Source organism: Uranotaenia lowii, chromosome 3 (genome assembly GCF_029784155.1).
Source record: "Uranotaenia lowii strain MFRU-FL chromosome 3, ASM2978415v1, whole genome shotgun sequence".
Lineage (NCBI taxonomy): Eukaryota > Metazoa > Arthropoda > Insecta > Diptera > Culicidae > Uranotaenia > Uranotaenia lowii.
In genome coordinates, this window is record NC_073693.1 from 362,597,093 (window position 1) to 362,669,181 (window position 72,089).

At 38.0% G+C, this 72,089-nt stretch overlaps 3 protein-coding genes across 3 annotated transcripts; 2 read left to right on the forward strand and 1 right to left on the reverse strand.

Moving 5' to 3' along the window:
- Positions 1 to 27,843: 27,843 nt before the first annotated feature.
- LOC129756941 (nucleoside hydrolase-like) lies at positions 27,844 to 29,250 on the forward strand. Its single transcript, XM_055754009.1, has 2 exons — positions 27,844 to 28,341; positions 28,406 to 29,250. The coding sequence occupies exons 1-2, from the start codon at positions 27,886 to 27,888 to the stop codon at positions 28,994 to 28,996; spliced, it is 1,047 nt and encodes a 348-aa protein (XP_055609984.1). The 5' UTR covers positions 27,844 to 27,885; the 3' UTR covers positions 28,997 to 29,250.
- Positions 29,251 to 35,301: 6,051 nt separating this feature from the next.
- On the reverse strand, positions 35,302 to 36,932 carry LOC129754029 (uncharacterized). Its single transcript, XM_055749885.1, has 5 exons — positions 36,780 to 36,932; positions 36,192 to 36,277; positions 36,035 to 36,132; positions 35,884 to 35,972; positions 35,302 to 35,827 (listed from the first exon to the last, which is right to left on the reverse strand). Exons 1-5 carry the CDS (start codon positions 36,930 to 36,932, stop codon positions 35,378 to 35,380), a joined length of 876 nt encoding a protein of 291 aa, XP_055605860.1. The 3' UTR covers positions 35,302 to 35,377.
- A 1,354-nt stretch (positions 36,933 to 38,286) lies between these two features.
- On the forward strand, positions 38,287 to 44,592 carry LOC129754030 (uncharacterized). The gene is made up of 2 exons (XM_055749886.1): positions 38,287 to 44,482; positions 44,543 to 44,592. Exon 1 carries the CDS (start codon positions 38,287 to 38,289, stop codon positions 44,305 to 44,307), a length of 6,021 nt encoding a protein of 2,006 aa, XP_055605861.1. The 3' UTR covers positions 44,308 to 44,482; positions 44,543 to 44,592.
- The last annotated feature ends 27,497 nt before the right edge of the window (positions 44,593 to 72,089 follow it).

Sequence of the window (72,089 nt, forward strand, 5' to 3'; positions counted from 1 at the left end):
TGGGTCTGTATGATGATGGATGCCCTGGGGGTTTCCCAGGTTTCGGTAGTAGCACCAACTTCGCCGTTTTCCACGAATTGGGAAAAGATCTCTCGTCGAGACACTTTTGTAGCACCACTCTGAAGGTATCCGGAATGGTCTGTACCGCCACCTTCAGCACTGCATTTGGGATTCCGTCCGGACCAGAGGCCTTTTTCACCGCAAGTTTCTTAGCGATAGCCACAAGTTCTTCGTTCGTTACTGGCTCGATGTCGTGGGCACCCGCGTCGTACGGGGTAAGTTTTCTTTGCTTGTTTTATTAGCTCGCTTAAGTGCCACCCTGGCTGATCGGTAAACGGCACCTCTCGTTTCTCTATCGGCTTCGTTTCTCGCCCGTTGAGCTCGTCGCCTGGCTTTTAGACAGCTAGTACGAAGCTCAGCTATTTCTGAGGTCCACCAGTAAGCTGGTCGTCGCCACCACTTCGGTGTATTCCTTCTGGGCATGGTCATGTCGCACACCGCTACCATAATTTTCGTCAGCTGCTCAGCATTACGGACCTGCGATGCTTCCTGCATGTTAATAACTTCGGTGCACAGTTCCTTATCGAAAACTTTGGTCTTCCATCTCCGCTCATGGACTGGCAGTTGCCTTACTGACACCGGATTTCGGTCTCCTACGCTATAACATATCGCCTGGTGGTCGCTGTGCGTATAATCGTCACGCACTCTCGAATTCATGTCAGTTTTTAGTGATGGGCTCGCAAAGGTGATATCTATCACTGACGTTCTGTCTGGCATTCCATGATCTCTGGTCTGAAGTCTCAAGTACCAGGCTTCAGGTCCCAATTTTAGGTCGACAGTTCCTAGGTTTCAGGTCTTAGGTCTCAGGTCTCAGTTCGCAGGTTGCAGACCTCGTGTCTAAGATTTCAGGTTTTAGGTCTTAGGCCTCAGGTCTAAGGTCTTAAATCGTAGATCTTAGGTCTCAGATCGTAGGTCTCGGGTCTCCAGTCTTATCTCTCAAATGACGAGTCTTAAATCACAGTCTCAGGTCGATAATTCCTAGGTTTCAGGTCTCAGATCTCAGGTCTGAGGTCTCAGGTACCGGGCTTCAAGTCTCAGGTCTCAGGTCTCAGGTCTCAGGTCTCAGGTCTCAGGTCTCAGGTCTCAGCTCTCGGGTCTCAGGTCTCAGGTGTCAAGTCTCAGGATTCAGGTCTCAGGTCTCATGTGTAAGGTCTCAGGTCTCAGGCCTCAGGTCTCAGGTCTCAGGTCTCAGGTCTTAGGTCTCAGATTTCAGGTTTTAGATCTTAGGCCTCATGTCAAAGGTCTCAAATCTCAGATCTTAAGTCAGGTCTCTGGTCTCATCTCTTAAGTCACAAGTCTTAAATCTCAATTTCACGTCTACAGTTCCTAGATTTCAGGTCTGAGGTCTCAAGTCTCAGGTCCTAGGTCCTAGGTCTTAGGTCTCAGGTCTCAGGTCTCAGGTTTCAGCTCTCAGGTCTCAGGTCTCAGGTGCCAGTTTTCTGGCCTCAGGTCCAAGGTATCAGATCTCAGGTTTTAGGTCTATGGTCTTAAATCTCAGATCTTGGGTCTCAGATCTCTGGTCTCGTGTCTCAGTTCGCAAGTCTTAAATCTCAATTTCAGGTCGATGGTTCTTAGGTTTCAGGGGTTCAGGTCTGGGGTTTCAGGTCTCAGGTCTCAGGTCTCAGGCCTTATATTACAGGTCTCAGGTTTCAGATGTAACAATAAAAATTATAAAGGCATGTACAGCAGTTTTTCGATTTTATCACCTTTGACCGACGCTGGGAGCTGGGGTAAAAAATCTCCACTGCTGGCGACCCGGAACCAGCGTCTTCACTGGCTGCTAGCCAAGGTCCTTGTTAACTGTGCGGATTTCAGCGGCCAGACTACGCCGCCACTAGCTTCTGGGTCTGCCTCTTCTTCGATGCCCATATGGATTCCAGTCAAGCGCCTCTCTGCAAACCTCGTTTTCATCTCTTCGTAGCGTGTGCCCAATCCATCTCCACTTACGTTCCTGAATCTCGATTTCTAGCGCCTTTTGATGACACCGGCGATGTAGTTTCACGTTTGAGATCCAGTTACCAGGCCACCAAGCGCGGATTATGTTCCGCAGGCAGCGATTCACAAAAACTTTCAATTTTCGCGTCGTCACCGCATATGTTCACCAAGTTTTGCACCCGTACAGCAATACGGATTTGATATTTGAGTTGAAGATTCGGTTTTAATTCGAAGAGAGATCTGGCATGAGCGCCAGATGTTAAGGAGACTCGCTAACGCCAATCGGGCTTTTCTGATCCGCGTTTCGATGTCTTTTCTGGTACCACCATCAGTCGTAATCTGGCTACCAAGATATTGAAAGCACACCACTTTCTCAATTTGTTGTCCAGCTACCACAAAATTGGAACGATTTTGTGTGTTGATTTCCATCGACTTGGTCTTTCCGACATTGATTTTGAGACCTGCAACTTGTACAATAGACTGCCCCAAATTTGAATGGGAAATTTGAAACCTGTATTCAATAGAAATCGGAACAAAGGGAATGATGAAAAACTGGTTTTTCACATTTCTCCCGAACAAAATGTCTCAAAACCCCATACAAACTTCAAGCTCATTGAGCGACCACTTTCCGTGATCCGATCTGACCCAAATTTGGCATGAGATCGGGCTCTAGGCCTGGGATTCATTTTAGACTGCAGTGCATAACTTTTTCAAAAGTCGGGTCATTTGGGACTATCTAATCTGCAAACATAAAATTTTACTTTTTAATAGAAGGAATAAGATGGAAAATTTGTGAGCAAGTAAATTGTACCAAAAATTTATCAAAATTCAGAAATTCTTCGTTTTGTACGACGAAACGTACTTTGAAGTGGGCGCCTTGCGGATCTCCGACCAAAAATATTTGTTGATGAATCCCGCCTTAATATTGCTTAAAAGCTTCAAAGAAAAAGTTAAAAAAAATCTTAATAGAACATTTTTCGTAAAGTTTGGATCAGCTCTAAATATTGGTTTGTTCATCCAACTTTAGCTCAACTTGAGTCAGTTGCCTCTAGTACTATTTTTGTTGTCTTGTGTGTTAAGTATCCAGCAAACATGAAATCGTATCAGAAATGATAATTTAAGTCGTTCAAAATGGTGTTACGAATCGCAATTTCAACTGCACAAATAAGGTGTCGGATAACGCCCAATTCGTGTTGTTTTCGTCGCTTTAGAAAGGAATGAAATTTATGAATGTTTATTGCCTCTATTTTGGCAGGTAAATGCTGTATTTCAACTTTCATACGATCATTCTATTGTGTATATGGAACGAAAATCAAAACAGCATAAGAAAATAACTACAAAAATGTTTGCTGGGAACTTGTTACGATCTCAGAAGTGTTTGAGTCATTTGAACCAATCTCGATTCCTAATATGTAACATATTAAAGAATTTGAAATAAAGCTTGAGTAGAAGATTTCAAAAATTAATGCCTTCTTTCGTGCCTTTCCAGGAGTCTCAAACCCTTTGAAACACTTCCAAACTAGCCATCCAATCTTGGTATGGCAGCTGTCTATTCCAATCTTTTCGGTTCTTTTTCTTCTGCGATGCGACTCAGTAGAAAAATGTTACTCGCGGGTCATGATTAAATGATACTTTTTAATAAAACACCAAAACTGGACAATCTTTTCCGGCCCAAATGAATGAGTCTTTGTTAGGTAGGCAGTTGAGACATTTGTTTGGCGATTTTTTTTTGTCATGACTTGAGTCAATGGTGTTGCATCTCTCATAAACACTCTAGCAGCAGCATTCCTGGCACAAACACACATCTTCAAACATAAACCACAATTAGTTGCTTCGGCGAGCGAGATGAAATGAGATAATTGTGAATTATAGGATAATGCATTGTTGGGATACCACCTTGTGAATTTTGCGCGCGAAAAAAGGTGTGCTTCTTCATTCCTGATCCATATTTTAGCTCCCGGCGAGCAGCGATGAGCGATAAGAAGTAGTTTACGAACGACGATGGCCAGGACCAGGATCAGGAAAGCCTTTTCCGGGGTATTTTTTCGGCACTTCCGGTGCCCTGGTATTTGTGTGCCAACGGTATATTTTTTTCGGGGTTTTGCTCTCCTGATTTGAAGAAGTGTCCGCAGATAGAGTTCCACTTTTTCCAGGCGAATGTCGGGAGTTTCAAAAATTAAAATAATATTAATTCAGCCGACACTTGTTTGCCACTTTGGACGTTCCAAGTTGGTCCAATCCACAATCCTAGTCCGAAAGCCTGGCCGATGTTTTGGTGCAAGGTGAGAAAAAGGGTTTTTGCGGGATCACGGAACAGGTGAGATTTGAGGAAAGGGTGGGAAAGCCAGAGCAGAGGGTCGGAAATGAAGAGAAACGGTTGAGCGGAAAATTAATTTATGCGATTTTTTCCCCTACTAACTGCCAACAGCTAAGGCAAACCGAGAGCCATTTGGGATCGAGAGTTTGGATTCTCATTGCGAAATGGGTTTTCGAAATTGGGACCGCTGGCTACGCGAAAGGGCTCCTGAACGAGGGGAAAAGCGGGAGGAAGATGAGGACCGGCAAACACCGCAGGAAAAAGCACTTTCTTTCTAATTAACTGGTAATTGTATAAATATGTATTCTCTATTGAGTTGGAACCTTTACTTCCAGCTCCCTGGGATCATATGACTGGAAAGTGCACTTTCAAGAAGTAATTAAGTACTTTTCTCTTCTGGAAGTGATTTATAGTCAAAAGGATAAACTTCGAAAAGAGGAAAATAATTTCGAATAAATAATTCGTGCTTTATAATACAAAAATTAACAAATATTTGAACGCGAAATCCATGACAAGAAATAGTTTTTACGCTATGTTTATCAATCAAAACCCTCATCCTTTCAAGTTGTTTTATGAATTCTTAAAATCAATCAACGGAAGTGCAAAATTGAACTATCAAAATCCATATCGAACAATCAAATGTACCCTCTAAAGCCACGTGTCCCATTGCGTAGCGGCCACTAGTATCGTGAAACTTCACCGTGCTACAATGTTCCTCGCACGTTGGATACTTTTGAGCACCTTGGTGGTCCCATTGCTTCTTCGTGTTCAAGAGGTGGAATCCCTTAAATGTACCATCTGCTTGGGAAAGTCGGAAGTCGAAACCTGTGAGTCTCAAGAAAACCACCAAGTAATGGCCTGTACCGAACAGCGGGCCGATTTGATGTTCCAGATGCTTCAGCTGCGGAAAAAGGATCTGGTTCGGCCGAAGCGTTACGCCAGTTACAGCTGCTTTGCGCTTCAGATGGGAAATGCCTCGGCGCCGTGGATGCTCAAGGCTTGCATTTATTCCGGATTGAACGTGTGCGAGGAGTTTCCGGAATCGGGCATTTGTCACATGTGCCAGCAGGATGACTGCAACTTTGAGTTCCGTGGCATTGGAGTCAGTCTCAATTCATCGGGAATTTTGATTTTGACTTTGTTTGGGTTATTGATAACCATGAAGGATTATATTTTCTAATCAAAGTGTAAAAATATCTTAGTTTGAAGTTTTCGCACTAATTGAAGCACCTGTAAAGCAGATAATGCAGATAACGTCAAAATGGCAAAATTAAGTTTGTAGTTTGTCTGGACTTTTCAAAATTTTACCACAAACTCATATTTTTTCGCCTTTATTAGAAATCATTGATTATGAAATAAACATTTCAACTTTTGGAAAATCTTTTACTTCTATGTTTTACTTGAACTTTTCGGTTTGAACATAGTTTTCGATGCTGCCATCGAAACGAAACGCAATCGGCATTCAGGCTCAGGTAAGATCCTTCTCGGGTTCTAGAATCCGGAATGGAATAAGGGTCTAGTATGAGGATTAGAACCTAGGAGTAGAATAAGAATCCGGAATCAGAACCTATGATCCGAGAGTACCGAGGATAGCAGAACGAAGGATCATAATTTTACAACCATGATCAGAATAAGGTTTAGCGTAAAGGTCGGTACCCGGATTTGGGATCAGAATCAAAATCAACACTTCGATCCGGGATAAGAATCCGTAATTCTGAGTTTCTTTTTCAATTAAAAGTTTATTTCAATCTAAAGGTACTTTAACAGATTTACTTTTTTTGACTGGCAAATGGTAGACAATGTGCAACTCGAGACCGAACACAACCAACCTTTGGGCTACAACTTCAATTTTCTTCTCACCGTAAATAACAAATTTCGGGTTGAAATCGGAAAAAACCCTCGCGACAAAATGGGACCAGCTATTGAAAATTTGGAACATACCCACGTTCTCTCCAACGAGTTAAAGTGCCGCAAATTCGTCATCGTAGCGCTGCAGAAGGTATGCCGGAAGAGCTCCACTGTAACACACACGAGCTTGGAATGGAGCTGGGAAGATGCAGAAGCGCGGCCGATCGACCCACGAATGTGCTGGTTGAGGGTCAAGGGCCGGTTTTTCAACATCAGCATCATCAACGTGCTCAGCCCTGACGACAAAGATGAATTCTACGCGCAGCTGGAGCGTGAGTACGACTGCTACCCAAAACATGTTATCAAGATTATCATCGGGGATTTCAACACTCAGGTCGGCCAGGGGAAGGAATTCAAACCCTCAATTGGAATGTTCAGCGCGCACTAGCTGACCAACGAAAACGGCCTCTGACTTATCAATTTCGCCATCTCCAAACGAAAGGCCGTTCGTAGCACCTTTTTCCGACACCGGCTCCCACACAAGTTCACCGTACCAAACGTAATCACAGATCGACCAAGTTTGGATAGAACATCATCGATGCGCCCAAAGCTTTTTATAGTGAACACGACGCCTGGCTCGGTTGAATATCGCACGACTGAAGCAACCTAAGGTCGCAACAGACTACGCGCAATTGCTTGAAGCAGCGCTGCCAGCAGAGGGCGTGCTTGACAAAGCCCTCTCAAGGACTGTTGAGATCAAGGCAGCCATGCAGCGTTACGAAGAACGTCATCGGGCATGTGGAACGAACTCGACGGAACGACTTGATCGATGAAAAGTGTATGAGGGTGGTGGACAAAGAGAACGCCTTGTTGCATTTGTTTTTTTCTGTAACAACAAATCTGTTAATTTGATACGATACTAGCGATCTGGCAACATTTTTTCAATAAGAACCCATCCTTCCTCAACATTTTGTTAGCGTGCATCGGATAAGCAGGAAAAATCCCTGACTGGAAAAACAAGCATCGAAAGTATCTGCTCGACGCGTCGAAATCTTACGAAATCTTACGAAATCGGACCATATTCAGGAGGAATTTCCGACTGGGCATTGTTTTGCCATTTTGATCTGAAAAAGTTGGCAGCAGTCTCAACGGAAAATTTGACAAGACGTCATTCAAAGTTCCGGTGAAAAAGGTGGTAGACGCGGCGCGAATCGACTGAGCAGAAAAAGTGGCCAGTTAAAAGTGTGGGCAGTCTTCAAAGTCCCAAAAAGGGGAACTCGGTGCTCCACGGAGCCAAGAGGTTAGCGAGTGAAAAAGAATCACAGCAAAAAGCTTATTAAGGAGGATCTTGCTCCAACAGGCATCCCGGCTGAAAATCCGACCAAAAGCGGCTAGGCTAGTAGCTCAGGACAACGAGACGGGTCAATGGAAAGGCCAAACGACCACACAGTGTCCGGTAAGTCTCGCCAAAAGCAGAAAGGGGGAGGAAACTAAAAGTTCCTTTTTTCCCCCAGAATACTAAAGCCAAGCGCTCGTCCGGGTCGCAGCCACGTTCTGCAAAATCGAGATAACGGAGAAGGGGTCGGAAATCCGTAAGTACCCAAGCAAGATCGAAAGAATCCCAGCAGGAAAAACTAATGAGATGGTTTGTCCCCAGGACCCCTTCTTTTTTGGCAAATTCTTTTCTTTTAGCCAACTCTATAGGGCCTAGTAGGTGGCAAAGCCTTCGCCACGTGGCCTCCACACCTTCTACACATCAACTACCATTCATCTGGCGAGCCCAGCTGCACAACATCCTCACCGGAACAGGCTGCACAGCTACGAGGGCCGTGTCGTAACCGACCGGCTCATTACATCCGGAATCGTTTTATGTTCACCTCTTAAATAGCGGACAACTCTCCGCCAGCTTCTAATCTCCATTTTATCTTTGTTCAAACTGATGGGCGATGGGCGCGCTCGCAGTCCCGGTATACGATTTCTCGTGTGTTAAACAGAGAGAGAAATAGCCTTCACTCCAATTTCACTCCGATTAGCTGTCATTCTTATGGAAATCTGGGTAAGAGTAAAGAGCAGGCTTTATTCTTTTTAGCAGGCCCAATCCCAATTTCTCAAACAAATTTCCGTTCGTTTCTCCCTGTCTCATTTCAGTTCAGCATGTATATTTTCCTCCCTCTCTTTCTTCTAGATTCTCTCAGTATATGTTTACTTGCATGCAACTATCATTTTCTCATAATGTGGAGTTACTTTAACACTGATACAAATCATCAGATATTTTGTTCTATTTTTTTTTATAAACCGTAATTCATTACTAATATTCACTACAGGCCGCAGTCAAGATTCCGGTCACTTCCGTCTCGCTACTTCAGTGGCGACGAATTCCGGGATAACAGCAGCCGAATTCGAGCGGATTCGATCGCCGCATAAGTGGCGAAATCGCGGTAATTCAGCCTGCCGAATCCAAGCGCAGCAGATCGCCGAACGAGTGGTAAGAATCCCGACGAGTCTGCCGCATCCGATCGCCGCATCTGTGGTGGAAATCCGGCAATTCAGCGACCGAATCTGAAGGAATCCCGAACGCCGCACCAGTGGCGTGACACCCGGTGGAACCTCCGCCGAAACCAAGAACTTCAGTTCGCCGCACCAGTGGCGAGTAAGCCCGGGGACGATTGCCGAATTCACCTGCCATCGATCGCCGATCCTGTGGAAAATCGCGGCGAATCGGTGCGATTAGGATCGCTTTTCATCGCCGCATCCGAGGCGAAGATCATCTGGTGCCGCAGCCGCCAATCGGGTTCGCTTTCGTCGCCGCACTAGTGGCGAAAAAATACCGGCGGTACCGTTGACGAGCCGAAGCAAATTTCATCGCCACAGCAGGACCAACATCCGAAGGAAACGCCAGCGAGTTCAGGGCGAATTTTGTCGCCGCACCAGTAGCGCACAATCCCGGGTACGATTGTCGAAGCCGCTGGCATTCCATCGCCGCACTGGAGGCGAAGAAATCCCGGCGAACCAGGGCCGAATCCATTCGCTTTCGATCGCCGCATCCGTGGCGAACAACATCTGGTGGTATAGCTGCCGAAAAGGTTCGCTTTTCGCCGCCGCACCGGTGGCGAAGAATCCTGGGGCACTGCTGCCGAGCAGGACCAAGTTTTATCGCCGCAGCAGGGGCAAGCATCTGGTGGCACAGCCGCCGACAAGTTCGCTCTTCGTCGCCGCACCAGTGACGAAAGAATCCTGGGGTACCACGGCCAATCCGGACCGAAGTTCCTTGGCGTTCAATCGCCGCATTAGTGGCGAATATCCGGTGGGCCGCGTCAGTGGCAAATAGCCGGTAGCACAGCCGCCGCATCTGTGGCGAGAATCCCGGTGGACAGGTGCCGAATCAGAGGGCAGCAGATTGCCGCACCCGTGGCGAAATTTCGGAGGTGCAGCCGCCGAATTCGTTTGTAGCGCGTCGCCGCATCGGTAGCGAATATCCGGAGGAACAGCTGACAATCCGGGCCGAATTCCATCGCCGCGTCAGGAGCGAACATCCGAAGATCATCTGGTGGCACAGCCACCAATCGGGTTCGCTTTCATCGCCGCACTAGTGGCGAAAAAATACCGGCGGTACCGTTGACGAGCCGAAGCAAATTTCATCGCCACAGCAGGACCAACATCCGAAGGAAACGCCAGCGAGTTCAGTGCGAATTTTGTCGCCACACCAGTAGCGCACAATCCCGAGTACGATTGTCGAAGCCGCTGGCATTCCATCGCCGCACTGGAGGCGAAGAAATCCCGGCGAACCAGGGCCGAATCCATTTGCTTTCGATCGCCGCATCCGTGGCGAACAACATCTGGTGGTATAGCCGCCAAAAAGGTTCGCTTTTCGCCGCCGCACCGGTGGCGAAGAATCCTGGGGCACTGCTGCCGAGCAGGACCAAGTTTTATCGCCGCAGCAGGGGCAAGCATCTGGCGACACAGCCGCCGACAAGGTTCGCTCTTCGTCGCCGCACCAGTGGCGAAAGAATCCTGGGGTACCACGGCCGATCCGGACCGAAGTTCCTTGGCGTTCAATCGCCGCATTAGTGGCGAATATCCGGTGGGCCGCGTCAGTGGCAAATAGCCGGTAGCACAGCCGCCGCATCTGTTACGAGAATCCCGGTGAACAGGTGCCGAATCAGAGGGCAGCAGATTGCCGCACCCGTGGCGAAATTTCGGTGGTGCAGCCGCCGAATTCGTTTGTAGCGCGTCGCCGCATCGGTAGCGAATATCCGGAGGAACAGCTGACAATCCGGGCCGAATTCCATCGCCGCGTCAGGGGCGAACATCCGGCGCACAGGTTCCGAGTCCGTGCACAGCAGATAGCCGCACCGTGGCGGGAGATCTTGGTGGTTCAGGCGCCAAATCCGTTCGCCAGTGACCGCCGCGCCACTGGCAGAAATCCTGTGGCACAACCGTCAATTCGGACCAAACTCTGACCGCCGCAGCAGGCGAAGAACAATCGGTGAATCAGCCGCCGAAACCGACTGTCTTCGATCGCCGCATCCGTGCACAGCAGTTCGCCGCACCCGAGGCGAGAAAAGCTCAGGCCGAGGTGGAAGCACATTGCAAGCTTGTGAAAGAGAGTGAGTACACGCCATTTTGGGGATAATGGGAGGGATGAATCTCGAAAAACGTTGCCCAATACACGCAAAATTATCTATTTCTTGATTCTTTCATTTGTGGCACCGACCACGATCAGCCTCCGTAATAGCCTTAGTAGTGCAGAGAAGCACCCGCCCCATTTCCAAGAAGGGCAAAACATCGGACTGTGAGAACTACAGAGCAATCACTGTCCTGAATACCACCTACAAAGTGTTCAGAATCCTACTACGCCGCTTAACGCCACGAGCTACTTACAGGGACGGTCTATGACGGATCAGATCTTCACATTTCGGAAAATCCTCCAAAAATGCCATGAACTACAACGTACAGACTGATCAAGGCAGTTCATTCGAATCGCGCAGGTGGCTTCGACAAGGCGATAGTCTATCGTGCATGATGTTCAACGTGGCACTAGAAAGTGTTATTCGACGAGCGATGAGCGAAATGTGGGGCACGATTTTCAACAGATCCAGTCAACTTACCTGCTCTGCCGATGACATTGATATAGTCGGCAGATCATCTGCGGTGGTGGAGGAGATCTACCGCAAACTGAAACGCAAAGCAGGAAGCATTGGGTTGATGACTAATACGTCCAAGACGAAGAAAATGTTGACCTGCGGATCCGAGACCGACCGAATCCGCTTGTCCAGTAATAACAAAGTCACGTTCGACGGCGACGAGCTGGAGATAGTCGAAGACTTTGTCTATCTCGGCTCACTGGTGACCGCAGACAATGACACCAGCCGTAAGATCCGGAGGCGAATTATCAGCGGAAGTCGTGCCTACTATGGACTCCACAAGCAACTGCGGTCGAGAAGATTTAGCCCCCGCACGAAGTGTAACTTGTATATGACGTTCATTAGACCGAGTACGAGACATGGATATTGCTCGAGGAGGATCTGCGTACACTCGGAGTATTCGAGCGACGAATGTTAAGAACAATCTTTGGCGGCGTACAGGAGAACGGAGTGTGGAGGCGAAGGATGAACCACGAGCTCGTGCGACTCTACGGCGAACCCAGTATCCAGAAGGTGGTGAAGGCTGGCCGGATACGCTGAGTGGGACATGTTGCGAGAATGCCGGACGAATGTCCTGCAAAACAGGTGTTCGCTACGAATCCGGTAGAAACAAGACGAGCGGGGGCGCAACGAGCGAGGTGGTCAGACCAAGTGGAGCTTGATCTGGCGAACGTGGGGTGCCCGAGAAATTGGAGAACGGTAGCCGTGGACTGAGTTCGTCAAGTTATAACGTTAGACGGAAAACTATGAAATTAAAATTAACATCAGTTCTGCTCGAGTTGCTTCCCTGATTGTACGCAGTAAGATTGACGATCTCCAAAATAGCTTTTACGGGCACTCGACAGCTAATCAATTTTGGACACTATGGCTTAAGATGATCCTTTGCTATGGCAAATAAAACACCGTTTTTTCAAATCTTCAAAGAACAAGTTGGCTTTGAAATGGGCCATGAAAATATTAGCTGGCGAGGATCAAGATCCGGGATCACAATCGTGATGTGGAATTCAGAATAAAGATCGTACGGCATGCGTAACGGATATGTACGGCATGAGACTCAGAATTCCGAATCCACAACACGGTGCACGAGGCACAAACCGGATCACGTTCAAACAGCTATTTTTCTGTATGTGTTGTTGGTTACAGTTCGTCTTAAGACTCTGTGTATCGTGAGCTCCGCTTTTCGTAATTTTTATGAAAATGAGAAGTATTTCCCCGGAAAAGCGCAAAAATATCGTGCACAAATGGTATATTAACCTCAACAATTCGCTTAGTAATTGTTGGCGAAAATTGAAGAAGTAAGCATTGGAGCGGTCCAAAATGCGATTCGGAAGTATGGAGATTTAATTTATCGGCTTTAGCGGTGAAAAGTTATGTCCTTTTTAGCAGGGACATCTAAAGATTATGAAATTTTTTGCCCGTGCCCGATTAATCTTTTCATAGAAGTATGGAGAGGAAAGCACCTTCGTGGACAAAAAAATCTGGGTGGAAACCGGGTCCGGTGGACAAAACTTTGGACCGGAAAATCATGCGTGCTTACGCCAGTAGAAAGACTGCCTCTGTTCGGGATGTGCTGAAAAAATGAGATCTCCTCTCCGAACCATCGTACCGTGAATCCGAAAAATTGTCCTCAAACGAGACTGATTGAAACTTTTTGGGCCCATACCAAGTTGTTTTTGAGAAATTTACTGAAATTTAATTTTTTTTTATTGATTCACTTTAAAAGAAGACTATAGAGAACTTTAAAATGATTAAAAATAGATTTTCTTCTAAATTGGGTTTATACTAAGCTTGCCAGATTGCCCGGTTTTATCCGGGTTTGCCCGGATATTTGATGCAAAATTTTGAGAAAGTCCGGTCCGGCCCGGTTGCCCGGATATCGTAGAAAAAATCCGGATATTGCCCGGATTTTTTCACATTTTCACAAAGAAACCAAAAAAAAAAAAATCAATGTTTTTGAACAAGTTTCAGCAAAATCGATTAACGGTATGGAAATTTTCAACGGTTGTTTCAAATAATTTCGCTGATTTACTTCTATAAACCTTTAAATATTTAAGTGTTCAAAAAAGTTGTTGGAAGCCTGCAATTACATTAATAAAATATTAATTTCATTTTTTTTGCTTTTTTTCTTTGCTTTTATAAATAATAACACCTCAATTTTGTCCGGTTTTTGACCGGTTTTTGGATTTGAAAAATTGAAATCCATGCCCGGATTTTGCCAGGTTTTTTTGAAAAAATGCCCTCAATTGCTAGGCCCGGATGGGAGTGGAAAAAATTCTGGCAACCTTAGTTTATACTGTTCATTTTAAATCGTGTTTAGACATAAAGGGACACCCTATAATAATAACTTATTTGAACTATGAATCAAAAAACGAAGTAATCGGATTCTCCATCCTTAGTAAGGCTGACAACAGAGTAGGCTAGAAAATGAAGGAAACATGCGAAAATACAGCATACTCAATCATATTTCCAAAATCGATCTTTCCAGCCACGAAACATTTAAAAGGAGACCGAAATTGTGTAAGTTAGCATCTTTCTGATAGTCTGAAGAAAATTGAAAAAAAAAGAGACAAATGATCAGCCATTACTGGCTCGCACTTAATCCGCGCAATATTGATGGCAAACCATAAAATTAATGTTGAATTTATGCGAAAAACGATGCGTGAAGAAGAGATGCTCCCAAGTCTTAACGTTTTTTTCTTATTCCGTTCGTTTTCACTGCCATCTCGTAAGTCGGGGGAAAAATACAGTCTCTCTATCGCTTCGTCAATAACGTTTTAATCATTTTCTTTCTATTAAGCAATAATTTCGCGATTTACCCCCTCGACTGCCGCCAGACGACGAGTACGACGACATCGCCAAAAAGCGTTCCAGTTCCAGCTGCTTAAACATCTTGCGGCGGATGGCAAATTCGTGACGCCCTTTCGCCGCCAGACAAGTTCGCTTCATCATCAGGCCGCGATAAAAATGTCCCTTGTTGTTCCGGTGTCGATTTCTTTTTTTTTTTCTTACCTACCTCCCACTTTTCATTTTCATCTTCGCCGGTTTGATCTCTGCCGTTGTCGAGAAACGGCGTGTATTTCGGATAAATCGACTCCACCTTCGCCCAAACGAATTCACTTCCTTTTATTCGGCGGAAGAATCACTTAAGCGAAATCGCTTCACTTCCCGTTCCCGTTCCAAATTTTTTTTCCTCCAAGCGAAACGATTTTTATTATTTCCGCTGATGTTCTCCAGAGGAAAAAGCAAAAATCACACGCCATCGCACATCGAACAGAAAAGATGAAAGCGCCATCGTCGTTTTCGATTTCGGTTTCTTCACGAGGCTCCGCGACTAAATTATGCATGCCAAATTACCATATATAATAGATAAATAATGCATTCAATATTTATTCCGCAATATCAATTACTCCGTTTTTTTCTCGAGTGGAAGCACGATCGATTTCCATGTTCCTCTGTTCTTTGAAAAATTGTCAAAAAAAAAAAGTCTAGCAATCATTCAGAGCGAGAAAAATGTTTGAAGCCAGGCACTTGAGATTAAAAGATATGTTGGATAAAAAGTTGATAACGAAAAGTTCTCGATTCGGATTATTGCCAAGCCAGTCGATGAAACTGAATTTTAATCTGATTGGAAATAAATAAAACGATTTTTTTCATATCTAGTTAGTTTCATTTTTCAAACAAATAATGCAATTTTTTTTCAAACGAATAATGCAACTTTCAATGTTTTTATGGTTCTGGTTTTTAATTTTTATAATTTTTTTAATTTTTGTAATTTTTGTAATTCTTGTAATTCTTGTAATTTTTGCATTTTTTGTAAATTTTGTAATTTTTGTAATTTTTGTAATTTTTGTCATTTTTGTCATTTTTGTAATTTTTGTACTTTTTGTAATTTTTGTAATTTTTGTAATTTTTGTAATTTTTGTCATTTTTGTAATTTTTGTCATTTTTGTCATTTTGTAGTTTTTGTAATTTTTGTGATTTTTGTAATTTTTGTAATTCTTGTAATTCTTGTAATTTTTGTCATTTTTGTCATTTTCGTCATTTTTGTCATTTTTGTCATTTTTGTCATTTTTGTCATTTTTGTCATTTTTGTCATTTTTGTCATTATGGTCATTTTTGTCATTTTTGTCACTTTTGTCATTTTTGTCATTTTTGTCATTTTTGTCATTTTTGTCATTTTTGTCATTTTTGTCATTTTTGTCATTTTTGTCATTTTTGTCATTTTTGTCATTTTTGTCATTTTTGTCATTTTTGTCATTTTTGTCATTTTTGTCATTTTTGTCATTTTTGTCATTTTTGTCATTTTTGTCATTTTTGTCATTTTTGTCATTTTTGTCATTTTTGTCATTTTTGTCATTTTTGTCATTTTTGTCATTTTTGTCATTTTTGTCATTTTTGTCATTTTTGTCATTTTTGTCATTTTTGTCATTTTTGTCATTTTTGTCATTTTTGTCATTTTTGTCATTTTTGTCATTTTTGTCATTTTTGTCATTTTTGTCATTTTTGTCATTTTTGTCATTTTTGTCATTTTTGTCATTTTTGTCATTTTTGTCATTTTTGTCATTTTTGTCATTTTTGTCATTTTTGTCATTTTTGTCATTTTTGTCATTTTTGTCATTTTTGTCATTTTTGTCATTTTTGTCATTTTTGTCATTTTTGTCATTTTTGTCATTTTTGTCATTTTTGTCATTTTTGTCTTTTTTGTCTTTTTTGTCATTTTTGTCATTTTTGTCATTTTTGTCATTTTTGTCATTTTGGTAATTTTTGTCATTTTTGTCATTTTTGTCATTTTTGTCATTTTTGTCATTTTTGTCATTTTTGTCATTTTTGTCATTTTTGTCATTTTTGTCATTTTTGTCATTTTTGTCATTTTTGTCATTTTTGTCATTTTTGTCATTTTTGTCATTTTTGTCATTTTTGTCATTTTTGTCATTTTTGTCATTATGGTCATTTTTGTCATTTTTGTCACTTTTGTCATTTTTGTCATTTTTGTCATTTTTGTCATTTTTGTCATTTTTGTCATTTTTGTCATTTTTGTCATTTTTGTCATTTTTGTCATTTTTGTCATTTTTGTCATTTTTGTCATTTTTGTCATTTTTGTCATTTTTGTCATTTTTGTCATTTTTGTCATTTTTGTCATTTTTGTCATTTTTGTCATTTTTGTCATTTTTGTCATTTTTGTCATTTTTGTCATTTTTGTCATTTTTGTCATTTTTGTCATTTTTGTCATTTTTGTCATTTTTGTCATTTTTGTCATTTTTGTCATTTTTGTCATTTTTGTCATTTTTGTCATTTTTGTCATTTTTGTCATTTTTGTCATTTTATTTCAATCAGTTTTTGTGATTCGTTCCTGAGTTTCCAGGCTTGGCAATTGTTGATATTTGGGCTCAAATTGGAGACCCTCCGGCGCAAATTTTTTGATAATAAAAAAAATCGCTTAAATCAATGGTGATCACAATCGGATAACAAAACTATTTTCAGTGCATTTCGACCTCCTCCCCTGCTCTTTTATGAGTTTGCATTTTTTTTAAATTTTGTATCAATCCCAATGATATAGGGAAGTTGATAAAATCTCGCAAGAACTCGTAAGAATTTTTGGGACAAATTTTCAAAATGAGCTTCTTTTCTAAGATTGCAACCCAATGTGTGTTATAGCTCTAATGCGCTATAGATAGTCGTAAAGACTTTTCCAGTTCCAACCTGAAAATTCTAAATATTCAAAATATATGTGTCCCAACAGGATCTTTTAGCTAGGAACTTGGTATTGGAATTTGTACTTAACTATTTGATATTTTGAACTTTTTTTTTTTGAACACACAATTATACTGACACTGCTTGATCTAATAATCTTAGTAAACTTATCAATGACAGTGCGCATATCGCTTCCCGCCAATCTAATATTGGACAGCCTAATAAAAAATAAAGATAGGTATCTAATCAAAAATAAGCTGTAAACCAGCATTTAGTGCTGCCAATTAGAGTTTGCTTTTTCTTATCGAACAGATACAAATTTTCGGCAGAGGATGCCAAACCGTTACTAGTTAGGGTTTTCGTTTTTGCAATCTCGCTTCAATATATGTGGCTATTTGTCAAATTTTATTGAACCTGTGTAGTTATCGGCTAAGCGACCAGCGCAAGATTTACTGTTTTACCATGGTCGCACGAGTGATTATCGGAGATGTGAGTCGTTTTATTAGCTCAGATCCATTCCCTCAATTTTGAAACGTGTTCTGTTCAGTTAGGTCAGTTGAGTTTGTCTAGTCAGTTTAGTCCAATTGTTGTAGGAGCTTTGTACCTGATTTCAAGACGCGCGCAGCTGATAAAGTGTCGAACGATTTTCCAAAGACGAGATAAGATGCGTTTTCTCTGACATCAATCGAATCTGTTTAATTATTTGAATCCTATCTTTTGTTCCTAAGCGGGAAAGTTTTTTAACTGCTCGTGCAGAACATTTAATTAAGCTAGCCGGGGTAATGTGGTTGGAATGATTCTTTTCGAAAGACATGGTGATAAAATATTTGTCCAACACTGTGACTACCAGAATTTTCTAGACTAAGATACTTCTCGAGTGCAGTTTTCATTTACTCACTATACATTTGCTGTTACATAGTTAATCGGACAAATCTTGTTCAATAAAACTTATTTCTGAACCTAAATTGAAGTAAACTTGAATAAGTGAAAACAGGCAATTCCTTGGACTCTCGTTTGTTCAGGTTTGACTGTAAATGAATCTTTTAATATAAGAAACTTTTTTTTTCGAACCAAGGTGTTATGAAAATTCTACATAACGAGTTTTCTTGATCCAATGTCCGTGAGCTCGAGCCCAAGAGTAAATATCGAACTGTGTGTCGGATAAGTTCTTCCATAACTGTCTGCCAACTGAAACGTTGATAAAGTTGCGAATGCCACGAAAACGGTAAAAAGACTATAATCGAAAAAAAAAACAAATCGTTTTTCATATGTGGCTCAAACGATCATTTAAAAACTCATTCTAGAAACATTTTGTTCCATATCTTTGATCGCTGTATTGCATGTTGAAACTGAGGTACATAATAAGTGACTATGAAGAAATCACTGATCAAGCAATTGACATCTGGTGGATGGAAGTATCGCTGCAATATTGATCCAGCAGCCGTCATAGCACCTGCTTGACGTCAAGTAGTTCAATTTATGAAACTTTGTCTTGAAATTGTCCCTTCAATTTTGGATCTATGTATATAAAAAAAACCTCCCGCCCTAATCTTCGATTGTTATCAAAGATATTTGACAATTTGAATCTCCTAAAATCAGCTATTTTTGTTGAAATATTGTGGAAAATTATAAGCTCTAATCGATTTTTACTATGTTTGTTTTTATTATTTTAAAGGTTCTCTGAAAATCATTTTTTTTCTTTTTTTTCATCTACTTTTTTCGACTAGAACTGAAACAAAATTACTTGCCAACTGGTCCAAACGTTTAGAGCAATTCTTGGCGTTTCGCTCCTGCTCAGTGGACTTCAAATGAAATTTGTTGTTTGTGAAAGTTTTCATTTTACATGAACAATTCACTTTACTATATCTCGCGATCGCCCTAAATACTGTTATATTCGCTGACTATTTTTTGCTATTGGTTCAAGCGAGGGGGGAGGGGAAGGGGGTTCGATATTCAAATTTCGGGAAAAATGTATACCGCCAGAAAATCTCAACTTCCCACACTATCTTCCATGTACATACTGTAATGGAACGTTTTTTTTTTCAAAATTGAGTTCAAAATTTGAACAAATGAAATGTATATGAGGTGCAAAAACCATAAAGGGCAAAACGAAACTTCAGTTCAGAATCCTAACCTATAAACATTTTGTGTGGTGCATCTTATTAAATTGTTATCAGTTTATAATCCCTTGAGACATGTTTTCAAAATACTCATGACGTTTAATAAGTTCATTCGATTTACTGAAGAAGCTCTTAGTAATATGCCAGGAATTATCGATTTGAATACAACAAGTAGGAATTACAGCCCGTCAAACCATTTCTTCGTTTATTCACATGACGCCTCCAAACATTTTCGTACATTTTTTAACATCGTCAAGCTTAAAACGAATAAACGTGTCACTGACCATCATTCGACCAGTTCGAAATATGTCGGAGTCTTGACACGCCAGAGCCTTTTTGAAGCTTCCCTTTTCTCATCGTGCCTGTACCTTTTTTTTACTTCCTCGATACTGCCAAACCGAATGTCTGTTTCACAGTTTTCATCGCGCTAGGCTCTCACGGGATTTCTCGATTCTGTCAAGCTAAATTTCCGTTCAACTGACGAAAGTCAGCATCTCGTCGTTTATACGAAACATCTTCAAAAATAGTGGGCGCCAGGCACTTGAAACTTACTCGATACTGTCAAGCTTATTCCGTACTGACGGAAGTCCGCATCGTGTCAGACGTATTCAAGCCATATCAAATTATCTTTGGTGCTTTCTGGACTCTGTCAAGTCAAATTTTCGTTTTATTGACGGAAGTCAAACTGAACTGCGAGTTTACTGACGGAGGTCCACAGCGCGTAAGACATTTTTTCAAACATACCATTTCATCCGGCAGAAGTCCACATTTCACCAAATCGCTTCAACTGTTTCAACTGACGGAAGTCCTAATCGAGTCATATATCAACTCACTAGGCGGAAGTCTACATCTCGCCAAATTGCTTCAACATTTCTTAACTGACGGAAGGCCTCATCTAGTCAGATATTGTCAAACTTTTCAAGTTGCCTTACGGAAGTCCACATCTCAAATCCGGATCCCAAATTTTTAACTCTCTAGGCGGAAGTCCACATCTCATTCAATCGCTTTAACATATTCCAACTGACGGAAGTCCTCATCACATCAGATATATTCAAATTTCTATCCTCACCTGGTGGAAGTCAACATCTCGTCAAATCGCTTTAACGTCTCTCAGCTGACGGAAGCCCTCATCGCGTCAGATCTCTAACTTTCCACTTATCTCGCCTTACAGCTTGAGCTCGTTCACGCTGACGGAAGTCCTCGTCGCGTCAGACGTTTGTATTATTGCGTAGAGTTAATTACTTATTTCACTGAGCAGAACGACCTGATTCCACAAGTATTCCACAAATTAGTCAAATTGCTACATTTGACACACAACTTTGTAATTGTTCTTCATTCCAAATTTTCTATAATTTTTACCCAATGCTGGGCACAAACCCTTGTCGAAATTGTGCCAGGCCCCACAAAATTTACACTCTCTAGTTTATTTTTCATTTCGAGCATGTTGACATCACTCATCGAAAAGTCAATAGTCACGAAATGCTGCTCTGTGATATTTTTTCGCCAGACACAAATTGACTGCTTTCATTTCCGTTAACTCTGATATTGTGAAAAAAATTCGAACGAAATTTTCACCACTTATTTTATTCTCTGAATCACCAAACCGGCACAAACGAGCAAGCAATTTCTATCGCGAAACAAACTCGTCGATGCACTCTTTTTTTGCTGTTGCATTGATAAAAAATCCAACAAATCAACAAGCTGTTTCCGCTAACGCAGCTTCTTCTGGATTAGGTGATTGTTCCGGTATAAGATAAAAATTGAAATAATTCTTTAATGCTGACTTCCCAATCCCTGTCAACAGAACAGTCGTTTTTACGGAGAAAAAAGTATGGTAATTTCAAAGATAAGCTTCTTCTATTCAATCATATTTCTGATTGATTCTCGACCAACTATAAATATAACACTTTCAACTTTATACGTATATAAAAGATTATCTGATTGGATCTGTGCGTTCAACCATACCTATCATAGATTCAACTCTACTTCTATGATTGATTTTATACATCCATGGGGTCCGGGTATGGTGGAGAGCTGCATTAGATTTCTGTCGAACTTAGTAATCTAAAGAATGCATGTGAGCACATACTTCGGCAGAAACTGCGGTGAATCCGTGCACCCATGGTGGATTACCAACATACATCCATACAAAGTTTTGTCCACCGGGCCCGGACCAGATTTTTCTTTGAGTCAACGTACCTGCTTTCCTTTCAATACTTCCGAATCGAATTTCAGAACGCTCCTGTCAATTTGACACTCGTCGCATAAAATTGCTTTATTTCCCTTGTTCTTAAACCGATTTGTATGAAACTAATACTTATATGATTTTCAAACAATATTCAGCTTCAACTCCTTCGTTATCTATTTTTCAAAGTCCAAGAAAAAAACAGAAAAAAATGCTTCGGAAAGAGACTTGAGATCAGCTACGAAATGCTAAAAAAAATCACTTGGTTATATGATTTTAATCGCCGTAATTTGTATGATTACAATTTTAATGGCATGTGCGGCGGAATGAAAACTAGAGAGATTTTTTTTATAGAAATTTGAAAATAAATTCTCTCTAGTTTTCATTTCGCCGCACATGCCATTAAAATTATAGTCATACAAATTACGGCGATTAAAATCATATAACAAACAATTTATGGCAAAAAGAAAAAATACAACAAGAAAATACGGTTCAAAAATTGACACTTGGTCAAAAAAGTAAGAACGCGAAATAGATAAAATGTGAAATGCGAAAAAATCGACAAGTAGCAACTATTCGCAGCGAATCTGAAAAGATGGCAACGTCGCTAGAACTGTTCTCGCATAAGGAAAGCTCAGTAGGCCCATGGGTTGCTCAGATGGCGGCAACTTTACACGATTTGTCTATGTATCGTGTGACCAACATCTTTTAAATAAGTGGTCGTGAATCTCGTTTTTAAGCTTTTTTTCCTCAGATTTAAGCTTTTTTTGCCTTGAGAGCATACACAGCAAAAAAATTTGGTGATATTACATCAAAATCATGCACATAGTTTGAGTTTCAAAAAGCATCTAATATTACATTATGTTGATGTACCCAGCTACATACATTTGATGTAAAAATGTTACACTTTGTATTTGTATCACAGTAGACGAATTCAAGCACGCAAATTGTAGAGCTTCTGCTTCTAATGATATGGCAAGCCGTCATTAATTTCAATAATTCAATAGTAACTTCCGATTTTAATCGTAACAGGGGGCATGGGTCCACCTTACGACTCAGATTTCAAATATTGAATTAGATGTGAAATTCCAATCACAATAAAAAAGCGAAATGGTTTGAAGCGTGTTTTTTTTTTATTCATTAGTCGAGAAGACTGTTTACGCCCTTCAGTGGAAAAATGATTTCACTCACAAATCCTGCCCGTTTCGCTGGAAATATTGGAATCAAGTTGGTGTGAAGTATTATTTGCATTCCGAAAACAGCTTTCCGATCACAGATTTCACGAATTATCGATCTCCGATTTCACAACGGAATGTTTAATGCATCAGATCCAATCCAGTTCCACTTATTGTTGAGGTTCCATACTCTCCAGATTTGTCCTTTGAATGACCACTGCATGTTCACAAGACTTTCTAAAAAATATTTAAAAAAACAATTGAGGGCTTACAAATTTTTGAACAACATACTAACCTTCCGGTTGTTTTGAAATCCGTTAATACTTTTTCATTCAGACGTCTCGAAATAAATGGACCTTAAAACGAAAAAGAATTGAAAAAAAAACTTAGAGCGATGATTTGCTTAGACTTTTTATTAACATTGATAGCACTTACCGGCAAAACACACATGCCCAAAGTTTACAACCGGTCCACAACTTTTTAATGCGAGAAATTTCCAAACGTCAATCTAGATAAACACTGGCTACTTGATGTAATACTACAGAACAGGTTGTGATATTACACTGAACGACATGTTCGCAGAGTGTACATCGGTTTGATGTAATATAACAACGAATATAACAAATAATACATAGAACGTCTAACATCTCCTTAAATTACATCGGCCATCATTACATTATTTTTTGCTGTGTAGGAGACGAAAGCTTAAATCTGAGGAAAAAAGCTTAAATCTGTCAAAACGAGGGGAAAAAAAGGGGAAATCTGAGAGATGTGCTCCATACGGTTTGAACAGCGTTGCCGCCGCCTGGGGTTGCTACGTTTTTGCTCGTTTGAAGTCACTTCAATGAAGTGTGCGTAAAAACACGCTCTCAAACCACTGGGCTCGCTATTAGGATATATTGACAGTTTTGCACGAACACCACCTTAGCAGGAGGCCTCAGCCCTAACCTCAAACCATGGGAGAACAGAATCAATTTTCGAGAAGGGCGCACGATAAACGCGATTTTGCGGTACTAATATCGACAAATTCGCCCTGTGGAAAAGCGACACACAGATGCTCGTGTTTTGATTTTTTTGGGTGGTCAGGGCTGCCAAGTGCATTGATATTTGGAAAATGATTATATTTTAAATTGAATTTTTATTGAAAAACGTTTTCATGAGTACTGAGAATTTGCAACTTTCCCCTAGATTTCTATTAGAATATGAAATTAAACGCAACATTTATCTGAACTGAATAACAACTGTCTGTATCGCACACTTAAACGATGTAGCGAATAATGTGAAAATGTTATAAATAATCAGAGCATGCAGGCTATTATTTTCATAGTCAACATCAACGTGGCTTTTATTAATTTACTTTTTTTGTAACAGTGAATGATTTTGCATTCGTTTAGAAGTTGGAAACAACTCTTTTTACTTTACCGAGCAGTACATGAAAATATATTTCAGATGTTTTAAATTCACCTTGAAAATTCATTAGCGGAAGATGGGTTATCTTCATCAATTTTATTAGAGACGCCCCGTAATGAATTCAAACGATTAGCTGTTGATTGTTAAAAAAATTAATCAATTCAGAAATATTATAATTAGTTTAAAAAAAACAAATACTGATTTTAGTAACGCGCCTAGCATCACTGGTGAGGCCGTCAGCTCATCAAAGTTTGAGGTTATGGCTGAGGCCAATTTTTCGCCAATACTGGCGCCCGTATATACCCTTATAGGCAGGCGGCGGCAACGCTATTCAAACCGTATGGAGCACATCTCTCAGATTTCCCCTTTTTTTCCCCTCGTTTTGACAGATTTAAGCTTTTTTCCTCAGATTTAAGCTTTCGTCTCCTATGCTCTCAAAGCAAAAAAAGCTTAAATCTGAGGAAAAAAAAAGCTTAAAAACGAGATTCACGACCACTTATTTAAAAGATGTTGGTAACACGATACATACACAGTTAGAAAAATCCACGTAGATTTACATGCAACTGCATGGGTAGAAGGGAATCGCGTTATTACATGTATCAATATTGTTCGTTACATGTAAATTCTCAGTCCCATTGATATTGATTGTTAACTGTAGATTTACATGCTCAACCTCTCTTTTATTGATGTTTTGTTTAAAGGAGTGTTTGAAAATAATAAACAAATCAGCGATATTGATTAATAGAGAACCTTTATTCAGTTTGCTGGCATACACTTTACTGATCTTTTCGACTCGACACAAACGCCTGTCGGTGTTTTTCAATTCCCCCAGCGCTGAAAACGACGACAGGTATCGTAAAAATTGAATCCATCGTAGTGATTTTCTGCAAAATAATAAATATACAATTAATACAAGTTGTTGTAACGCCCACATATCCACACACATACCTTCATAAATAGAATTGCATTTAGCAACGTTACTGGCTGGATATCTTGAACGCACCACTTCCAACTCGAACAGAAGCAAACAGCACACGAACAGGTACAAAAATCAACGGACGAACGTTACCAACGCTGAGATTTACATGAAATTGCACGAGAATTTCTTCGCAGTCGTCTAGATGCTATAGTCTTTTCCATAATTTTTCAGCGACGATGCAAAAATGTGTAACGTAAATTTACATTTTTCTTTCTGTGTAGACAAATCGTGTAAAGTTGCCGCCATCTGCTATAGGCATGGGAATTCTCTTTCTGAGTTTCTCATGTAGGGGAAAGGTTTCCTAAATGGGCCTATCGGGTTAAATGACCCTACAGCTGTTTGATGAAATGGCTGACTAGACAGCTTATCTGACCAATGCATTTTGAAGGTGATACGCTTAGAACATAAGGCAAGAAAGAATTTTATGAATAAACCAACTCAAAAAAAAATTAAAAATCATACAAGGTTTTGATACACTTTGATGTAATATTTTGACTTTTAAAAATTATACGTAAAGAAGTTTTAAACAAAAACTAGGATGGTTTTTGTTTCTTACTCAAATGAACTTTAGAAATTAAACATATTTCAGCTTTTGTGGAGGTTTAATAATGATTATATAGTGGAATAATAGAGTGTTTTTGTATGCCCCCATCATGTTTGTAAAATGCCTCCATCTTAAAATAACAGGTTAAATAGAATAAATAAATGATTTTTATCACTGAACCTTCAAATCTAAGCTCTGAATAACATCTTAAGAGAGAATTGAAGATCTAAAAACAGATTTGATAAAGTTTTTCTCATGGATGAACTGCCTCCATAGTATGGCAACCCTAACTTTTGTTTTATTCCATAAAATTATAATATACAAAGATTTTTATAAAACTTCAGCATTGTCGTACGGAAATTATTACTTTCTAGCAGTTTCAATGAAATTATACGGACATATTGCCTAAAAAACAGAAATTTTGTTCAAAACATAAATAGGCGCATTTAGCCCGCACGGTTTGAGGTTCGGCATTTTAGACAACACTTATAATAAAATCATTTTTTTGGAAACAGAAGAAAATTTTAACATAAAAATTACTCCAATGTATAGCAAACAGATGCCTGCACACGTGTATATAGTTTTTGTACACATATTCGACGTGATATTTGATTAAATCAGTGTTCTGCTTAATAGGCGCATATAGCCCGCTCCTCCCCTATAATTAGCTAGTGTAGAGCAAAGGCGGGAGCAATTCATGGGAGCTTTTCATCAACATGTCCTCTAGCCTAAAATTTCAAAACCTTTCAAGCTTTCTTCTATTGGCGCATTAATGCCTGTCTATCCACCTTTCTTTCAAATTTCTATAAAATAAATTCTCTGTAGTTTTCATTCCACCGCACATGCCATTAAAATTATAATCAAAAATTCACTTTAGTGTTTAAGAAAGTTCAAGTTAGAATCTACATGTTGCGCAGAAGGATATATAAATATTTTTTTTAATTATTCAAGATCATGAGCACATAAAAAAGCAGTGTAAAAACGGTATTTTTCAATCAATGAACGTTGAACATTGCTTTAGTCCTGGTAGAAAATTTTTGAAATGTGGAATGCAAAGTGGACGTTGTTTGACACATTTTGACATTCTGAGATTTTCAAAATACAAAGCACAGAATTTTGAATTCAACTTTGCAATTAATTTGTTTTCATCAGAAAGGCAATTTCATATTGGTTCAAGTGATGTAATTTCATAACTGTGCAGACCGTTGCCTCACAAAAATATTATAAGTAGTTGTGGAAATCTCGCTTATTATAGTCAAAATCCTGTACAAAGATGAATTTAGGTGCTAGAAAATCAGAAGAAAGAGTGGGTGAAAAATTACACATTGACGAAAAGTTTGAAAAAAAATTTTGAAATTCGTCAAATAATCTGTTTTTCTTATTTTGAGAATATGAAGATGCCGAAATGTGTCAAATTCCCTCAACTTTCTTTTCCATTTTTGAAAAAAAAATCTTCTGTGACTGAAACAATTTTTAGGGTTCATTGATCGAACAGTACTGGTTTTAACATCACTTATTGTTTGTGGTCATGAAAAAAAAAATCAAAAAATATATTTTCTTGTGCGAAACGTATAACTTCTTACTTCAGCTTTCTTAGACACTAAGTAATTTTTTTGAACATTTCGTTTAGTTTTTCCGGTTTTTATTGTCTGAAAATCATATTTAAGTCACATTATGAGTTTTCTTAAGCTAAATATAAATTTCATTCAAATCGTTTAAGTTAAACAAGATGGATTTATCGGTTTTAGTCAAGAGAATCAAATTGACCTGCCAGGAACTCTAACGGGTAGCATTTTTCGGAACGGATGAGGGTTAAAAAATGTAATCACATTTTGGGAACCCGTCCAAAAAACGAAAAAGTTGATTTTGCTTTTCATGTAGGTAGGTTAAATTTAGAAAGAAAGTGTACCTACTAAACAAAGCTAACAGCTCAGTCATTAATTTATATTATCAACAACAGACTTCCGGATGACAGCTTTGAACTGAATGCTCCACGACTACCTCAATGTCGTGTCGTGTCGTACGAATGCTACCTCAAAAACACCGAAGGCAGACTGTCTGTGAATGTTTTAATCGTTGTTTGAACAGCAGGTTCAAATTTTGGCAATTGGTAAATAAACATAAAGTTATAAAAGAATCGCTGGGTTCGATTAGTGGTAAATTGGAAAGAAAATTACTTTAACAATAAAGATTTAAAAAAAAATCGCACCATACATACATTTCGTTTTTTTTTTTTAATTAAATTTTAATCAGTAATCAGTGATACATTTTCTGATATTGCTTCTGGAGCTCCAGAAAATCTCATCAAAATTTAAAAATTGATCAGTTAGCATGTGGAAAACTTCGCAAGAAGCTTTTCGCCCCAGTTGCCCCTCCGTGCGGATTGATAAAACTGACTATAAATCGAATGCGAATGTCGCGAGCGTTTTATTTCTTTGGCACGTTTCTCCGGAAACATTAAGCTAAGTGATACCATCATGGGTGGAATAATTGTGCTACTTCTGATGACAGTCGGTCTTTTTGTTGGGGAGCTTGAAGGCAGATCGATTGTATCGGCCGGTGAAGCAGGTCTTCGGAGGGTGATCATCGATCTGGATGCTGGAGGTGATGATGCATGGGCCCTCACTATGCTGCTGATGAATGAGCAGAAGTTTAATGTGAAGGTGGAGGCGATAACTTGTTCCCACGGAAATGGTGGGCTGGAAAACGTGGCCAGGAATGTGGCCCGCATCTTGGAGGGTCTCGGTCGATGTGATGTGCCCGTCTTCAAGGGAGCTTCGGAACGGTTGATTACACCTGCGCCTCCGAGGGATGTAAATGGGTATTTTTGGGGTGTCGATGGGTTCGGTGATGTGGAATTTGAAAAGGAACCAGATATGAGTGTTGTAAAACCTGGCCATGCCGTACTTAAAATGCAAGAACTGTTAGATCAGGTTGGTGTTCTTTTCTAGTTGCGTTGGTTACAAGTGATCAATGAGTGATTCTATTTTTCCTCAGTTTCCAAACGAGATCACCATCATCAGTGTTGGGCCACTAACGAATTTGGCTCTGTTGTTGAAAATGTTTCCGGAATCCGGTAAAAAAATTTCCAACGTCTTCATTCTGGGTGGAAATCGAAATGCAGTGGGTAACACGGACTTCAGCGCCGAGTTCAATTTTTTCACGGATCCCGAAGCGGCAAATATTGTGATTAATAATTCACCGGTTACGTTGCAAATCTTCCCCTGGGAATCGGTGCTGGCAATGAATAGATACTTTAGCATTGAGTGGCGGTTTGAGTTTTTCAACAATACTAAGAATCAAGCGATTCAGGTGCTGAATGCGGTCGAGAACTCTGTTTACGAAGGTGGATCAAGTTGGTGGGATCCTTGTGATATGTATACGGTAGCGATTTTTCTGAACCAAAGTTTGATCGTGGTGTCGGAAGATTACAAGGCCGATGTTGAGTTGAGAGGCCATCTGACACGTGGAATGTTGACGCTACAGCATCACATCAAGAACGCTGAGCACTTTAACGTGAACATAATCGACAGAATTGACGCTGACGAGGTGAAGGAAATGATAATGGACCTGAATCGTGATAATTAGTTTAGTATGACGTTTAAGTATTTTAAGTATCGTGAAGTATTTTCCTGTGAGTTTTCGGTCTCCATTTGTGATAATACATGGAATCTGAAAAATGACTTAGTGAGTGGTTTAAGGAAATTACATAAAATATACCTAAATAAACAAAATTATTCAAATCTATGAAAGGCTTGTTATATCTACATATATGTCACACACATATGTGAAAAGATTGTTGTGAAAATCAGCGTAGAAAAGGGCACCGCTAAAAAAATTAGGATAGAATTCAGTAAAACTCAGGTTATTCGTAATAAAGTTTCAATAAATTTAGTATGTGCATTAGGCTGAGTCGATTTGTGGTCATTTTACAATTTCCCGAGGTCCTAAAGCTTCGGTTTAGTTCAAAACTTATCCATGGTTGTGTGGGTCACCTCTAAATGAGAACCGCAGTGCCTATTATACGACACCTCTACGCGCAAGGGTACTCATCATGAGCACGTCGCACACAGGGGTAAATGCACCTAATAAGCGATCAAAATTGTTTGCGGACAAACGGTAAACGATAGACATTTGATGTCTTCGCAACATTTTTATATTTTTTGATGATCTATCAAATTCTTGAAAGAAAAAAGTGATACTTCCATCTGGAAGGGAAATAAAAAAAAATATTTCTGGAAATAATTAGTTTAGAGACTTGATGTCTTGACAAAAGTTGTAGATCTTATTATTTCAAGCAACTTTGTTGAAGACATCATAAAGATCGCATGAAAATCATAAAAGTTACGAGCATTTTAAAAATAACAAGAATTTTTACAAGTAATTTTGAGTTTTTATTTAATATCTTTTTTAGTATACGATTTACAAACTTAGTATATTTGAGAAAGTTGTTCAAATTGTTAAAACACACAATTTTGTAGAACATTTCAAATACATATTTCAACTAAGAAAGGAGATATACTTAAAAATATCCAAAATAATGCCATTTTTCAGTAAGTTATAACCTTAAAAGTTCGGACGAGTTCGGATAATTTTTTGAGTGGATTTTGTTGGTCAAGGCTTTCCATTGATATATAAATTAAACATTAGTTTTGAATAGATTTTTTACAAACAAGCAATCAAAAATGAGCTTTTTCCTCTAAAAACAGGAAAAATTGAGGGTTTTTTTCTTCGAATTTTAAGTGTTTCTAAAGGAAAAAGCTCATTTTTGATTGCTTGTTTGTAAAAAATCTATTCAAAACTAATGTTTAATTTATATATCAATGGAAAGCCAATAACTTGACCAACAAAATCCAATCAAAAAATTATCCGAACTCGTCCGAACTTTTAAGGTTATAACTTACTGAAAAATGGCATTATTTTAGATATTTTGTAGTATATCTCCTTTCTTAGTTGAAATATGTATTTGAAATGTTCTACAAAATTATGTGTTTTAACAATTTGAACAACTTTCTCAAATATACTAAGTTTGTAAATCGTATACTAAAAAAGATATTAAATAAAAACTCAAAATTACTTGTGAAAATTCTCGTTATTTTTAAAATGCTCGTAACTTTTATGATTTTCATGCGATCTTTATGATGTCTTCAACAAAGTTGCTTGAAATAATAAGATCTACAACTTTTGTCAAGACATCAAGTCTCTAAACAAATTATTTCAAGAAATATTTTTTTTATCTCCCTTCCAGGTGGAAATATCACTTTTTTCTTTCAAGAATTTGATAGATCATCAAAAAATATAAAAATTTTGTGAAGACATCAAATGTCTATCGTTTACCGTTTGTCCGCAAATAATTTTGATCGCTTATTAGGTGCATTTACCCCTGTGTGCGTCGTTACGTATCGCTAACGCAATGGACCTCTGTTATACCTATACACCGCGGACATGTATACATCAGGACTTTGGCATTAAGTGGTTTCCACAATGGTTATCTACAGTAAGCAATAAGCTTATCCACCCCCAGCAAAAAACTAGATTTATTCCAAAAAACCCTACGGAAAATTGAAACGCAGTTAATTGTGGTTCAGTTAATTATTGTTTATGTTAAAACAAAGTCAATTCATTCAAGTTCCAAAAAAAAACATATTTTGTTGCATTTGAGATATGATGTTCAAAAAAAGATAAAAAATAACACAAAAAAAGTTTATCCACCTCTCTGGCTCACATAGCTTCCCAAGTAACTCAGATTAAGCCAACTAGCATTAGGAAGTTTTATTATGGTTTAATTATGGCATTTTTTGTGCAGCTCGTTTTATGACGGTTTAATTATGGTCATGAAAAATGCTTATATTTTTGGTTAGACCATATTTTTTCAGATAGTTTTGAAAACGCTAATAAAACTTTTATTAAACATACTATTATAGTCATTTTGAAAGAGTTATGAATGCTCTGTTTAAACTATAAAAAACACAAACTTAGAAGTTTGCTCCAAGCTTTCTTTTGCATGTTTTATAATGTCACTCAGTGCATGATTATTAAACCGCCATGAAACTTAGTGACACTTCTCGATCAAAACAGGAAACTGTCAGGTTAGATAGCACATACACTGGATTCTTTTTATAAACGATCATATTTTACACGGTTTTATTTTAAACGATTTTTTTAAACGATTTTCTCAAAATAAGAGGATTTTCAAAAACAGGTTCTAGACTTTCCCACTTTTTTTCCAAACCACTCTTGAGTGGTAAATTGGTTCTGACGTTGCTTCCCGATAGAAACATAGGCCGGAATGGCCACTTAGAGACCCTGCGGCAGTTCCGGAACAGCCGTGGCTTAAATCCTAAAACAGATCAATCCAAAACAAATCTTTGAGCTTCCCGATTTCACTCAAATCACCTCTGAATGGTCTACCTGGTTGGAAATGATCGATTTACAGTCAAAGTTGGCCACTTTACTCGAAATGAGCGCTGAATTTTGTCGGTTGTTTTGAACTTTTTTTAAACGATTTCTTTTTTTGCACGAACACAACAATCGTTTAAAAAAAAATAATCCAGTGTATTTGAATTGGAACTCTCATTTTTACACATTTTTGATAAGTTATGTGTGTGGGTTTTGAGTGGAAATCTCTGAAAACTTGAAATTACCGGAAGTGGTATGAATATCTTTACAATATGAGTATTGAGTGGAAGGGCCCAAATATTAGGAAGTAAATTTGTTGCTTGACGCCATCATTAATCCAAGATTGCGGCCTCCGCTCTTTTTCAAAGCTGTAAATTACTGAAAATATCATGATACCTTCACAATATGGTAATTAGGTGAAAATGATAAATAGTAGAAGTTTCGTTATCCTTCGCCATCTTAAATTCCAAGATGGCGGCTACCACTCAACTTGAAAATACTGTATATGACTGAAAATCGCATAAAACCCTTACTATATGGGTAAAAGTTGATAGAGAAAAACCGGTATAAATCGAATTTCGTTATCTGACGCCATCTTAAAATCCAAGATGGCGGCTTCCGCTGCACTTTGAAATGTAGTAAATGACTTAAAATGACATGAAACCCAAACAATATTGGTATTGGGTAAAAGGGCTAAACGAGTAGAAGTCGAATTTCGCTATCTGACACCTTCTTGAAATCCAAGATAGCGGATTTCGATAAACTTTTAAAATGCTATAATTAATTGAATATCGCATGAAACCTTCAAAATATGGATATTTGTTAATTGGGATAAGCTATAAGAAGTTGATTTTTGCATTCTGGCGCTATCTTGAAATCCAAGATGGTGGCTTCAGCAGAACTCAAAAATACTGTAAATGAATGAAAATAGCATGAAACCCCCAAAATATATTGTATTGAGTAAAAAGACTAAACGATTGAAGTCGAATATATCTTTTCGCGTTTCTCTGAAATGCTGTAAGGGACTGAAATTCCTATAAAACCAACACAATACAGACCCCGTTCGCGACATTCGATTTTGGCAACATCCAATTTGGCACATGTGGCATAATAGAATGACATAAATAGCAAATATGGCAAAAAATAATCAAAAAATATAAACAAAACGAGAAACGTGCATCAGAAACATAATAAAAAAAAATGAACTAATACCCATATTGTTGGTGTTTCATGTGATTTTAAGTCATTTACAACATTTGAAAGTTCAGCAGAAGCCGCCATCTTGAAATCCAAGAAAACGACAACGAAATTCGACTTCAACTCATGATTTATTCCACAGGCCATTCACAACCCATCTCTTTTTATTCAAAAAGTCTGACCTCATTTACTGTACTAATGATTAACAACTCAGAAATGAGGAACTCATCCTAAGCGTGTAATTGGTTAGTTTGCGAGAGAAACGTCAAATAGTAGCTTTTTTTTGGGGTCATCATTAAACCATAATAAAACTAATTAGCCATTTTTTGACCATAAACAGGCTATTAAGCATTGAATTGACTAACGCCATATTGGTTGCAAAATCGAAGGGCACAAAATGACGCCATGTTGATGGATTCACAATGCAAGCATTGGAAAATATTTTTTCAGGCCTTTTTTCCATCAATTCCATCATGATTGACCATCAGATTTGACGAGGCGCATTTATTTTAAGATACTATTTCATACACATTTTACCTAAAATCTTGACTGGCAGTACAAAAGGGGCTCATAATATGGTTAAAACATTGGTTTTTTGGCTATTTATTTTACCAGATCCCATCTCAATAATGCAATCATCATTCATCAACCATTATGGTTGCTGGAAAAAATAAAAAAAACTCCGAGAACTCACAGAATCACTTGGGTTTAGTACTTCGTGTGACCTCCTCTGGCTTCAATAACTGCTTGACAACGTCTTGGCATCGATTCAACAAGCTTAGCAGTTGGTTTTGGGGTGAATTTGTCACATTCAGTTGAGATTACCTGCCGCAATTGCTGGATGCTTGTTGGTTTTTGCTCCTGAATCTTAATTTCAAAATTGACCAGAGATGCAGATCGGATTAAGGTTGGGAGACTGTGCTGGCCACTCCATAACCTTGATACGCTTTTTGTCCATTTCTTCTCGAGCGGCTTGATAAATGCAACTCAGTGAACTTTTCGTTCTGAAACACTTGCCCTGCTCTGTTAAGACGCCGGGCGTACATCCAATCAAAGAGCAGAGAACGCTTCGCCAGTGTGAGAGCAAGAGAAAAAAAATTATCACATTAAGTGTAGGGGAGCAGCGCTAAAGCAACTCAGTAGGCTTGGTTCTTTCCCAACAAGAAAAGGAAGAAGAAGAAGCAATGTCGTTTCGTGCTGTTTGTTTGCGTACTGTGATAGGAAGAGAAGGAAAAAAATACACTTCAGTTGTGTGTTTCGGGATTTCTCCTGCTCACACAGTAATGTTGCTATTGGGGCACCGGTTTTGCTCGGCACTTGGCTTCGGCTGTACTCGGAAACGAGTGTAGAGCATTTCGGAATGAAGTGTGGTGCTCTACAAATCGTAGAAGATAACGGTGCGATTTACACAGCGCACTGTCGGATTTGAGAAGTGCGGACCAACCATGCTTTGAACCATTGCGAAACCAGTTTTGAGTTGTGTTTCGGATCTCCGTCTTGTTGGAACGTATATCTGCGCCCCAACTTTAGCTTTTGTGCAGCCGCTGATAGTTTCCGCTTCAAAATATCCATATAAACCTCCTTAGTCATCACTGGTTCGCCGCCATTTTCTTGTGATACCATCAGACCTAAATAGCATTACTTTCGACTCATCTGACCAAATCACCTTATTCCAGTCATCACTGGACTTCACTTCAATCTTTTTTTTGATATTTTTTGCGGACAACCATGGCTTCTTAAGCGCTACTCTGTCCTTAAGATCTTTGTTATGAAGACGATTTCGCACGGATTGTGATGTCAGTTGAATGGAAAATTGGCTTTCAATCTGTTTCGCAATTTTCGGAGCTGATAGTCCCCGGTCCAGCTCTGCCTTCTCCACGATAGCTCTGTCAATTCGGCCTGTAGTCTTTGAAGGACGCCCCGATCGCTTAGCTGGTGAGATTGAACCACGCTGTTTGTACCTCTGAATAATCCTAGCAATCGTATCTTTATTAAGCCTGACAATATCGGCAATATTACCGTAGCTTTTGTCGGTTTTGTGATGTTCAACAATCAAATTTCGGATGCTGATATGAATTTGTGCCTTTTTGGGCATTTTGCAACCAATTTCTTCCAATTTTGAACACGAAACACGAAACGAAAACTCCAAGAGCGCTAAATGACAGCTTGTTATGTGGGCATATCCGTGGACGAGGCCACAAAAATAAAGTCAAAATTTTAGTTAAACTTTCATGTTAGGCAACATACATCTCCCATTTTCCCGGCTACAACGATATAATAATAATTTTGCGTGTACATGGTTTGCTTCACTTGCGGCTTGCATTTGAATGCATCCTCCTGCTGTCTGCAGCTCGCTGAATTCCACCGTTGCTGCTAGCCCTTTGGCGTGGCGGATTGATTTGACGCGCAGACCAGCGCATCCAAACATCTGAGAATCCAGCCACTGGAACCACCGGAAGCATGTGGCAGTTGATTCTTCCTGCCCATGCAATTACTACCTTTGGTGCTGTTGTCGTTTGACCCAACGGTGCTCGTTTCTAGAGCTGTCGAAAATGTTACACGGCCCGCCGTGTACGCCGGAAGTTTCTTACGCCTCCGCTGGATAGAGAAACCGGAAGCCTTTTGATCTTCACCGGATGGAGAAACCGGAAGCTCTTTTGCCCTCTGTCGGATCGAGAAACAGGAAGCTTGTTGCCCTCCGCCGGACCTTCGAAGTGCCAAACCAACGCGCCGTGGAAACTTGCGCAGTATGAACAAAGCTGCGCAGGAAAAGAAAAATTTGCCGTACCAAGAAAATGTACAGCAGGAAAGAAGGCAAGGGCCCTGGGGAGAAAGACTTTTTAGTTTTTATGTCACTGCTTTTTGTCGTCCGCACTAACGCTTTCTGCGACCCTTTTCCTTCGCAATTGGCTTCCCTTTTTTCCGGCGTCACTTTTATTTTCCTGCACGGGATCTTGCCCCTGGTTGCCTGGAGGATAGGAAAAGTTTTCTGGTTAAGGTTGGCCACACTTGGTCGTCAATCGAACTTACGTTCACTTCTTCGAATTTCCTCCGTGAGGGATTTTTGGCCGAGGACGCCCTTTTCCCGGAACACGTGTTCACGGTAAGGTGTTCTTTGTTTTTCCGTCCTGTGGCAAAATAAAGTGGTCAGATAGTTTTACTTCTGGACCGCAGTTGCACCACCTACCTTGAGCAATGTGAAGTGACTTCCCTCTTATTTTCTTTCCGGAAACTGCAGTGACGTTTGCGGCTTACTGCACGCTTAGAGTCTTTCTCCCCACAATGGGGTTCTTGGTTACTATACGGTTATCCACTGCCTTCCATTTTTGGATAAATTCTTGCACGCTTATGTTGTTTTACGCATGGGATGGGTATTTTGATAAATAAGTCGCCTGAATTGCTCAAATCATATCATCGTTTGTGATGCAAAATAGCTAAATGTACAAACAAAACTTTCGAGGCTCCACTTAGCAAAACTATTGTGTTACTTTCAATTAGCAAAACGGGTTGTTTCTAACACGATAGCAAAAAGCTTACTTTGCTTGATTTTAGCAAAAACTAATTTTGTTAGCCGCTGTTTTTTTTTTCGGAAAGCCGTCTTTGCCGCCGCATAGAAAACCAAAAGTTCAGTTACAATAATTCCGAGACAAAGGTGCTTTTGGTGAACAACCGGACGACGAAATGGTGGCCTCATTTACGCAGGAAGCATACAGGTAGGAATCTCAACCTAGACACTGATGGATTTTCCGGGTTTTCAAGTGTTTTTTTTTTTCACCTGGATGCCGTTACCAGCGGATTTAACACCAATACCCGGGAGTAACCAGAGAAGTTGCAGTCCTGATAGGATGGAACTTTGCTGATTCCGGTGAGCCGACGATAAAAACTTCCAGGAAACCACCGGTAAAAATCCTACCCACATCCAGAGCATCTCAGTCCAGGCGCCGGGAAAAAATCAAAATAAGAAAAAGTATTGTGTTGTGAAATAAATCGGAATCCAAAATAAAGTATAAAAGGGAAAGAATGTGTGTATTTTGTGTAAAATCTGATACCTTCCCTGCGTTTCGAAAGAAAAAAAAATATAAATTTTGTAAATGAAAATCTGCCCGGTATTTTGCACCGGTTTTTGCACAAATTTCAGTAAAATTTTCCGGCGGCTTATTTTTCCCTTGTTTGTCAAAATTATAGCAGAAAATAATTGCTAAATTGATTGCTAAATTTCTAGCTGGTCAAATTTGAATAAAATTTTGCTAAAATCCGGCCTCGAAAATTTTGTGCGTAACAAGCTAGACACAATGTTTACATTCAAGAAAGCTGCAGGGTAGGGGAACTGGAGGTATAATGCCCAGTGTGGGCAAAAAGCCCCACTGCAATATCTAGCTAGATATACACTTTTTTAAAGAATTCTGTACGTTATTCCCTTCTAATCAACAGTAGAAACCTTGTGTGCAAAAAATTAGCATCAAATATGCGATAAATCCCTACAAAAATCCAAAAATATTTTTCAAGCCATATTCCTTGCAATTTGTGCCTTGACTTTCGTAAGGAATTACGACATCTATCGTCAAAAAAAATTACCTGACATCTGTTACAATGATGAACATTGGTTGTCACAACCGTCCGGAGTGAAGCACCTTTCACTAATAGCCACCTTGCCACTTGCCGTCAATCAGAATTTTGAATCACGAAATGTGATCAAAGTAACCGCAGGTCTTTACTAACGAAAAATCATAAGCAGAGCAAGTGTGCGAGTGAATTGTGTGCCGAGGTAAAATTGTGAAACGTTTAAGCAAATATTGTTTGTAAATCCTAATTTTTCCTAATTTAGTAAGATAGTAGCTACAAGCAGTTGTGAGTGGTAGAAACATTCGTTAGACCACAATAATTATATGTACTACCAATCAGGTAAATTTATACAGTAGCATAGATAAATTGTAACCTAACCTAAACTAATCTTCCCAGCTCACGTGCTGCACGAAAGCATACGAAACACGTGCTACCAAAGTTGCGAGCACAGATTAGGCAGAAGGGAACTAAACGTAAGTCATTTATTTCACTTAACTATAAAAACGATTCGAACCAAACGAAATCATGAACTATGTGGCAATTAACGTAGGAATTTTCTTTGTAATTTTCTCTGAAGGAATTTATTAACGCCACCGAATAAAACAAGATATTGTCAAATAAAGGTCGTTTTAACAAATCGGAAAATTCAATTCCTCTGTCTGTCGCTCACGCAACAATTTTAATAAATTCGTTTACGATCGGGGGCTCATTCTGTCGGTATGTCTAACAAGCGGGGAACTGTGGAAGTGAGCTGCACTGTGTGCCGTCAGCCGGACGATAGTCGCATGGTAGCATGCGATTCATGTGAACTGTGGTTTCACTTCGCGTGTGTAAAGGAGGATTCAAGTGTTCAGGATCGGGAGTGGAACTGTGAAAAATGTCTTGTCGCAGCTAATCAAGTCCCAGCCGGCACATCAACACCAACTAACAACACCGGAGCGATACCAAAGTCGGGGCTCATGCCAACGGATTCGAGGCTGGAGGAATATGTGCAGCAGCAACTGTCAAAGCAGTTATCGGTCATGCAGGAGATGTTCGACCGAATGATGCGCGAAAAGGAAGAGCAACAGGCGAAGGAGCTCAACGATCAGCGAAAGATGTATGAGCAAAGGTTGAAGGATGCGGAGCGTAGAGTGATGGACCAAGTTTCTTCGAGGCCATGTGGTGGACCAGCAGCGGGTTCCAGGGTAGAACAAGCATCGCAAATGGCCAACGCTGGACCGATGAGAGGAGCTGTTCGTAGTCCGTCATCTGTATGGCCCCTAGGGTGCGCATCTGCGGCGAGCGCATCAGCCTATCATCAAGTCACCAGAGATGAAGCATTTTATGATGTTAGCCGAAATCAACCGTTGCCATGGCAAATAGGAGTTGGTCCTACAGCAAGCTCGACGACAAATCCACTGCCACAGGTGAATGTAGCTGAGTCAAGCCACGGCTACGATGTGCTCGCGCATGAGCTAAAGTTGCTGGAGGACAAACAAGCTTTGGAGAGAAAGCATTTGGAGGAGCGTCGTCAACTTTTGAATCGGCAATCAGTAATCGACGGAAGTGCGACTGGCGGTGGTGCCGGTTTGAATTCACAACCAACAACATTCCAGCCGAATGTCAGCAGCTTCAGTGGTACGATTGGTGGTGGTTCAAGACCACATGCCCAAGCAACGGCGTTCGAGTCAAACTATGGCGGTTCCTTCGGTGCGAATAGTTTCGGAATTGGATTTCATCCTCAAGCCAGGAGTGCCGGTGGTTTTGGTGGATACCCCATGTTGAGCCAGAATCAGATTTCAGCGCGTCAAGTTTTGAATAAGGAGCTTCCCGTGTTCACCGGAAATCCAGAAGAGTGGCCTCTTTTCATTGCGAGCTTCGAGAGCTCAAGTCGAATATGCGGATTCAGCGACGAGGAAAATATGCTGCGGCTTCAGCGAAGTTTGAAAGGCAAGGCTTTGGAAGCGGTACGATGCCGTTTGTTGCATCCTCAAAATTTGGCAGGTGTGATAGAGACTTTGAGAACTCTTTTTGGAAGGCCCGAAGCTATCGTCTACACGTTCATACGCAAAATCCGAGAAATGCCAGCACCGAAGGAGGATAAGTTACAGACAGTCATCGACTTCGGCGTGGCTGTCCAAAACGTCTGTGCAGCCATTTCAGCTTCAGGTCTCGATGAGTATATGTTCGACGTAGCTCTCCTACAGGAACTAATAAGTAAACTGCCGACATCCATACGAATGAACTGGGCGTTCTATCGACAAGGACTGGCGAGAGTTACTCTTTGGGAATTCAGCGATTGGTTAGGAAAGGTGGCTACAGCGGCGAGCACCATAACGTTGCCATCGATTAATCCACCTAAAATTGAAAAGCGTGAAAGAAAGAATGAGAATTTTATTAACGTGCATTCGGAAGCCAGTGGAGGTTTTGAGAATCCTGTAAAAGAACGTTCGGTTACTGTTTCGAAGGCGAAAGGTTGCGTGTCGTGTTCAGGTGAATGCAGTGGTCTTGAACAGTGCCGGAAATTCCTTAAATTGGACATCGGGTCTCGTTGGACGATCATCAAAGAGCAGAATTTGTGCAGGAAGTGTCTGCGGAAGCATTTTGGTGCTTGTAAGGTGAAAGAACCATGCGGAAGAAACGGTTGCACGTACAAGCACAACAAGCTTCTCCATGACGATAAGCGCTACAGCAAGCCAGCGGCATCTGAGTCAACGAAGTCTAGCAACGATAACTCGTCTTCAAATTCTACAACGCAGAGTTGCAACACGCATTCAAAGGCTACTCGGAGAGTTCTGTTTCGGTATGTGCCTGTGACAATCTACGGAAAAGGAAAGCAAGTGAACACCTTTGCGTTCCTCGACGATGGATCATCTGCAACTCTAATGGAGCACGGTCTACTGAAAGAACTTGGTCTGAATGGCACCCCTTATCCATTGTGTCTTGACTGGACTGGAGGCCAAAGTCGGGAAGAAAAGGAGTCGATTGTGCTAGCTTTGAAGATTTCCGGAACAACCGAAGCAAGTGAAGTGTTCGAATTGTCGGAGGTTCATACGGTCAAGGACCTTTCTCTACCGAAGCAGTCAGTTTCAGTTCCGCAAATGGTGACGAAGTACGGTTATCTTGATGGGTTACCCCTACGATCCTACGAAGGAGCTTCTCCACGAATCCTTATAGGGATGAACAACTGTCGCCTGGGAAGTTCTTTAAGAAGCCTTGAGGGAGATGAGAACGAGCCGATGGCATCCAAGACAAGACTTGGTTGGATATTGTATGGTCCCTGTACAGCGGAGTTTGGTGTTAACGAGTCAGACTATAGTGGTTACCATAGCTTCCACATTTGCCCGTGTAACAAAGATAGCGAGAAAGATGTTCATGAAGCCCTGAAGGAGTACTTCTCAATCGAGTCGATGGGAATCTATGGATCTTCGAGGTCACTTCTCTCTAAGGACGAAGAAAGGGCGTTGAAGATTTTGTCTACTGAAACGCGTCTTATTGGAAACCGTTACGAGACTGGATTGTTGTGGCGATACGATCAACTAAAGTTACCGAACAGCAAAGGAATGGCTCTGAAGCGTCTTGCCTGTTTAGAAAAACGACTGAAGCGAGAGCCTGAATTAGCAGCGGCTATGTCAGCAAAGATGTCCGAGTACGAGGAGAAAGGTTATATTCGGCGACTATCGATCCAGGAAAAAGCGGAGAAACATCCAAACGACTGGTATTTGCCGATATTTCCTGTTACGAATCCGAACAAGCCCGGTAAGATGCGTATCGTGTTTGACGCAGCAGCCAAAGTCAACGAAGTATCGCTAAACTCGTTCCTTCTTACGGGACCTGATCAGCTAGTATCCCTGTTAACTGTCCTCTTCAAGTTTCGTGAATTTCGCATCGCAGTCGTGGGAGACATCCGAGAGATGTTCTTTCAAGTAAAGATGAAAAAGCAGGACCAGCGAAGCCAGATGATATTGTGGCCCAATACAGCTGCAGTCGAAGATCCAGAGGTGTACGTGGTAACAGTAATGACTTTCGGAGCGGCATGTTCTCCAAGCAGTGCGCATTACGTCAAGAACCGGAACGCTGACAGATTCGAGGAACAACACCCTAGGGCAGTTCAGTGTATTAAGTACGAGCACTACGTGGATGACATGTTGGCAAGCGTAGAAACCGAAGAAGATGCGACGAAATTAGCTGAAGAAGTTCGTTGGATTCACGCACAAGGAGGGTTCGAGATAAGAAACTGGCATTCTAACTCAAGTTACGTTATCGAAAACCTACAAGAAAAACCTACCGTGGAGAAAAACATGAGCTTCTGTCCGGAGATGTCAACGGAGAAAGTCCTCGGAATGTGGTGGGACACAACTACTGATACGTTTACGTTCAAGTTATCACCGAAACACGATGCAGAACTACTTTCCGGAGCAAGGATGCCAACGAAACGTGAAGTCTTGAGAACTTTGATGACTGTATACGACCCTATGGGACTCATCGGCAACTTTCTCATTTATTTGAAAATCCTGCTCCAGGAGATTTGGCGTTCCGGAACCGGTTGGGACGATGAGATCGACTCGAGGTTGACCGAGAAGTGGTTAACATGGATTGAAGCGCTGCCGAATGTTCGTCAAGTTACTATCCCACGCTGTTACCGAACTGTGACGTCCATCGAGTCAACCAACAGTGTGGAGCTGCATGTTTTCTGCGATGCCAGTGAAAATGGAATAGCTGCCGTTGCCTACTTTAAATTCCAAGAAGGAGATAAGGCGGAATGTGCGCTGATTGGATCAAAGACCCGTGTAGCCCCGTTGAAGTTCCTCTCTATTCCTCGTCTTGAGTTGCAGGCCGCAGTAGTTGGAGCACGCTTTGCCGATAGTATTGTCAAGTCACACAGAATGAAGATTACACGACGAGTTTTCTGGACTGATTCCCGTGATGTAGTGTGCTGGTTACGGTCTGATCATCGACGATACAGCCAATTTGTTGCGTTTAGGGTCAGCGAACTTCTTGATACCACACAAGTAGGAGAATGGAGATGGCTTCCAACTAAGCAGAACGTAGCGGATGAAGGAACAAAGTGGCAAAGATTGCCGAACTTTCAGCCGAGCAGTCGTTGGTTCCGAGGACCAGACTTCCTACTAGAACCCGAAGATTCGTGGCCTGGCGACGCTGGAGATCAAGGAACGACGATGGAAGAGATCCGTGCTAGCGTTCTCCACCACCAAGGAGCCAAACCACTGATCATCTCTTTCGAACGTTTTTCGAAATGGCAACGACTTTTGCGATCTGTCGGATACTTACACCGTTATTTCATCAACTTCCAGAACACCGTTAGAAAAACCACACTAGTGAGAGGCGCTCTGACACAGGAGGAGTTGAAATCAGCTGAGAACACAATCTACCGATGTGTTCAGCAGCAGGCTTACTCGGACGAAGTTCGATTGATACGCAGTCGAGTACAAGGAGCTTCACCCTGGGAACGTACGTTGCCGAAATCCAGTGCTCTCTACAAACTAAATCCAGTCATCGATGAGCACGGTGTTCTACGAATGCAAGGACGTATCGGCGCCTGCGAATGGGCAGATGAGGCCACGAAAAACCCAGTTATACTCCCGAGGCAACATCACGTAACAAACCTGTTGATCGCTGACTACCACGCTAAGTACCATCATCAGAATCATCAAACCGCATTGAATGAGATTCGACTTAAGTACAATATTCCTCGCCTCCGCTCCGAACTTGATCGTGTTAGAAGGAACTGTCTAAGGTGTAAAATCCGCCAGGCTAGTCCAAGGCCTCCAGCTATGGGTAATCTTCCACCAGCCCGACTGGCAGCCTACCAGCGACCCTTCTCGTACACCGGAATAGACTATTTTGGACCAATGACCGTGCTAGTTGGCAGGCGTACCGAGAAACGATGGGGAGTTCTTTTCACCTGCATGACCACCAGAGGCATACATATCGAGATCGCACATTCCCTGTCTACGGATTCTTGCATCTTAGCTCTACGTAATTTCATCGCAAGAAGAGGTCCACCTTTGGAGATCATCAGTGACCGGGGAACCAACTTCATCGGAGCATCGAGGGAGCTACGTGAAGCACTGGCGAAGATCGACGAAGAACGTCTGAAAGTAGAATTCGTCAGCCCAGATACTAAGTGGACGTTCAATCCTCCGGCTGCCCCACATTTCGGTGGCTGTTGGGAGCGTTTAATTCAGTCAGTCAAGAAGACCATGAACGACTTCGACCCCCCGCGTTTACCTTCAGACGAAATTTTACGATCCATGCTGATGGAAATTGAAATGATATTGAACTCAAGACCATTGACAGACATACCGATAGACAACGACAATGAGCCCCCCTTAACACCTAACCATTTTTTGTTGGGTTCTTCGAATGGTAGTAAGCCCCCGATCGTTTTCGACAATACACCGATTACTCTGAAACGATCGTGGACGATGGCACAACAATACGCTGATCTTTTCTGGAAGAAGTGGGTAAATGAATATCTGCCCACGCTGACGCGAAGGACCAAGTGGTTTCAACCCGTGAAGCCCATTCAGGAAGGAGACTTGGTGATGGTCGTCGACAATAACCTGCCAAGGAATTGCTGGCCAAGAGGACGTGTGATCAAAGCTGTTCCGGCGCATGATGGTCAGGTTCGTCGTGTTACTGTTCAGACATTAAAGGGGCTTCTAGAGAGACCTGCTACCAAGGTTGCCGTGTTAGATGTCGGTGCAACAGGAGGTAAGCCACAGGGACAGTGACGTACCGAGGGGGAGTGTCACAACCGTCCGGAGTGAAGCACCTTTCACTAATAGCCACCTTGCCACTTGCCGTCAATCAGAATTTTGAATCACGAAATGTGATCAAAGTAACCGCAGGTCTTTACTAACGAAAAATCATAAGCAGAGCAAGTGTGCGAGTGAATTGTGTGCCGAGGTAAAATTGTGAAACGTTTAAGCAAATATTGTTTGTAAATCCTAATTTTTCCTAATTTAGTAAGATAGTAGCTACAAGCAGTTGTGAGTGGTAGAAACATTCGTTAGACCACAATAATTATATGTACTACCAATCAGGTAAATTTATACAGTAGCATAGATAAATTGTAACCTAACCTAAACTAATCTTCCCAGCTCACGTGCTGCACGAAAGCATACGAAACACGTGCTACCAAAGTTGCGAGCACAGATTAGGCAGAAGGGAACTAAACGTAAGTCATTTATTTCACTTAACTATAAAAACGATTCGAACCAAACGAAATCATGAACTATGTGGCAATTAACGTAGGAATTTTCTTTGTAATTTTCTCTGAAGGAATTTATTAACGCCACCGAATAAAACAAGATATTGTCAAATAAAGGTCGTTTTAACAAATCGGAAAATTCAATTCCTCTGTCTGTCGCTCACGCAACATTGGTCTTGAAAAGCATCACAAAACGTAAAATTTCCTTATTTAATTACTTTTTCTGTTATTTTGAACGATTTTTAAAAAACATGTCTAGGTAGGGCAAAACGCGCCATGTTCGTTTATCTGTAAGCATGTTTCATATTTGTTTAAAGGTATATGCAGTTTCATCATAACAATTTTAAAGATATTTATATGTTGTATTGGAAAACATAACTTGAATATAAACGAATATATTTAAAATTTCTAAATTTAATATAGATTTAATTAACTATTCACAAGAATTTCAGTATATCTGGCAGCACTGCGCGTAGCAATACATTTTTCCATCTGTGAAGTAGAATAGAAGTTTTTTTACCTGGCAAACACTTCCGGAGGCACTTGAATCAATAAACACTCATTTAACGTTAAACGGCGCTATTGGGTACACACATATGCGCATTATGCCCCTACTGAATCTGAAATCCAATTTTCAACCTACTCTTCAAACTTCATTAAATTTGTGGCCTTTTTTGACCTTCCAGTTATTCTAACCATCAGATTTAGACAAAAAATAAACCAAACTTCCAAACACAATCGAAAATTAAAGTTAATCTTTTCAAATGTACTCAAAAACAAGGCTTTTTTCTTAACGTGGGCATTATGCCCCCTCTTCCCCTACACACTAAAACTTAGTAAAACACACTTAAATCGTAGTATCCATTTGAGGGTGGATAAATTTTGTTTGCGTATTTTTTACCCTTTTTCATAATTCATCACATAAAACTCCGAAAACGCCGTATTTTCAATGTTAATATAATAAACAAACATAAAATGATAAATTGTGGAGGAACATTCATGAATTCAACTTAATTTTCACCAGAAAAAAAACATTACAATTGTAAATTTGTGAGGTGGGTGGATAAACTTTTTTTTGCATACTGTACAGAATTTTTAAGGAACGTTTACATGACTAGATTTGAATTTCTTTTCAAACAAAACTTTTATGTTTGTTTGGGAAAACTGAATATTTTGTTCTGAAAAATCAACATCATTTTTGTTTCTTCTGTGGAACCCAGCCTGATAAAGGTTTTGATAACAATTAATTAATTCTTTATCGAAATTTTCCGCTGAACAACTTTGTCGAAGTACAACTAAAGAACTTTCCATGAGCTTTTAATTCTCACTGAAAATTCAAACAATCTTGCAAAAAATGTATTTTTTTTTATTCCTAGATGCCGTGAAAATTGCTACCCAATATGACGGATTTGCTTAATGGTATTACCTACAAACTAGATATTACTTTTATTATCGTTTACTAACAATATTGGTGTAAAAATATTTTTTGGACAATCACCAATTTTTTTTAATTATTATTTTAAAATTCAGTTACTAGACTTGGCTTATAAACAGTACAATGCAAATCAAATATTCACTTTTTAATTTTCTTTTCATATGCTGGTATATGATTGTTTTGCATCACGTGTTTGTTAATTTCAATTTTATTCACCCAAACAATAATGGGAGAATGAGGATACTTGATCCCTGGGGATACTTGATTCTTTAGCTATATCTCCAAACTGGAATGTCGTACAAAGATCAAATGTTCTAGAAAAATGTGCCAAATTGAACAAAACAGCAATGGTTGAAGCTCAAAAAATTTTAACAAAATAAGTTTTTGGGTTATTGAACTTTGTTTGAAATATTTCACAAAATGTGACTTGATCTGAAGATCTTTTTTTATAATTTTAAAATGTTCCTAACATGGAAATATTATAACAAAAATAATTATTCCAATACATCAATCTTTTGAGTGTAAAATGAACTTCAAAATACAATTTTTTCAAAGCGATGGAAAACTCCCAACTTTTTTCAGAAAAAGTTTTCTAAAATGTTGATTTTGGGTACAATTGATCCCTAATATATGGGTACAAATGATCCCGGTATATTCTTCTTCTCAATGGATAGCTAAAATTCATCCATCAATTATCTGAAGAAAATAATTGATTTTCTCTTGTTTATGAAAAATTGCGCCCGTAAGTATGTAATGTCATAAGGGTTGAGAATAAGCCATAGAATTTTTTTTCTGACAATTATAGATTGTGAAATGAGATCAAACATGACCAAAATAGTCAATCAACATTCTATCTTGGAGTTTTGTTTGATTTTGTTCATGAATTAGGGCTTCCTGAATAAAGGATCAAGTCTCCCCTAACTTAAAAAATATCGCAATTTTCTTACTCCGAAAATGCTTCTAGTTCATCTACGTGTTCAAGTATCGTTCTAATTTTAGGAGCATAGAAACTTGAAGTTACACGCTGTCAGAAAATGTAAAAGAGTACGAGTTGCTTAATTTTTCCAAAAAGATATGGTGAAAATAAGAAAAAGGGATCAAGTATCCCCACTCTCCCCTAATTTTTATGATTTCAGCTGGTAGAATTTTTTACCCCTGAATGTATGCAGCACCCTTATGCTTTTTCTTTCAAAACATTTTTGACAGGAAAAATGTGAAATCAAATTCGAACAAAACCTGAAATTGATGGTTTATGAGTTATCATATTTAAAAAATATATCAAAATTATAAATTTTAAAAAGTTTTCATTTGATTTGTCATGACTAACAAAGTTTGTTGCAACTTACCCCTTTTTCTTAGTAGGGTGAAAATCACATGTTTTTGTAAATTTAGAAATAACTGGTGAAACTAATAAATTTTCTGGCTACGTAAATTTGATGTCCAATCAATCTTAAACCTTGTTGCATATGCGGTATCTGTAAATATTATTTTTATGTAAAAGCCATTGGAGTTGAAAAGTACTTCATATTACTTGTTTTTCGAATCGATTATTAGTCCGTTTTAGTAATATTTTAAAAAAAATCATAAAGTAAAATTATAATAAAAAAATCTGTTATAAAAGCTTTCCGAATTTTTCCACGATCTCAATTCAAAGCTCCGGCTACTGCTGATACTCGCTCTCTGAAGTAATCCAGATAAACATTCCTCCGGGAGCTTCCACCTAATTATGCAATCTCACAACTGCACCAGCAGCATTTTAACAACCTTGGCGCAATGGTTCGGTTGGTGCAATTTGGGTCCGGACCGGTTGAGCTGAGCTGAGCTGGGGGCTTTCTATCACGAGCCAGGATCCCCAAACAAGGCAAGGGGCCCATTCATTTCTTGGCATGTCGTCGTAAAAGTGACAAAAATGCTCCCCCAAGCGAAACAGTTTAGCTGATGGGCCCCCACCACATAAAAGTGTAAATCATTTTGTACCTACCAACTACTGAGGGACCAAAAAAAAACCTACAACTCGATACTTGTAACAACGAGTTTCTGGACGGTCAAAAAATATAAAAAATCCCCCTTCCCCAAGCTCTAGTTCCCGAAAGAAGCTGGACGCACTCTGCCGGAACTGGCTTTTCATGAGAGAATGATTTTTCTTCATGTCCTTCTTGCGGAATTAATTTCATTTTAGCTTTTGTGACCCTCCGAGTGGTGGATCCGGGATCAGACCTGGCCAGGGCAGGCTTTTTGACAACAGCTAAAAAATCATCCCCACGGAAAAAGAAAAACCGGGGGAGGTTACTTATTTGGGATCCCAGCTAGCGATCCAAGTCAACTTGAATGCGCGTGGACCACATAAATACATGCACGTGTTAGGTGAGGATTTGTGTGGGAGTAGGCTATGAATTCCATTGCGCGCTGATAACAACTAAAATTTAATTAAAGAAGTCGGGGCAAAGAACAACATTTTGACAATTTTGACAATTTTGACAATTTTGACAATCTTGACAATTTTGACAATTTGGAAATTTTGACAATTTTGGAAATTTTGACAATTTTGAAAATTTTGACAATTTGACAATTTTGACAATTTTGACAATTTTGAGAGTTTGACAATTTTGACAATTTTGACAATTTGACAATTTTGACAATTTTGACAATTTTGACAATTTTGACAATTTTGACAATTTTGACAATTTTGACAATTTTGACAATTTTGACAATTTTGACAATTTTGACAATTTTGACAATTTTGACAATTTTGACAATTTTGACAATTTTGACAATTTTGACAATTTTGACAATTTTGACAATTTTGACAATTTTGACAATTTTGACAATTTTGACAATTTTGACAATTTTGACAATTTTGACAATTTTGACAATTTTGACAATTTTGACAATTTTGACAATTTTGACAATTTTGACAATTTTGACAATTTTGACAATTTTGACAATTTTGACAATTTTGACAATTTTGACAATTTTGACAATTTTGACAATTTTGACAATTTTGACAATTTTGACAATTTTGACAATTTTGACAATTTTGACAATTTTGACAATTTTGACAATTTTGACAATTTTGACAATTTTGACAATTTTGACAATTTTGACAATTTTGACAATTTTGACAATTTTGACAATTTTGACAATTTTGACAATTTTGACAATTTTGACAATTTTGACAATTTTGACAATTTTGACAATTTTGTAAATTTTGACAATTTTGACAATTTTGACAATTTTGACAATTTTGACAATTTTGACAATTTTGACAATTTTGACAATTTTGACAATTTTGACAATTTTGACAATTTTGACAATTTTGACAATTTTGACAATTTTGACAATTTTGACAATTTTGACAATTTTGACAATTTTGACAATTTTGACAATTTTGACAATTTTGACAATTTTGACAATTTTGACAATTTTGACAATTTTGACAATTTTGACAATTTTGACAATTTTGACAATTTTGACAATTTTGACAATTTTGACAATTTTGACAATTTTGACAATTTTGACAATTTTAACAATTTTAACAATTTTAACAATTTTAACAATTTTGACAATTTTGACAATTTCGACAATTTTGACAATTTTGACAATTTTGACAATTTTGACAATTTTGACAATTTTGACAATTTTGACAATTTTGACAATTTTGACAATTTTGACAATTTTGACAATTTTGACAATTTGGACAATTTTGACAATTTTGACAATTTTGACAATTTTGACAATTTTGACAATTTTGACAATTTTGACAATTTTGACAATTTTGACAATTTTAACAATTTTAACAATTTTAACAATTTTAACAATTTTGACAATTTTGACAATTTCGACAATTTTGACAATTTTGACAATTTTGACAATTTTGACAATTTTGACAATTTTGACAATTTTGACAATTTTGACAATTTTGACAATTTTGACAATTTTGACAATTTTGACAATTTTGACAATTTTGACAATTTTGACAATTTTGACAATTTTGACAATTTTGACAATTTTGACAATTTTGACAATTTTGACAATTTTGACAATTTTGACAATTTTGACAATTTTGACAATTTTGACAATTTTGACAATTTTGACAATTTTGACAATTTAGACAATTTTGACAATTTTGACAATTTTGACAATTTTGACAATTTTGACAATTTTGACAATTTTGACAATTTTGACAATTTTGACAATTTTGACAATTTTGACAATTTTGACAATTTTGACAATTTTGACCATTTTGACAATTTTGAGAGTTTGACAATTTTGACAATTTTGACAATTTGACAATTTTGACAATTTTGACAATTTTGACAATTTTGACAATTTTGACAATTTTGACAATTTTGACAATTTTGACAATTTTGACATTTTTGACAATTTTGACAGTTTTGACAATTTTGACAATTTTGACAATTTTGACAATTTTGACAATTTTGACAATTTTGACAATTTTGACAATTTTGACAATTTTGACAATTTTGACAATTTTGACAATTTTGACAATTTTGACAATTTTGACAATTTTGACAATTTTGACAATTTTGACAATTTTGACAATTTTGACAATTTTGACAATTTTGACAATTTTGACAATTTTGACAATTTTGACAATTTTGACAATTTTGACAATTTTGACAATTTTGACAATTTTGACAATTTTGACAATTTTGACAGTTTTGACAATTTTGACAATTTTGACAATTTTGACAATTTTGACAATTTTGACAATTTTGACAATTTTGACAATTTTGACAATTTGGACAATTTTGACAATTTTGACAATTTTGACAATTTTGACAATTTTGACAATTTTGACAATTTTGACAATTTTGACAATTTTGACAATTTTGACAATTTTGACAATTTTGACAATTTTGACAATTTGGACAATTTTGACAATTTTGACAATTTTGACAATTTTGACAATTTTGACAATTTTGACAATTTTGACAATTTTGACAATTTTGAAAATTTTGACAATTTTGACAATTTTGACAATTTTGACAATTTTGACAATTTTGACAATTTTGACAATTTTGACAATTTTGACAATTTTGACAATTTTGACAATTTTGACAATTTTGACAATTTTGACAATTTTGACAATTTTGACAATTTTGACAATTTTGACAATTTTGACAATTTTGACAATTTTGACAATTTTGACAATTTTGACAATTTTGACAATTTTGACAATTTTGACAATTTTGACAATTTTGACAATTTTGACAATTTTGACAATTTTGACAATTTTGACAATTTTGACAATTTTGACAATTTTGACAATTTTGACAATTTTGACAATTTAGACAATTTTGACAATTTTGACAATTTTGACAATTTTGACAATTTTGACAATTTTGACAATTTTGACAATTTTGACAATTTTGACAATTTTGACAATTTTGACAATTTTGACAATTTTGTAAATTTTGACAATTTTGACAATTTTGACAATTTTGACAATTTTGACAATTTTGACAATTTTGACAATTTTGACAATTTTGACAATTTTGACAATTTTGACAATTTTGACAATTTTGACAATTTTGACAATTTTGACAATTTTGACAATTTTGACAATTTTGACAATTTTGACAATTTTGACAATTTTGACAATTTTAACAATTTTAACAATTTTGATTATTTTAACAATTTTGACAGTTTTGATAATTTTGACAATTTTGACAATTTTGACAATTTTGACAATTTCAAAAACTATCAATGTTGGTAATTTTGACAATTTTGAATATGGATGCCCTTTTGCATTGTTAAAATGTTCTATAAGTTTAACTGCAAAACGGTTGTTTATATTTTACAAGCCCATCTAGGGTTCGTTTATCAATATTTTAAAACCGTTTAGAAGATACTGGTGTTAAAAATAAATTCTTTTTTATTAATCAGATAAATTAAAAGAAACCGCAATGCACGCTACGAGCTTATTTATCTCCAAGCTGCTTGGATTTCTTCCCTTATTGCTCAACAACTGGACAACTAACCCTAAAACATTCGGGCCCTTGGACGTCACGAAGAGTCGAAAGAATTTTAATTTATTTCTGTCAGGGAATTTGAGACTGAGTAAACCTTTTCGCCTTGCTGACTTTTTTTCTCCTGCCATTGAATGGCGTTGCCACACATTCAACATAATAAGATAAGCTGCACAAAAGTAGGTATCCATACCCCACCCACGTATGCTTATGAATAGCAGGGGGTCTCATCATCTTTCCTTCCGCGTCGCTGATGATCTTCACCGCATAAATCCAGGCGCATTCGCATGTGCGCTTTTCCACAGAACAACAACAGTCACACAAAATGGCGCGGGTTGAGAACACATGTACTGGTACTGCCACATATAATTATTATTATTTGCAAGCGCATCGAGTTTGTTTTTCACTTGCGAAAATGTTATTTATTATTTCTTCCGGTGAGATTCGGTTTGTGTCCCGGGTCCTGGGGGATTGGAAAGAAGTGGTTTTGCGAGACAAAAAAAAAGACGAAGGCGAAATCTTTTGAGGTGGACCAGCATTGAAAATGCAAACACGCGCAAACGTTTGTTTGAACCTTTCTTTTTTTTTTTTTTGTCGTCGTCGCAATAGAATGCATTCACGGAATCGTGTATGGTTGGTTGGATCAGATGTGTGGAATTTTGTTACGAGTCTGAAAGCTACACAGGATTTATCGTGTGATATCTCTGTTTTGAAAATTAATTAAATTACTGGGACTACTAAGCGGGTGTTTTTTGTTTGATGATATTGTTATGCTAATGCTATGCTAATGCTATGCTAATGCTATGCTAATGCTATGCTAATGCTATGCTAATGCTATGCTAATGCTATGCTAATGCTATGCTAATGCTATGCTAATGCTATGCTAATGCTATGCTAATGCTATGCTAATGCTATGCTAATGCTATGCTAATGCTATGCTAATGCTATGCTAATGCTATGCTAATGCTATGCTAATGCTATGCTAATGCTATGCTAATGCTATGCTAATGCTATGCTAATGCTATGCTAATGCTATGCTAATGCTATGCTAATGCTATGCTAATGCTATGCTAATGCTATGCTAATGCTATGCTAATGCTATGCTAATGCTATGCTAATGCTATGCTAATGCTATGCTAATGCTATGCTAATGCTATGCTAATGCTATGCTAATGCTATGCTAATGCTATGCTAATGCTATGCTAATGCTATGCTAATGCTATGCTTATGCTATGCTAATGCTATGCTAATGCTATGCTAATGCTATGCTAATGCTATGCTAATGCTATGCTAATGCTATGCTAATGCTATGCTAATGCTATGCTAATGCTATGCTAATGCTATGCTAATGCTATGCTAATGCTATGCTAATGCTATGCTAATGCTATGTTGATGCGACTAAACTTGTAAACTAAAAAAAAAATTTCGTTTTCGTTTAATAGAAAAGAAATAATTCTCTCGATTCTAAAAATTTTAGATACAACTGACAGCACGAAAAAAAGTTACTGACTTATGTCGCAATCAAACAATATTAAGTGATACATGTTCGTATGTAAAAGATTCCCTCAAGAGTCGTTTTTTTTTCTCCCCTAAATCCCACCCTACGCCGTAAGTAAAAGTGTTAAACCTTATCTAAACTGATATCGATTCCGGCAGGCCGTCCGACTGAGGAACAAACCGAAACTGGTAGATTGCGGTGGCACTTTCTCCAGTCATGTGACTTGAATGATATGTGTGAATATGTAATGGGCAACAATTCCCTAATGGCTTGTCGGTTTGGATTACAGACAAGCTTTTCCGAACGCGTCGGTTCCCCCCATGGCGAAAATATTACATACATTCAGGCGACCTGTCTATATTTGCCTAAAGGACTGACATAATGCGATTTTGTGACCGCACCATCTCCAGAGGGAGATTTGGCTGACTTATGTCGCACTTTTTCCTGTTTTCTTAAGAAGTTCTTTGTGGTGGGGTTCGATTGTCTATGATTTGAGGCAGCTTTCAACTGGAACTGTTTAGAAAAATATCGGGTTTAATACCCGTTAAGATAAGATAATATATTTCTCTTCTTTTAACAGGTTGTTTTTAAAGATCGACCTTTTCCTGGATCAACCTTTGTGGACATCAAACAAAATGCATTAAATTTAAATTATTGAGAAGGACGGCATTGCTTAACTCATGCTCGATTTTCACAACAAAAAAAATATACGAGTTTATAGAAAATTCTGAATTCTGACATTGTTTCGCAATTCAAGCTTGGTGCATAAATAATGGAAATGGAAGAGAATAGATACACGTTTACTCAATCAACCGAATTCTCCGTTCATCTGCGATGATAAATGTGAGCCGCTTTCGGCGGATTTACGTATTTGAATTTTCGATCCAATGTGTGAATAACCAAGGCGCGGAAAAATCCTGCCAAATTGACAGCGGAAAGATAAAATATCTTTCAGGCTAGGATTCGTGCAGCTCAGGATCCCCACCTTCATAAACTTTTCCCGGGGAAAAACGGTAAGTATCGAGCCACGCTGGCATCCGTCGAAATAAATCGTTTCTGCGTGTGCATTTCCGAATACGAATACGACAGCCGAAAATGATCGCAATAAATCGGAGATAAATCATCGCAAACCGGGACCATAACTCAGCGAAGGATTCACGGTGTCTTTTCGCGTGTTCCTTACTTGTTGGGCTGAAGGGAGCAAAAAAAAGATGAAACACTTCGGCCCCGAATATGTATCTGCCAAAGACAGCTTTCTCCGTAAAACCCGTAAAACGTAAACACAATATCGCCTAGACAAGCTCGACTCGACAGTACTTCATTACTATTTCAAGTGTGACCGGAATGTGTGAAGAGGAAGGATATGAAGGAAGTGCGTGTAGGGTACAGAATGTCCTTAGAAAGTAAAATGAAACCGGAAAAGATGACAAACCTGTCAAAGTGGATTTTCGCCTGTGCAAAAATGGATTTCCCAGTCCTAAAAACTTTTCAAATCAAGTTAGATTCAAAGTTTTTGAACCGTTGAGACCATAGAAAAATGAAATAAAATACTACAGGCAAAAATCCAATGTGAAAAAAGTGGCGAAAGAGTAGTAAAAAAAAATGACAAAAACGACTAAAATGACAAACACGACTAAAATGACAAGAACGACTAAAATGATAAAAATAACCAAAATCACACAAAAATAAAAAAAATGACAAAAATGACACAAAAATAACAAAAAATGACATAAAAATTACTCAAAAATAATACGAAAATGACAAAAATGACAAAAATGACAAAAATGACAAAAATGACAAAAATGACAAAAATGACAAAAATGACAAAAATGACAAAAATGACAAAAATGACAAAAATGACAAAAATGACAAAAATGACAAAAATGACAAAAATGACAAAAATGACAAAAATGACAAAAATGACAAAAATGACAAAAATGACAAAAATGACAAAAATGACAAAAATGACAAAAATGACAAAAATGACAAAAATGACAAAAATGACAAAAATGACAAAAATGACAAAAATGACAAAAATGACAAAAATGACAAAAATGACAAAAATGACAAAAATGACAAAAATGACAAAAATGACAAAAATGACAAAAACGACAAAAATGACAAAAATGACAAAAATGACAAAAATGACAAAAACGACAAAAATGACAAAAATGACAAAAATGACAAAAATGACAAAAATGACAAAAATGACAAAAATGACAAAAATGACAAAAATGACAAAAATGACAAAAATGACAAAAATGACAAAAATGACAAAAATGACAAAAATGACAAAAATGACAAAAATGACAAAAATGACAAAAATGACAAAAATGACAAAAATGACAAAAATGACAAAAATGACAAAAATGACAAAAATGACAAAAATGACAAAAATGACAAAAATGACAAAAATGACAAAAATGACAAAAATGACAAAAATGACAAAAATGACAAAAATGACAAAAATGACAAAAATGACAAAAATGACAAAAATGACAAAAATGACAAAAATGACAAAAATGACAAAAATGACAAAAATGACAAAAATGACAAAAATGACAAAAATGACAAAAATGACAAAAATGACAAAAATGACAAAAATGACAAAAATGACAAAAATGACAAAAATGACAAAAATGACAAAAATGACAAAAATGACAAAAATGGCAAAAATGACAAAAATGACAAAAATGACAAAAATGACAAAAATGACAAAAACGACAAAAATGACAAAAATGACAAAAATGACAAAAATGACAAAAATGACAAAAATGACAAAAATGACAAAAATGACAAAAATGACAAAAATGACAAAAATGACAAAAATGACAAAAATGACAAAAATGACAAAAATGACAAAAATGACAAAAATGACAAAAATGACAAAAATGACAAAAATGACAAAAATGACAAAAATGACAAAAATGACAAAAATGACAAAAATGACAAAAATGACAAAAATGACAAAAATGACAAAAATGACAAAAATGACAAAAATGACAAAAATGACAAAAATGACAAAAATGACAAAAATGACAAAAATGACAAAAATGACAAAAATGACAAAAATGACAAAAATGACAAAAATGACAAAAATGACAAAAATGACAAAAATGACAAAAATGACAAAAATGACAAAAATGACAAAAATGACAAAAATGACAAAAATGACAAAAATGACAAAAATGACAAAAATGACAAAAATGACAAAAATGACAAAAATGACAAAAATGACAAAAATGACAAAAATGACAAAAATGACAAAAATGACAAAAATGACAAAAATGACAAAAATGACAAAAATGACAAAAATGACAAAAATGACAAAAATGACAAAAATGACAAAAATGACAAAAATGACAAAAATGACAAAAATGACAAAAATGACAAAAATGACAAAAATGACAAAAATGACAAAAATGACAAAAATGACAAAAATGACAAAAATGACAAAAATGACAAAAATGACAAAAATGACAAAAATGACAAAAATGACAAAAATGACAAAAATGACAAAAATGACAAAAATGACAAAAATGACAAAAATGACAAAAATGACAAAAATGACAAAAATGACAAAAATGACAAAAGTGACAAAAATGACAAGAATGACAAAAATGACAAAAATGACAAAAATGACAAAAATGACAAAAATGACAAAATTGACAAAAATGACAAAAATGACAAAAATGACAAAAATGACAAAAATGACAAAAATGACAAAAATGACAAAAATGACAAAAATGACAAAAATGACAAAAATGACAAAAATGACAAAAATGACAAAAATGACAAAAATGACAAAAATAACAGAAATAACAAAAATGACAAAAATGACAAAAATGACAAAAATGACAAAAATGACAAAAATGACAAAAATGACAAAAATGACAAAAATGACAAAAATGACAAAAATGACAAAAATGACAAAAATGACAAAAATGACAAAAATGACAAAAATGACAAAAATTACAAAAATTACAAAAATGACAAAAATGACAAAAATGACAAAAATGACAAAAATGACAAAAATGACAAAAATGACAAAAATGACAAAAATGACAAAAATGACAAAAATGACAAAAATGACAAAAATGACAAAAATGACAAAAATGACAAAAATGACAAAAATGACACAAATGGCAAAAATGACAAAAATGACAAAACATTACGAAAATTACAAAAATGACAAAAATGACAAAAAATGACAAAAAATGATCAATTAAGTTTAGTTTCTTTTAAAAACCCTACAAAATGGGTTGCATTATCAACGAACATTTTTTATTATTAAAATGAATGGTGATATTGTCCACATTGTGTTTTGATATGAGCATTTTTGAAGGTCCATCTGTATTTTTTAGAGGGAACATATTAGATTTCCCAGTTGAAGAAATCGAAATGATTAATTTTAAATTTTTTTTATGATTTTCAGAGTCAATAAAGAAAATGGCAATGAGCATGAACTGATTGATTTAACTAAAATTTGGGTTCTAAAAATATCGTGTTAATTTGATAAGTTTTATATTTGTAATGTTAATGTTAATGTTAATGTTAATGTGTTATTACCATTATTCGGCTAGGATTAATTTTTTTATTCAATTTTTACTTTATTATTTATAATTTTTGTTTTGTTGGATATCTTTAATGAAAAACTTTATTTTAAAAAAAAATTGTTTTCTAGTGGATTGAATTGTTTAGAAGCGAATTTCAAACATACCACGTTAAGTCTAAAAAAATCGATTTAGTTCCTGCATGAATAAATTTTTGTTTTTTTTTTATTTGGGACTAATAACAATTTTAAACTTCCACTGCGGAATTTCATTTAGAGCTTCTTCCCGGGAAAATAGCTGATGGCTGCTGGTGATCGGAATTAAAATTGTTCGAAGCAAGGTTCGGTGAAAGTTTTAAAATATTGGCAAAGATTAAAGAAGAACTGGAAAAGTTTTTTTTAGCAGGTGACTATTGTGATAAACAGATTGTCTGCTACGAAAAAGGAACTTCTAAATTCCTATTTGCTGCAAAAAGATTAACGTCTGCAAAATTTTATCGGCTGTTTGAATTGGCGTCAAACTAAAAAAAAATTTGTTTATTCCGTCGTTCTAAAACGCTAAAACTTCAAAAAGAATTTTGTTTTTATGAAAACAATACAAAGTTCCAGACTTTTTCATAAATCAATTCGTAATCCTTCGACAGAACCCTCCGGCTCACCATAAATCACAATCAAATTATTTACGAATTGATGATAAATATCAATATATTAAATCTCCATAACAAAAAACATCAACCCACAAAAGACCGGAAATAGGCATGTGTGTCCTCCTGCCCTGTCCGGTTATTTTATCCCTCGGGCGAGTGTTTTTTTTCCTTTTCTACTGCTGTTTAAACGAACCTCATCGAAATCGAATAAAGTAAGACAACAATCCAAGTGTTGGCCACAAAATCTTGTCTTCGTTATCCTCAACTTCAAGAGTAACAAAAAAAACAAACCAGAATCGACAGATAAAAGACATGTGAATTTGGGATGCTACTTGATATGGGCAGAAAAAGTAACAAGGGGAGGAAAAAAAAACGGGCGATCCGAATGCTTCCTGGCAAAATTCCAACGGAAGTTTTCGGGCGGCAATAAAAAAGCGATTTTCCAATATCCTCCTCATCTCTTGGGTCTCGAAGATGTCTTGTTTTCTGGTGGGTAGTTCTGAATAAATTTGTTTGCAAGGTTTTTTTTTCGCAACTTTGAGCAGATATCCGAAACTCAATTGCCCATTCAATCTTTAATACCCGGAAGAAATTCTTTCTCTTTTGTTAAAAAAAAATCTTTTCGAATGGGGTTGTTTCTTGCGATTCGAGGGAAATCCATATTGTTTGCCGTAAGAAAAAAAAAATAAAGGGTGGAATCACCATGTGAAGAAGGAGTGCATATGTAGGGACCATTTCTCACATTATTCTTACTTGCTTCGCTCGCTTTACATCATTGATAGATGATAGAGAGTTTGGCAGTACTGAAAGGGGTTGAGCTGAATGAGTGATGTCCCTGGAGATTCGTTGCTCAGTTATCAAGATATTTTCAGAACTGTTGTCGATTGAGCTGCCTGAAAAGGGATCGGCTTCCTTAATTCTATCTAATACACTAATACATTCTAACTTCCATGAGGTGCTATGCTATATATACCAAATTTTTATATACATTTGTATGTTAGCACTCCTTTGTTCTGGTCCTTTGTATAGAAAGCTTAGTCTCCACAAACCCATAGGAACAACCGGTGGCACAGCAGAAATATCCACGATCAACATACCTCTGAGGGTGAAGATGCCCTTGGGCCAGGGACACAAACCTTCCGGACCAATCTGGGGCCAATCTGATCCCTCTGCCCAATAATGCTGATACTCCCGGTAGGTCGTGTTGAGAAAATCACAAAACTTTTGGGTCTTCAAGCTCATGGGATACTCGTTGAACTGGTTGTTTCCTAGCCGGCTGTACGCTGATCGCATTTCAAACTATAAAAGAAACAAAAATGTTACCTACAGAGAAATTTTAATTTTATCAACTTTACCGTATAACTGTTGTCCAACTCGGTAAAAAATTCGACAAAGCCAGTAAAAACGGGAGCAGTTCGATTGAATATTTTGATTTTGGTCAAATATTAAGTTCAGGCATAAAACTCGCTTTGAGAAATGCCCATTATTTTACAACTGGTCACTGTCAAAGTTCTACCCCTACAAAAGATTTAGTGAGTGGTGTGTAGGGATAGTTTTACTGGTAATACCGAAACCGAAAACTTGTATCCCAGGAATAGTTTTCTAACATCGAATAAAGGTTTTACGTCCTTTCAAAACCAGTTTTTTTTTGTATTGTTAAATAACAAGGTTATAAACTAGACTTGAAGAAATTTTTAATTTTACTAAAAATAAAATCCACCATTTTTTTAACAAAAGGTTTGCTGCTCGAGCTTTAATTCATTACCGAGTGAAATTTAACATTATTACGAACCTTAAATCTCTGTGGTCAACAGTAAAATATATGAAAAACCAAGAAAAATTCAATAAGTGAATAAGTCTACAAAACATTGATCAAAAAGATAAATTTTCCTGTATGTTTGGACAACGTGCTGCCATTCAAAACATTAGAATTACAGCAAAAAATAATTGTTTATGAGTAACATTCGGATAACAAAGATCCAAAATCTATTTTCTTGCAGTCTTATTTTTATACTGAGTTACTTCGTGGCTTGTGATATAGCTCAGTTGGCAAATCTGTTGTCTCCTGAGCCGATGTCCGTGAGATCGAGCCCAAGAGTAAACATCGAACACAGTTGTACCGGATAAATTTTTCAATAACGATCCGCCAACTGTTACGTTGTCCCTTATAACTCCTATGACCTATGTTTAAATTTTCATCTCAATCCGGTGTATATAAACGTCAATATCACTAAGTATTGAAAAGTTAATATGGACGGCCCCTTATTATCCTGGAACCACTTTTTAATCGTTTTAGCGGTAAGTTTGGGGTCGTTGTCCTGCTGGAACTGCCACTTTAGGGGCATCTCCCACTCGGCGTGTGGCAGCATTACTTCCCGAAGTATCTGGGCGTAGAGATGCTGGTTCATAATCCGGTCGATCCAGTACAAGGGACCCACCCCGTACCAAGAAAAACACCCCCACATCATGATGCTCCCTCCTCCATGTTTGAATGTTTTATTTGTATATTGGGGCATATAAGCACAGCCGAGAGAGGTTCACTTTGGTCTCATCCGACCACAGCACATTTCTCCATAGTTTCTCCTTTTCCTGACCGACCCAATCGAAGTGGTCCTTCGCATACTTCAGCCGCGCCTTCAAGTGCTTCGGCGTCAGCATCGGCACCTTCCGGGGACTTTTTCTTCCTAGTCCCTTCTCCGCCAACCGTCGCTGAACCGTCCGGGAATTGGGGATTTTTTTTAATTATCTGACGGGTTTGCGCCGGGGGTCTTCAGATTTTCCCCAAAATTGAAAATTTGGTTCATTTTTGCAACTTAAAAACACATGTATTTTTTCAGATTTCTAACATTTATATTTTTTGAGTTAGCTTCGGTTAGATTTTTTTGTAAATAAAAAATAACCATTTTTCAAAGCTACATAACTCTGTTATTTCTCAACGGAAATTATTAAATAGCACATCAAAATGCATTGAAATTTTATCAGCTTTCCAAATAAAATAGTTGGAAAAAATTAAATAATGACCTTCAATATGAAAAGTTGTAAATAAACTTTAAATGGCGTCTAAAAGTACCGTCTGCACCACCGAATATTTTGCAAAAAATACCATTGTATAGCTCGATTCATGATGCAACTTTCATCTGAAGACACCAAAGTGGGCCATTAACACCTTGAAGAGTTATGAAAGAAATAATGACAATAAATCTCTTTTTTTTGCATCGAAAACAAACAATGGTCGAACAAATGCACTCACATATGGAGATAGCAAGCACTCCTAACAACATGGAAACAAAAGAACTTATCAAAGCAGGTAAAAAACACTATTTTTTCGACCTTTTCAGACTGGCCCTACTCGCATAACAGTCCCATATGAATTTTCGTCATTTTAGGTCAACATAAGGCTTGAACATAAAACACTAAAAAAGAGGTTTTGTTCTAGAAATTTCGAAAAAAAATATCAATTCGTGGCTGTCCTATATGAAATATACCTGAATAACAGTCCCATATGTGAAACACCACGGATTTGGTTTCTTTTCAATGCTTCTTTCGGCAGTCTTTGGTTTATTGCTTTGAATCATTTAAACATTTTTTTAACTCACTTGTTGTCGAATGATGCATCACAGTTTTCGAAGTCAGGTCTGACTTTCTTAGGAATGACTTCCTGAGCGAAAAACTATCGGATGCTATCAAAATCGTAAAAAGATTCAACTTACAATGTGGAATTCACGATATTTTTTGCAAAAGTAAATTTCTTTTTCTGACAATTGAATTTGGAAGTTCAAAAATGATCAAATTTGAGTCTTAGAAGTTAGCTTGGTGAGAAAAATATATTCTGTATGGGACTGTCATGCTAGTAGATTTGAAAAAGGTTTCAAATATGGTCGATTAATAGTCATGAATAAAAATGGTGCTTTCGACCTTACCAATAACCCAATTTCGAAAATTTCAGGTCTAACGATTTATTATGACAATCTAGAAACGATTTTCGTTTATGCTGAAAGTGGTGGTCACAATTTAAAAATACCAAAACAGAAAAAGCTGATTGTCTCGCTTGCTTGTTTTTGTATATGGGACTGTTATGAAAGTAGGGGCAGTAGATTGTTGCAGCTTAACTGACTTCAGGTTATATCCAAAAATCTAATAATGTTTTCGTTTATACCCAGTTTTGCACCTGGTCACAACAAGCTATGCACATTTTACTGTCATATTTAGAAGTTTATGCGCTAAGTTTTGCATCCGTAATTCCCCAGATTTGATTTAAAATGGACGGTGGAACACTGAAGATTCGTGTGGGAGCGATCGAGGTAGCAAAACACTGACGACGAATTATGTTCGTTCTAGTATGGTAAACCTCAAAACTGGGCGAATGTAGAAAACGGATACCGTAAAAGTATCATATTTTCATCATTTTACAGCCTGGGCTGGCCATACTGAGCTATTCGATTATTTCTACAACATTTGTGCCACTTTCTCATACTTTTTTGATCAATGGGAAAGGATTTTGGTGTCCAGTGCTTAGCTCCCGATATAAAAACTATGTTAAGCACGTCTATATTTCATTTTTTAATCACATTTTTGTGATCCCAAACACAGGGACTGAACCTTCTACTATTAGCATTGATTATGCTTTACAATGATATTTGATCGAAAAGTTAATAAGTTATATAGTATATGTCCAGGTTGTAAAAGCAACATTCCCATTATTAGTTATATCACATTAACAATACGATACTTAGAATTTTTGTTAAAATTTAAAGTCAGTTGTGCTGCAAACACTCTACAAAGCACGAAAAAGTAGTGTTTTTTACCTGCTTTGGTAAGTTCTTTTGTTTCCATGTTGTTAGAAGTGCTTGCTATCTCCATATGTGAGTGCAGTTGTTCGACCACTATTTGTTTTCGATGCAAAAAAAGAGATTTATTGTCATTATTTCTTTCATAACTCTTCAAGGTGTTAATGGCCCACTTTGGTGTCTTCAGATGAAAGTTGCATCATGAATCGAGCTATACAATGGTATTTTTTGCAAAATATTCGGTGGTGCAGACGGTACTTTTAGACGCCATTTAAAGTTTATTTACAACTTTTCATGTTGAAGGTCATTATTTAATTTTTTTCAACTATTTTATTTGGAAAGCTGATAAAATTTCAATGCATTTTGATGTACTATTTAATAATTTCCGTTCAGAAATAACAGAGTTATGTAGCTTTGAAAAATGGTTATTTTTTATTTACGAAAAAATCTAACCGAAGCTAACTCAAAAAATATAAATGTTAGAAATCTAAAAAAATACATGTGTTTTTAAGTTGCAAAAATGACCCAAATTTTCAATTTTGGGGAAAATCTGAAGACCCCCGGCGCAAATTGTCAGATAATAAAAAAAAATCCCCAATTCACAGATAACGGTCAGTTCCCGTTTGCCGGTGCTGTGAAGCGCGTTGAAAACGAAAGTTTCCTTCCTTCCTTCGGCAATCTCGCGTTGGCTTTTGCCAGCCTTTTACAGATTCCGGATGATCGCTCGCTGGGCCTCCGTGCAGTGCTGTGCCCGACCCATCGCTTTTTCGCTGAAAACAGAGTAGGAGGAAGGAAATCTTTATTTTTTGTTTGTTTTCATGATTTACATGATTAATTTAATGGGAAATACTTACCAGGACACGAAAATGGACAAACAACACCTTTTCTTCAAATCTAGAGCGCTGAAAATACCGGAACAGCCGAACCGATGAGCTGGTCTTAATTTATGACGCGACTTTTTTCACCCTCTGACAGCTTTCTGGTCGAGTAGAACAAACGGGTTGCTTTGAATGCAACAAACGTGCAGTATACAAAGTTGGCATACTACAATAAGTGCTTGCCGCTAGGTGTCGCATATAATTATATTTAAATTGGCAGTTTAAAGGTGATTTGAATATTTTGCATTAGAGCAGTCCTATTCTATTGTTCGACACTGTAGATTCTAATTCGTTTAACGTAGTCAAAAGAAAGATGTTTTTTTTTCAAATTAAGGTAATGGAAAAATCATTTTGGTAAACGATTTGGTTTCCTTCAAGAGCACAATGTTTACAGTTATTTAAAACGATATTCTAGAAATAATTAGAAAAAACAAGGAAATGAAGGACCAGTTTCTGATAGCATAAGGCAACAAATGGTCTTGTGTTATGCGTTAGGTTGCCAGATTTTTTTCAGCATGTATCCGGGCTGGACAAATCCGGGCTACTTTTGCTAAGCACCTGACATAGTTCGGGCATTTGATTCCTTAATGGGCATTTGATTTTAAACTCAGGTAACTCTAAACCAGGGGTGAGCAACCAGCGGCTCGCGGGCCGCATGCGGCCCTCGAGACATGTTTGTGCGGCCCGCGAAGCTTATCTCAAATTTAACCCTTTAATGCATAATATCTCGAAAACGCGTGGATATTTTTGAGTGATGTACAGACAAAAAATATTTTAGAGATTAAAACAAACTAGCCCATGGTATTTTTATTACAATATTTTGATGTATGTGTGAGATATCGAACAAAGTATGCGGAAAAATTGCAAAAATCAAATTTATTTATTTTTTTTGAAAAAAGTAGTTTTTGGAAAATCGCTGTTATTCCTTCAGGTTTGCAAATTCTAGCAATTTTTTTAATCTCAATCAATCACAAACACCTTCCTGCACCCAATTAACATGGGAAACTATTTGTTTGTTTTATTTGATGTCTTTGACTATGTTGTCATACAGACCATGAGTATCTTAAATTAGGTTATATAGTTGGCTTAAAATTAGGTTACATCACGAATCAAACATTTAAATTTTGCTTTGGATACATTGAAGTCGAACAAATAAGAAACATCATTAAACACTTGGCAGCATCGTTGGAGTGGATGATTTTGGCCGAATACTGTCCTGCTTCTTGGTAGCCAGAAAAGAGTCTGGTAACGAAGTTGTCGAGTTGGAGCGTGTAGGTTCAAAGAGTAAAGCAGTTGCGGACAATCAATAGCATTCGTAATGATGTCATAGACAAACATTCGTTGTAGATAAATTCTCCTTTGGCTCAGCGACGTCAATGATAATAGACCACATCTATCGGAGTACGGTGGCAATCGAACGGGATCTCGCCAAGGCAGATGACGCAATGCGAAACGAAGAAATCTTTTCTGGACCCTCTCAATTCTGTCTATGTGAACGGAATGATAAGGTGTCCAAACTGGTGCGGCGTATTCCAAGACACTGCGTACGAGCGAGCAGAACACAGTCTTTAGAGCATAAGGGTCTTTAAAACTCGAAGTATTTCTGCGCAGGAAACCGAACAAAGCGAAAGCCTTTGCTGTAGTTGTTGCCATATGCTGAGCGAAAGAGAGTTTTTGATCGAATGTTACTCCAAGATCTTTTATCACGGTTGTTCTTTCTAGTGTAGTGTCGCGGAACGAGTATTCGAAGGTAACTGAAGCTCTGGTTCTAAAAAAGCTTATGCATTTACACTTTTCAGCATTCACTTTCATTCCATTTGTTTCACACCAGAGCAATAACCTTTCTATATCCTCTTGAAGCGCTGCGCAATCCACAATTGAATCGATTACTCTGTAGAATTTCAGGTCATCAGCATATAGAAGCTTAGACGACTTAAGACAGGTTGCCAAGTCATTTACAAAAAGCACAAAGATAAGCGGGCCTAAATGACTTCCTTGTGGGACTCCAGACGGCATATCGAACACTGAGGAATGTGTTCCACGGATGTTTATGAATCCTTGGCGATTTATCAGGTACGAGTGCAGCCACCTGGTTGCCCATGTAGGAAAACCATAGCGCTCTAGTTTCATCACTGCAATGCTGTGGGGTACTGTGTCGAAGGCCTTGGCGAAGTCGATATATACTGAATCCACTTGAAGTTTTTTGTCGGTTGCGGTGTGTAATTCATTAACATAACACATCAGGTTTGTCACAGTCGATCTTTTCTTAACGAAACCGTGCTGGAATTCGGTAATTATCGGAGTAGCTGCAGAATAAAACCTTTCATATATCAAAACTTCAAGAACTTTGGAAAAACAGCAAAGAATTGATATTGGTCGGTAGTTCTCAACACGGTGAGCGTTTCCAGACTTATGAATTGGAGATATTGCAGCCATTTTCCAAAAGCTTGGAAAAACACATTCAGAAATCGATCGGTTAAATATCATACTGAGCGGTGTGGCAAGAGAAGCAGCGAGTTTTGATGCCAACGACGATGGAATTCCATCCGGACCGGGCCCTTTCGACGGGTCTAGGTTACTTAAAACATTGAAAATCTCCTGGGCAGTTAAATTAGGCTGTGGCAGTCTAATGTCATAGTTTGGTAGAGCATCAAAGTAGATATCAGAACAGTTTGGAGATTGAAAACTATACACGCTGCTAAAGAACTCGGCATACAAATCAGCGGACTCTTTAACAGTTTCCGACGTGCGGTCACGAAACGATACAGACGACGGTACGGTGTTGGTAAGACGGCGACTTTTAACATATCTCCAGAATGTAGAAGGATCTTGTTTTACGTTGCGTTCAATTTTTAAGATGTATAGTTCAAAGGCGGTATTACGAAGAGCTTCATAGTCGGCTTCTAGTCTCGATAAGTAGGCTTTGGTTTGATCCGTCTTATCTTGGAAGTAGCGTTTTCGCGCTTTACGAACTAAATTACGGCTTCTTCTTAGCTCGGAGTTCCACCAAGGGAGCTTATAAGGCTGATGACGGTTGAATCTTCTAGGTGGCGTGTGTTGGCGTAATGTATCCCAGAGACGTTCGTAGAATGCCGATACTGCTGCATCGACAGATAAGTTTATAAAAGCTGATTGCCAGTCAATCTCTCCTATTGCTTCTTCAACACGCTCGATGTCACAATTCCCAAAGTTCAGATTATGTCCGAGGGCGCTGCTGGTGTCCATACGCTCGTCGCAAGTATATTCGAGAAGTAAAACAGAAGGATGGTGATGTCGGTCAGTTTTTAAAATTGGATTCGGTGGGTGTATTATTTCAGCTTTTTCGGGTCTGTTTACAAAGATTAGATCCAGCATTCTACCGCTAGTATTAACGAGTGAGCACATTTGCGACAGCCCGGAGGCTATTGTTGATTCGATGACAGCGAGCTCCTGCTCAGTGGAAGCATTCACTGGCAGGAACCCATTTGAATCCTCGTCAAAATTCCATTGCAAATTTGGCAAGTTGTAATCTCCAGCTACAGCAATAATGTCTTGACTAGCGGCGATATTCATAATATAGTCGAGAGCAGTCATGTGAGATACGTACAGAGCAGTTTCGCTGTTAGGTCTCAAGTACACACAACACAAGTAGACATAGTGACATTGATTTTTGAGTCGAACAACAACTTGTTCAAGACGATCACAATCAGGTACTGTGACAGAGGTTGCATCGATGCCGTGTCGTACAGCTATCAATACGCCTCCGCCACGTCCAAAATGACTAGTACTGGAGTTTCTATCACAGCGGTAAATATTATGGGTCGAGGCCAATTCGGAGTTGGCTATATCGTCTTTCAACCACGTCTCTGTTACCATGACGATGTCATATTCGCATGAAGACAAAGCTAATGAGAAATCGTTGGTTTTGGTGCGCATACCACCTGCGTTTTGGTAGTACACAGTTAGCTGCTGGGATTTTTGATTCGGCGCAGTATTACAGTTGTGTGAAGAGGGGCAAATCGATGTTGTGGACGGAGCTGGTGGTGGAAATTGAGATGTGGTTGCGGGTCGAATTTCGTGATATTGTAGATTATCGTCATTGATTGGACCAATTAAATTGGAGTTGCGAAAGGAGTCGGCTGTTTTGGGTTGAACTCTAAACGAGGCAGCTTCGGGTTGGGAAAAAAAGGTTCGGAGGTATTATCGACAAACTGGCGAAAGCGTATGCCAGCAGGCCATGTATCTGACGACAACGCTTTATCTTTCAACTCCAGTGAGAGGCCAACTTTAAACGATACAAATGTTAGAGTGCTGACTTCTCTACCCTTGGGGATCAATTTTTTTAGCTGAACCTCGTCAGTGCCAAGCTGAGAACGCACCAGTTGTGAGACACTTTCCTCAGTTGCGGTTGGTACTATACCGGAGAGATACAACCAGAATGAAGGTGTCGTGGACATACTGTTTTGTGTTGCGATTTCACTATTAGCTGCACCAGTGCCTACAGCACACAGTAGTTTGGGTTGACGCGAAGTGATGCTATCAATAACCGGGGGTTTTTCGCGGCGCCGTTTAAGATGAGCTGAAGAAGCAGTGGCAGATCTCATGGAGGATCCATTTCTCGGAGGTAGAACTGGAGTGGCACAAACGTTTACAGGAATTGGGTTTGCTCGTAGATCATTTCGAACCTCCTGCAAAATGCTATCGCGAATCTCAGTCCTTAGAGAATCCTTCAGAGAGTCGATTAATGTGTTGTTAGCAATGTTGGTTGATACCAAAGCATTAGAAAAACGAGCTTTCGATATCATGATTTTACAACCGTTGCACATCCACACTAAGTGACCATTTTTACGTAAATCTGCTCTGGAATTTTCATGTATTCCTGAACATTTTAGACAGACGACAAGCGAACAGAAAACTCCACATTTTACAAATTCGCCGTCAAATGTTGTTGCACACTTTTCGCAGAGATTCGCCATTGTGAAAAAGTATAGCTTAAATATCAGTTACCAGATCTGGCGTCCAGATGGCGTTGCTGTGAATCGCGCGTAGCCACTGCGTACGGTCGCTGTTGTTTGACACTTCGGCGTAGCCTGTGCTTACGTTCGGATAAATATGACGTTACCTTGTTATTGTTATGGGCAGCAAATCCACGAAGGCGCGAGCGGGACCAAAGTACAGTAGCAACTCTGAGCGGGACGGAAGATGTTTGTTGTGGTTTCGGTTGTTCGGCGGTCCGTACGAATAAAAACAACAGAAAGAACCAGTTTCTTTATTGATCCGAATTGCAGTGAACAGATTTTGTGCGGTTTTTGGTAGCAGTAAATTTATGCGGTGCGGCAGCGGATTTAAAAGCGGGAGGAGCGTGGTAGACGGTTCGTTGGAGGCAGCAGCTTGGGCGGTTCGGTTGCGGAAGGTGAGGTGCGAGGTGGGAGAGTTAAATGGTGGACGGGCGCTCAATCGACCACTTCAAGCAGCTATCGAAATTGTGAGTATTTCGTACCTTTCCGAGGGAGCAGGAGCTGGTCGGTATTTGTGCGGGTTCGTGCGGTTTCGGTTTGCTGGGTGGTGCAGGAATCGGAACGGTTAGAATCGGATTTCAGCCAGAAAAATGTTTAAAATCAGAGCGGTTAAAGCAGGTAAGTAATAACAAACACAGTGTTGCTAGATTCTGTGTGACATGGTTTTGAAGAAATGAGTAAAACCGTATTGAAATGAACTAAGAATTTCAAAAAATATTTTTCTACTTTGATGGCCCATAACTTTTGTAATACTCAAAATAACGACTTCAAACCTGCTGAGTTTTGTTTTTCGAATTAAAATGTTATTATTTCACTGAATCAATAACTGCAATTCTCATTTTAAAAAAGTCATGCATTAAAGGGTTAATTTATTTCACGATTTTTTTTCTGTAACAGATTGTAAACGATCATAAAACAGCAGTCCCTACTGAACCAAAAACATAATATTTCAATAGCTAGGCTATCGCTTCTAGTTTCTTTTTTTTTCTTTTTGATAGGAGTTTAACCCGTTAGGGTCATTCTTCCTAGCGCTTCTAGTTTCAGTAATATGGCGTGTGGATATTTTTAAATTTATCAATTTTTGTAAAATCGATCTGTTGTGTTTGTGAGCCTACTTGGTTGAATGATTCAAAGCAATCGAAAGAATCCTTTTAACCTCTACCTCCACCGTGGTTGAATTAAAAGGAATCTTTCGATTGCTTTGATTCAGTAAAATCGATCGTTCCTAAATTATAAACCAATAAACCTACACAACAATCAAAGCTGATTTTCAATCGATTTAATACTCTTTTTTTCAATCAAGGACTCAGATATTGTCAAGATATTCCTGGTTCACAGATTCAATCAAATTCTACTATTTATAGAAATTTAAAAAAAAATAAGACTACAACTTCTTCTGACCTCCTTAAAAAATGTTATTAAATATTGAAGATTTTATTTTTTCAGCAAGTTTGTTGAAGACTGCGAAATAATTTTACTTACGATTTTGAAAATATCAAAGATTCAATTTAGATTTGAGTTTCCCGGTTTTTGCAGGTTTGGATAACAAAAAAAACCTTTCTAATCTTTTTTTTCCTCAGAATTCATAATTACTCGTGGTTTTTTTTAAAGTTGATAATTGAGTCAAAAAGTCTTTGTATTTAACAGTTTTGTCTAATAAAAAAGGATGTAAATTGAATAGCAAATTTTTTACCAATTTTTTGAAGTTATCTCGAGAACTAGAGCTGACAAAAAAGCTAATTGAATACATATTTGGATTCAGCGCTACTGAATAAGTCAAAATCAGTTCACAGATTCCTTGCACCTCGGAAAAATGTGAACTTTTTTAACTTGTGTTATATGTGATGCTATTTTCAGAAATTCCATAGGCAAATTATGCAAAATATTAATTAAAAAGAGTCATTCAACTTAAAAATTTGACATCCACATTTCCAAAGTCATAAGATTTTCATGATTCATCCTAAGAAAGCCTATCCCAGAGGTATCCAAATTTAATTTAAAATTTATGAAATCTGTAACATTGACAAATCTGGTTGAAATTTTTTTTTCGATAAATTTGAATCCTTGCTCAACATCTCAAAGCAATTATTTCATACGAAACTTCAAATTAAAAAATCACTATTATAGAAAAAAATGGAGCTTCATGACCAAATCCAAATGAGTTGTGATTATAACTTTCCGAAAATGGGCACAGAAAAAAATCGTTATGGTTATGCTCCATGAAAATTTTAAATTAAAGTGATCATGAAAAAAGCCATCGCATCGGTTCGAACAAAAAAGGTCTCAGAAAACGGTTCAAATCTTTTAAGGAAGCATAGAAAGACTTACAAAATTTTTCGATTTTAATAATTAAAAAGGAAGCAAATGATATTTCCTTTTTGTAAAAAAATATTCACTAACCATTTCAAATCACTCAAAACATTGAAATTATTGGAAAATAATCAAGATTTACTGATAAACCCAATCAATTTTTGCTGGTTTATTAATCAGCTTTAATTGAATAAAATATGTTTATT

What these genes read in the sequence shown, in the direction of transcription:
- LOC129756941 (XM_055754009.1), top strand. Translation starts at nt 27,886, where the DNA reads ATGGGTGGAATAATTGTGCTACTTCTGATGACAGTCGGTCTTTTTGTT. An exon ending in TGCAAGAACTGTTAGATCAG is followed by an intron (nt 28,342 to 28,405) that starts GTTGGTGTTCTT and finishes ATTTTTCCTCAG; the next exon opens with TTTCCAAACGAGATCACCAT.
- LOC129754029 (XM_055749885.1), bottom strand. Translation starts at nt 36,932, where the DNA reads ATGCTCTGGATGTGGGTAGGATTTTTACCGGTGGTTTCCTGGAAGTTT. An exon ending in CCGCTGGTAACGGCATCCAG is followed by an intron (nt 36,278 to 36,779) that starts GTGAAAAAAAAA and finishes CATTGTGGGGAG; the next exon opens with AAAGACTCTAAGCGTGCAGT. An exon ending in GGAAATTCGAAGAAGTGAAC is followed by an intron (nt 35,973 to 36,034) that starts GTAAGTTCGATT and finishes CCTATCCTCCAG; the next exon opens with GCAACCAGGGGCAAGATCCC.
- LOC129754030 (XM_055749886.1), top strand. Translation starts at nt 38,287, where the DNA reads ATGTCTAACAAGCGGGGAACTGTGGAAGTGAGCTGCACTGTGTGCCGT.